Genomic DNA, 60,584 nt, shown 5'->3' with positions numbered 1-60,584 from the left:
TCTGCAGCCTACACAATATTCCAATACATCCCCTGTTTACATACACCTCTACCTCAACTTCACTTTCCCCCACCCTCCTGAGGCCTACACTGTATGCCTTCTGTAAAGATACCCTTGCTGTTGTCCCTGCCAAGTTGTGGAATGTACACAAAGCACTGACAAGGGATGAGAAACAGGAACAAGTATAAAAATGACAACAACAACAACTGTGGAAAGAAGAGAGAGGGGAAAAAAGTCAGCATGATGAGGTCACACTAAGGTCAGATGTTAAATGAGGTCAGAAGGCAGGGAACTGGGTTCCTCTCCTAACATTCTTCAATACACATCACACACAAATACACACACACACACACACACACAATATAAACATAGGCTCCTTACCTGGCTGCTAAGCAATGGAGCCCTATGATGATGAGTATTATTGGTATGGCCTGTGATATACAGACAGTACACTGTATGCCTAGACACGTTAAATTTAGGGTTGGAAGCTGAGACCAAATATGAAAATAGCACGAGCAAGGAAACCATTCCTGACATTTTTCTCATTGCCTGCACGTCAAATATCATGGTAAAGGACTGTTTCTAGTTCTACAAAAACAATGGGAAGAAAAAGTTTGCATCAGTTCTGTATAGGCCTATATGGCCTAGGCCCCATGTTGTTGTTGTGTTTTTGTTTTTGTTCTGTTCTGTTTTGATCAATATGATCTTGACGATAAGAAACGTTTGTATATATGTATCCAGCTGGGGGTAGGGAAGACGATACAGATTCAGAAATTACAGCGGATAGGCCGAGACGAGAAGTGGTTAAATACATAAGATAGACAGGGCTGGCTGAATTTGATGGAGGAAATTGAATCAATGTCTAACGAAAGTACGAATCCACAGGATGGAGAAAGGGGGGGGGGGTGCAGGGGGTGAGCAGAGGGTTAGATTTTTCTTTTCTTTTTTTTGCTGCACCTATAGCAGCTTTTGTAATAAGGCTCATCAATAGCGGAGGACAGAATCGGCATCCATCGTTTATTCCATCGTCGAGTTGTCTGGCTGCGATATGGCGCTTTGAGACATATCTTTTTGATGGGCGGAAGACATGGCAATTGAGCAGCCCTTGAACATTTTGGCTGCCTCGCTGCTGGTCGGAAAGTGCGGTTGAAATGAGGATAAATGGATGCCGTACTTTGTGCGTCTACCCGAAGGACAGAGTTCCCCCCGTTGCTGCATCTGCGAATTTTGCAGGGCGGGAGGCAGAGGGGGGCTGCGATCAAAAGAATAAGGCAACCAGATATTCATCATACTTCGATCCGGGGGTTGATTCAGCGCTTTCGAGGTGAACGAGGGAAAAACTCCTTTGCACAACACACTGTTGCATAACGTTCGATATGTGGTGTCTCAAACTTTTCGTGATACGAGGTATCTACAGTGTCCAACCGTTAAGATGAATCACCGTCGGCCACACAGCATGCAGAGCAGTAGAATTCATAGAGGAAGTTGACTATAGAATGAAATCAATACACAGTGGAAAATCAGCTTACGTCCAAGCTAAAGTGGGCAAGCACTAACAGGGAAGAAAAAGTCTGTTCACCACATAACAGGCTGCCAAACACAGTAGTCCATGATTTTTCTTGCAAACATTTGGATTCTAATCTGCATATTTCTACTCTGTCTTTTACATTCTATCGTGGGCTTGAGCCAATAGCTAGCTGATGGCGAATTTTTATTCACAAGCATGAATAAAGCATGGTATTTTTCATTGAAAGTTGCAAAGAATTTCTCTCATAAATACCCAGCTGCGCTCTTTGAATTGTTTTCCCTTCATTGAACACATAAGTATGAGACATATTGATTCAATACATGTAGTATGTCTCATAATATACCATGTGTAAAAACATAACAGCAATTCAAAAGATAGCCAGGGAGATACTTGCGAGACTGAAAAATTGTATTGCATATTACTGTATGTTGTGGAATATATCACAGCAGTTAACTACAATGTAAGTTTGTTTTCATGCAAAGAGCAATGCCAGTTTCTCTATATGGGATATATTGTCTGGTCATAAACCTCTCTGCTCTCCATCTATATATCCACAGGTTTACATTTCTCTCTTTCTTTCTATTTCTTCATCTGAACGTATTTTCCATACAAACCTATCTTTGTTATCTTTCTGTGTGTCTACCTCAATCTCTTTTGAACCTCAATCTACTGTATACGCCATTGTATATATTTAGTGAGTCTAAATTTTCACGAATCAGGACTTCCTGACGATTTATTCGCGTTTGTTGAGTACAGTATACAGAACGCAGAAATGTACAAAATATACGGGGGAACGGGCACGTCACATTCATATCGGGATCAGAGTCAGTATTTTTGTGTGTCTTTAGATTCGCAAATAGGACCCGACTCGCGAAATTCACAAAAATAAAAAACCTCACAAAATATTCAGTGTATCATACAGTAGCTGTCTGTTTCTTTCTATTCTCTCTTGTCCTCTCTCCTCTCTCTTGCCCCCCCCCCCCCCCCCCCCCCTTCTCCCTCTTTGAGGAAATGCAGTACTCTCCACATAATTGGGTACGGGCGAGCAGACTATTTCTTGCCTGATTTCACAGTGTTCCCCATTTCCTGGAGACGAAGTCGCTCTCAATAAATTGCAAGAGTCGTACGCAGTGGTTCCCCAGCCACTTAACCCAGCGCAGTACACCCCTATACACTTTATCTGACACTTGTAGCATTGGACAGATGCCCTGATAGAGTTGTATCAGATCTCTAGAGTAATCTCACATTTCACACAGATTGTGATGAAGGTACAGAGTATTTGAATCTCAAAAAACTCATAAATATTTCTGATTTCTTGTGCATTAAAAAAAAGAAGACTTTTTCCGTACTGTTCATGAGGACATTAATTCCTGTTATGTTTGCTTTCTCTAGCTGATGTGAAACATTGATATATGCTCAATATTCAATCTTCAATAAAGGTGTGATCCGAAAAAGTCTCTCAATAAGATACATTTCAACAATTTCTTCAGTGACATATCACAGATAAAACGAGAAGCGTTGATTGCAGTCATGCAACCATTAAAGATGATTCCTTCCAATTGCCCGTTGACATCCTCCAGGCCTCGAAATAGGATTTTGGAGGGGCAAGGCCATTTAGAAAAGGGCACTTTTTCCAAGAGGCCAGGGCACTTAGGTCAGTCAGAGGGGCACCAAGGCCACATTGGAAAGGGTATGTTGGGTGTTTATACGTGATGTGAATGCCCCATAGAGCTGTATGCTATCGACCGTGCTGCTACACTCCAGCAGCGCACGCACGCATAAGATCTTTCTGCAGCAGACGACGTTAGGCAGTAGGCCATACGCAATACGATGTAGCTTCTGTATTACAGTACGTTCTCAACGCGTACGCTGCGCTCGCTTTTTGGAGCACTTTCGGCGCCATTTTGCTTTGAGCATGCGGGCATGAATGCAGAGCGAGAGAGATGGCAATGCTCGCAGCCGTCCGACAGGCCTGGCATTTTTTAGCATATGGCTTGCGACCACTTGCTCCGGCCCGCCGCTGCCTAGCTAGCTAGTAACTCTATGGCCGCTGCCCTGTGGAGGCAGTCGGGACGGTAAAAGCCGGTCGGGCGTACATGTACGTAGACTTCTACACGTCGTCTCGTATCTCGGAAAGATACTTTGAGTTTGAATCAGATATATTGGGACGCGAGTGAACTGAAGGTATGATATTTGAGATCAGGAAAGGTGTTCAAGCTTATTAAAGTGTAGATTTTGAGAAAGGGCATATGTATTATACAATGTACATCGTAAATAATAACTTTCACTCTAAAAGGGCACCATAGCCACAAGAAAAAGGGCACATTTTTTTTTGGCCGTAACTTTGATCAAGGAAAAAAAGGCATTGCGGCCAACGAGAGGGGCACCGACGGCCATGGCCGTCGGTGGCCGTCGGTTAATTCGAGGCCTGATCCTCTTTCAAACACAGCTCAAATTTTAAATGCTCTGAAATTTATCATCCTTTTGCAAGCTGCAATCACAAAATAGGCCACACCCTCCGTATGCCTTGTCTTTTGACACGGATCAAATAAAATGATACAAAATGAAGTTCTTACAGTTCATGCATACTAAACAGGGCCAACATAAATGTGCAACCAATTAGCAGGGTTCGAAATTGGCGATGGTCCGCTGGCCATTGGCCACCCAAAATCATGTCGGACTAGCCAAAAATCATAAAATTCTGAAGTTACTAGTCCGTCTGGCTAGCCAAAATATTGCTTCAGTGTCAAAATTGATTCTAAGTTGTCTGCCTGGCTAGTTCAAAAAAAAGTTAAGTGCGACCCCTGATTAGTGGTAGGAAATATGCTTTTGGTCTAGAAGGAAAATCTGCTGTTTTCGGTGAATCAACATTACTTCTCTTCTATGAAATATGTTCATACGTCGAACCTTGTGGAAATATATCATACTGTGCAGGGTGCTACATAAGCACTTGCCCGATTGCCCGGGGCAAGTGAAAATCAAATTCGGGCAAGTGTTTTTAATCAATGAGAACAAATGCTTGCCCGAATTGGGCAAGCAAAAAGTTTTGAAGCCACTTCTTTTTCAATAATATTCCCCAAAACAAACCCACAAAGCCAACCATACAAATCCCCAAGACAATGGCTGTTTAGTGATTCAACACACTTTATATTTCATTTCAGCAACTTTCCAACAGTCATGTGAAGAAGCCCCAGTGCAATGCAATGCAACACTTGATTGGACCAAATTTGTTACTCCATTGTGAGCGTGTGAATCACTGTGTGCGGTTTATTCAAATGATTAGTCTTTATTAAGCCCTTGACTAACACATGATTTTCTATATTATTTCCTTACATTTTGGACTTTTTTTTCGGGCAAGTGAAATTAATGTTCGGGCAAGTGTTTTGCAGCAAATTTGAAAATCTGCTTGCCCAACCGGGCAAGTGGCAAAATAAAGTTATGTACATTGTAGCACCCTGTTGTGTATCACAATTATGATTGTATCCTTTTTTATGACTGTCCAAGTGAAGATGCGCCCAGAATGCTTTCTCACATTTTCTCATCCCAAATCTGGAGCTTGTAGCACAAACCTATTTTATTAGAATGCAAAAACTGAAATTTTGACTGGAGCTTCTACAGATTAAGAAGATCAGAAACAAAATAGACTTATTAAAGAAAAAAAAATGATTAAAGACAGCAGAGCCACAAGGACATAAAAAGCAATAGATTAATATGTGGCCAACAAAACAGCCCTTAAAGGTCCAGTTTACCTTTGGGAGCAGTGATTTTAAAAATGTTCAAGATATCACAAGTTTGATGCATGTATGTGTACATGTACATTATGTACAAGTAGGTCAGTTGTATCATAAAACATCCTACCAAATAAAAATTTTGCAATAGAACCTAAAATATAAGCAGATATCACTATTTTTCTCAATAAACCGTACCTGTGGACAGTTTAGTCTGGAAACATTTTTATTATAACTTGTTCCCATTTCGTGTATTCAACAATACTTAACACTGATTATACTTATTCACATTTTTGCATTGGTTGTTTCTATCCCTAACTCACATTTTAGACCTACATTCTGTATTTTGAAACTCTGATGCTGGGTTTTAATTTCATCTGCAAATGGTAAATAATGCCTTTAAAGGAGAAGTCCGGACGATTTTGAAAAAAATTAACCAAAATCTACATAAATAAAGGACCATAATGAGTAAGTTTCATTGAAAAAGACCCTCCCAACTCGCCACAATCGATTTTTTAGCATCACTAATTTTGAATCGTAACCGTTCGATTTCTGTACGCCGGCGAGAAAGATCACGTGACAGCGTGACGTTTCATCCTCACATTGCTTTTTGCTTGGAGCGTCAGCTGGCTCGGGGGAGCCCTGCTTGAGCAACGGTGATACGGGCCAAGCAAGCGGTAGTAGCGTACCGCTCAACAGTCTCTGACCACACAGCGGATGCACGCGGCATGATCTATTGCTTCATTAAAAAAATGCCGATGTGTCAAGTGTTAGGGTGTTGTCAATACTTCAACTTTACTAGTAAGTCTTCAAATTGAAGAAATATTTCGATTTTAAATTGATATCTATCCACGATACTACCTTTCCATGATCCTGAATGCTACAACACGCAGCCCGATTACGCTGTGTGTATTGGGCTGCTGGTCGTAGTTACCGGCGCGGCGCGGCGGCGGTACCAAGCTGGCGCTGGCGTTTCTTCCTCGGTTCAAGTTACATGTATACTGTCGTATTTTATCACCGTCAGACACACTTTTCAACAGTCTCGGACAACAAAAGAGGCAATAATTCTGACATTGACAGACTGATTTCAGATTGTCCACACTCAGAAGTCGAAAAAACGATCGCGGATTGTGACAGCACTTGGCAGCAGCAGACGTAAATGTATGCCTGCACAGCCCGACAACAGCTAATGCATTGTAAGTGATGGGGTGGACACTAATAAGTACGGCAGTATTATAATACATACATATTTCAATTTAAACGAAAATGTTATAGCATTGCAACTATTTTACATTAATCTTTGAAGATTTTATATAGATATATAACGAAGATTATTTGAATAAAGGAATACAGCGTTTGGCAACAGCACTCCTAAATCGGTGTGCGGTCTCCTGCAGTAGCGCCGACAAGGCACACCTATGCAGGCATGCAGATACCGCCCGCAGTCAGCAGTGCAATGGGAGATCGATGCGTAGCTGGGTTTCGCTCGCGGTGCTCTCAGCTGAGGAAACTGCGCCCGATACGTCACGCGCAATGCATCCTGGGACAGATAGTACGAAGGGCAGCTCGCGACGGATTCGAACATGAAGAATTACCTTATTTTTAAAAAAAATCATAGTAAATGTATCTGATGGTCTTTTCTCGTCGGGAAAAGGGTAATAGGTTCATGAACTATTGTTCTTTACACACGAAACGGCTGATAATCGTCCGGACTTCCCCTTTAAAGGAATTGTATAGTTTTGGTTGAGACCTAATTTCAGGTTTCTAACATTTCTGGTAAGATAATGAGAAACCACTTATGAAATATGAAAGAGCATGTGATTCCATGAGGAATTCAACATTTATTTGATGAAAATTGGTTTTGAAATGACTGAGATATCCAAAACAGAGTGATTTTAATAAAGTGTGGGACCCACACTTTGTTACGATTGCTTTGTTTACTTTGTTTTTTCATGTTTCAGTTATTTCATACCCAATTTTCATCAAATAAACTTTTAATTCCTCTTAAGATGGTATGCTCTGTACTATTTCATAAGTGTTTTCTTGTTATCTTGCAAAAACTTAAAAGCCCAATTCTCATCTCCACCAATACTGTACTATCCCTTTAACAGAATGGAGATACAGCATGTACATCCTTTAAAAAAAAAAATTAATTAATTAAAACTTTTTAGAACACAGTACAAAGTGTTCAACTGTACTGTAGAGCAATATACTGCACAAAAGATCTAAAGAGAACATCCATGGGGAGTTATTACATGCCGCATCTTGAGGTATGGCGAGCGCCCTTGCATCAATAAGCAAGATTATGCAATACAAAATGGCAGGACGGCCTGGACCAGCTCTCATCAGACATTGCGGGCGAGATAAGACCTGACATGGCCCCGTGACAGATGTCAGCGCACACATGTCGCTGGTCGGAATGCCGATGTGTGCTCGCGGAATGGTGTAAATGCATCTCACGGAATATTAGCGCACAGATCGCATGTCAATCCTAATTAGTTGAATTCACACACAGGCGCAGCTCCATAAACAATAACAAATCATGGGCCCGTTCACACTCGAACAGGAAAGTCCAACTGGTATCCATTCCTTTGCTTTATCTTGAACTGAATTATAGGGAACCCAAATTTTCACCTTTTTTTGGGGGGGGGGGGGGGGAGGAGGAAGGGGGAGTTGATTCAGTCAAATATATCTCAGGGGGAAATCCAAATCACCCTGGTATATAGAGTTTCTACTTTCGACACCTCTGAACCAGATGAAGTGATTTTTTATCATAAGAAAATTAAGATACACACAAACATCATTTTCCCTGTTCGATGTTTGGAAGCAATCACACTTAAAGTTGTACTACAATTGTAGATCTGAATATTAGCCATTTGGCTGACTGTTACATTACTAGTCCTACCTTTTAATAATGATGATAATCATCATTATCAACAGCAGTATTATGATGATATTAATAATGTAATAAGGATAATAATAACTGATAATGAAATAATTACAAACAAACAAATGAGGGACAGGTAAAGAAATTCACTGGGACCAGTCATCTTCTACAGGAAACTTCATCACTTAAAGGACAAGTTCACCTTCATAAACATAAGGATTGAGAGAATGCAGCAATATTAGTAGAACACATCAGTGAAAGTTTGAGGAAAATTGGACAATCGATGCAAAAGTTATGAATTTTTAAAATTTTTGTGTTGGAACCGCTGGATGAGGAGACTACTACAGCTTGTGAGTCATATGCGTACAACAGTATAAAGAAAATGTAAAGAAAATTCAACATATTTTCACTTTTTTCGCATAATAAAAGAGCACTTGACTTGACTCTTTCTAAAGGCAGGGGGAATAATATCACCCATAACATTTGTCGGTAACGAGTCGAGGGAATGTGTACTTTTTGCAAAAGATGAAATTTTGTGAAATTCTCTTTATATTTTCCTTATATTGTTGTACGCATGTGACATCTAAGTTATTCACACACTGCAGTAGTCTTCTCATCCAGCAGTGACTGCGCAGATACTTAAAATATTTGTAACGTTTGAACGGATTGTCCAATTTTCCTCAAACTTTCAATGATGTGTTCTACTAATATTGCTACATTCTCTCAATCCTTATGTTTATGAAGGTGAACTTGTCCTTTAATATCAGAACACACCCCTTCAACCCTCCCTATACCCCCACCCTCCCACCCCCTCAACCCTCCATGTATTCAAGCCTGTTTCTTTTTGCCATGACGAGATGGAAGCTGGAAGCTGTCTGAGAGTAAAGCATCCCACAGTCACCTGTGCCAGTTAATGGGCAAGATGATAAGGGGATCGGTGGGGAATGACCCTACCAGACCCACACAGACATGCGAGTTATTCTTCGCGGCTGATGTGCCCCATAAATCTTCAGCAGAGGCGCGCGCTAACGGACGGAAGGGTGCAAGGAAAAATTACGGGCGAGAGACTCGAGATGATGAAGGAGGGTATGTTTCACGCCACGGCAACGTCATTATTTCCTCCCGCTTGAGACCTCTTGCCACGAGCTCTGAATATGATAAGACATCTTCGCTACATGCGATTAGTCTGTTGATTCGGATTGAGGTCTACTTGAGCTGAATACACATCAACTCATAAAGGAGCTACACTAATACACGACTGCTATTTCAAATTGTATGCTGTGACGGGATCTCCGATGTTTGCTCGCATCCAAGTGAATTCAGAATTCTGGTTGTAACAGGCCACTGTCCATTACATTCCTCCTATTTCTTGACTTGCCCAACTTGTAGTACTTTGAAAGCAACTTGAGCTTGAGAGTGTGTAAAAGAAACATTTTAAAAGCCTGATTATATGCTACAGATTCACATTTCTTGCAACATTCATAGAAAAGACTCTCTTTAAAAGGAGAAGGCTTGTAGATTCAAAGGATTGCCCAACATAGCAACAACAATGCATTCAAACTGTATTATGTACAAACATCACATAATGAGCTGGAAAAAGTGAACACCTTGTTCCTAGACTCTACAACAGGAAAGATATTCATGAAACTGACAACAGGATTATACCACCCTATTTGTTTTTTTAATAAATTCTGTCAGTTTTGTGTCTGTCAGACCAACAACATTATGATTCTAAGATTCATCTGTATCTGTTCCATTATGGATGGAGTTTGTAATGGTTTCTTGGAATTGCTGCATACCTATTGTCGATTCAGAGTATTTTAATAGTACAAACTGTAAGTTTACACAACATCAATAGACCCTTTTAGTGTCCTGGAACACTAGTATCTTTGGCATCTGAATGCACGACATCTACCGCTAATCTCTGCTGGTATGACCTCATTTCTTTGCTATTGCTATGTAGACAACATATTTCTGATATTCACGCAACATTTCATGATTCAGACATTCTCAAATCAGTGAAAATCACATGCTATGAGAGCACTGGATCAAAGAGTTTACAGAGTTCACAGAAGTTATAGAGTTTGCTCAGATGGACATGGCACCTTTCTCAGGAAAGCAGAGGCATTGTCAGTATAATAATAATATTTTCTTTTGGCACAATATCAGGAAATCGCCATGGTTATCAGTTATTCAAAGGAAAGAGTGAATTTGTTTACTAGACAAGTAATTGGTGCAAAAATAGGAAATTGAACATGTCCAAATGCCAGTTCAAAGATATTTCAAGATGGGATTTCGATAAACACTCACTACCAAGCATTGATTTGTAGTGGCAAAACAAAGAAACAAGAGCTCTCAGGCTCTGCATAAATACTGACAAGTGTGTGACCTTTAACGATGTTGCCTCTGAAGATTGCCTTTAATGTGCACCTGAGAAAGATATGAATCATTGTGGCAAAGCACCATGATCAAGTTATAAGAATGTGAACAATAAGAATGGCTAACCACATGTGTCATATCCGCTATACAGTGCTGCAGACAGTATGTCAAAGGCTCATACACTAGACTAACCCTTTCTATCGTACCGGTCTTTCAAAATTCCATTGCTATTGCATCCTGGGAAAATCTTGCCTTTGAGAATGAAAGGGTGAATAGGGGAAGAAATATGTTTGACTATCATCATCAATTCAGACAATGTTTAGAGTGCCACACAAATTTACAGGCCTTGAGTTGTTTGTTTGTTTGTTTGTTTGTAAGTTGTTTGTTTGTTTGTTTGAGTCTTCTTTTTTCTTTTTCTTTTTTCCTCTGGTGGCCTTTCCAGGCCACTAAAATCTGTGAATTTGAAATTTTGGTGACCCGAAAAAGAAATATAGTGGCTTGCAACAGTACAGTGTGAAAATAAATATTGGGTTTCAGCTGTCCGATAGGGCCCATCAATTTTTTTGTAGCCCCAGGCCACCAGGCCACCGCTTACGTCCAGCCCTGGTCTACTGTGGCACTTTGGAAATTATGTCATGGCAAAGTACAACATTTACACAACCCTAAACCTACCATTTAACTTTCTGCAACCGACATCAAATAATTGATTGATGAAACACATAGTAAAGTAAATGTTTGCCCATAAACATTGTCAAGCACAGACACAAGGATTTGTATTAACAAGAACAGAGTTCATATGAGTTCAATCACCTAGCTGCTTGGAAGCCTGTGACTCCAGTCTGAAACTGATACATCTTTAATCCCCCTCCCCCCCCCCCCCCCACCATCATTTACTTCCGTCACAGGAAATTACAGTACAGCCCAATCAACTAGTATCAAATGCGGTTTCATAGTCTCTGAATGTATCATTCAGTGAATACAAGGATGTGTACTCAGTTTGCTGAATTGCAATGTACACCACATAAGTCATAGCTCTGCCCTTATATTTGTTTTGTCATGTCCATATTCTCAGGTTTCTTTAGAGATTGGCAGGAATAGACAAAACATACAAGTTTGGATATTAGTCCTTCCAAAAATTGAGACAATGTCATCAGCACTTGTCACAATTTGCAATTGCAAAACTTTAAATCAGTCCACCTTTTGATATTCTTTCAAACATTGAAATCACTCCTAAAGTTTGTCGGGTGTTTTTTGTTTTGTTTTTTTTTTCACCCTTCTTCTCTGTGCTGGTGCACATTCTAATTCCTTTGCTAGAAAAGCTCATTCAATTGACACTTAAATAAGAACTATACACAATAAAGGAATCATTCCCAAAATACCTGCCCACAATGGGAGGGACTGTTATTGACTCTGCAATGCCTAACCCAAGAGGGTTTGAGGTTTCATCGTCCGCTGGCTTTGACTTTTATGTCAAAAGGATTAACTGTATTATTCCTTGTTGAGCAGTCACCGTTCTGGAACAAATCAGCTCCCTCCCCTCCCCCCCCCCCCCCCCCAAAAAAAAGGAAAACTACATTTATGTATGGCAGAGGAAAATATTCCAAGAATTTGGTACCATCCCCTTCAGCTTTGTTTTGATGTTTGCCTCCATTTTCCACTGTAGGCTGTAACATCAATCCAGCCTGGTCTACACCCATTCATGTGACACCATTCAGTATGGGAGAGAGACATTAGCAGGGGTGAGTGTATTGTGTTCAACTGGAGGCCACCCTCCCTCATCTTCCCCCTTCTACATAAACAGCAACATGCCATTGCAATCGTATACAAAACATAAACATACCTCTCTGACTCTAGGCTGGCAAGCACATACTGTAGTGTGTGGTTTGTGTTAAAGCTACTCCAAATACTATGTGTTAAAGCAGTCACTGTTCTGTTGAACGCTACTGAACTACTCCCCATTCAGTATCAACTACATGCACCAGTAGGCCTACTGGATACTGACATTGAGGCATTGCCTAAAAGCAATCATTCAGTATTTCTTCCAGTAAAATTCTGAATAACAGATCAATACTCTTGAATCCTTACTTTAACCCCCGACAAAGCTTTTCAATACAGGATGTACACAGTTCAGCAAATCTGAAAACTACTGTAGCACTGCTTTGACCTGGCTGATTGGATATACCCTGAGAGCAAAGGAGGTTAAACAAAAGAAAAGTATATTGATGCATTTGGACAGGAACATTCTATAGCTAAGCACAACTTTGCCTAACTATAGAATACATGCAATCGTTAAAACAGTTATTACCTATACAATGACAGTGATATTGTACTTTCACAAATTTTTACTTCTTCAGAGCCGATCACAACTTACTGTTACAATGCTAAAATGCAGCACACAGATCTCATTGCAAATCTTTAATTAACTACAATCTTTTGAAGAGCTTGCAAAGACTGGGATGGAAATGATGTTGGTTTTTACTTTTCTGGACAATAATTTATGATATAACAATGCAGCTATAAGCTTTTTTCTTTAATATTCTCCATACAAATTTCTAAAACTGCAGTTTGAATACTGTTGCTGTTCACCTGGAGCTTTCTCGCGGTACCTTGGGTGACTTTAGACAGTGTAACTTGGACAGAATTATTTGAAATCCACAAGCTTTTCTAGATTTTATAAGGGAGAAAATAATGTATGGAAATCCAAGTAGTTACATATTCATAATGATAAAATGAATAGTAAAATACACTAGAACTGCAAATTATGTTCATCTTGGTACCTACAGCACACATCAATCAGAGGGTTTATGACTCCAGTCCAGTTTTACAATGGAAGTTCATCTCTACACCGTAGTGGATACATACCACTTCTTATTCATCCAATCACAAAGTTTCAGTTACATGTTTCATTGGCTTCTGAGCAGAAATTGAGTCACACACACATAAATTTTTTTTTTTCATCCAACACAAAACTTACATCCAACTATATGTAAATACAATATAAAATATCAAGATTTACAGTGAGGACAGGTATGACTGCATCCACCATACACATTGCAAGTCTGTTTTATCCCGAGGCTGTTTTTTTTTTTCCTGTTTGAGTATTGTTAATTTTGTTAGGAAGCTACACACACACACACACACACAAAGTAACAGTGATGCTATATTTCACCATAAATCTGTTTTTTTCTGTTTTCCCTGTTTGAATGTTGTTTTTGTTGCAAGGCACAATAAAAAATACCAGTGATGTTATCCAGTTCAAATAGTCCCATCTTTAACTGCATCAATGCCAATGGATATACAGCTTACAATTAAAACTGTGAGGAAAAAAAATGAAAATGTTTGTCTTTTTTGCACTTTAGTCTAAAAAATTTTACTACTTGATGGTGCATATATACTGTAGTTTTAGTAAAAGTAGTTGTGGCAGTATAACTATTACAACTATCAGATCACTAATGATGATGATGATGATTGTAATAATAATAATAATAATAACAATAATAATAATAATAATGACATGACATTGACCTCCAAGAAAAATCTTGTGATGATAGAGACAATAATAATAATGAGAGACTTCATAATTGGAATAAGTTACTGCTGTTCTCGCTTATCAAAATTACCAAAAGGTCAGGGTATTTAGACTAGATGTAGTACAGTTACTCCTCATATGGCCTCAGCATATCAAACAATCACGAAATAAAACACTGAGTAATTTTGAAAGCCTGACATAAACAACAAATTCAATGACAATTCAGTTCGGGAAACCCACTCACAAGGGGGGCCCCTCCTTATAAGTAACCCGTCCCCCTTATAAGTAACCCCGTCCCCCTTATAAGTAACCCCCGGGGCACCCCTTATAAGGAGTCTCCACGCTTTTTTGCAATGCAACGCGAAAATGAAAGGACTGCGGCAATTCGCTTGATTATGTCCATAAAGCTTCACAAGTTTCCTAGTTACTCACGAAATTTGAGCAAAATCGGTTTGAGGCATCATATCTAAAATCATGGATTTAAATGCGATGTCAAACGACCCATGCGAATGCTGAAATGCGAGCGATTACTGGCGCGAGTGTCGCCAGGCGCGGCGGCGCGGCAATGCTTGAGTGCAGACGTGGCGACTGACACAGTCGCCACGTCTGCACTCAAGCATTTGCCGCGCCGCCGCGCCTGGCGACACTCACGCCAGTAATCGCTCGCATTTCAGCATTCGCATGGGTCGTTTGACATCGCATTTAAATCCATGATTTTAGATATGATGCCTCAAACCGATTTTGCTCAAATTTCGTGAGTAACTAGGAAACTTGGGAAGCTTTATGGACATAATCAAGCGAATTGCCGCAGTCCTTTCATTTTCGCGTTGCATTGCAAAAAAGCGTGGAGACTCCTTATAAGGGGTGCCCCGGGGGTTACTTATAAGGGGGACGGGGTTACTTATAAGGGGGACGGGTTACTTATAAGGAGGGGCCCCCCTTGTGAGTGGGTTTCCCGAACTGAATTGACATGACAATAATGAATTTAATACTTTGGCGTCTACTATCGTACACATTTGTACGCAACAAGCACATTAATCAACTTCTGTTCTGCATTCGCATCAAACAAACCTTGTTTTCGAACTGGCATAATCACAGGAAAATCCACAATTGGCCGAGAACACAGAGAATGTGAGTATGAATCCAACTATATATCCAGGGTTCCGTTCAAATTTTGGTTGGAGCTGGAGCTACGATGACGGACGACTACGTGTTTTCTACAGGGTGTCTACGGTACTGTAAATACTCGACACCGCGCAGCACACTGGCGAATCAGCCCACTCAATAGTCCCAGTGTTTCAACGGAGCTCTGCGGATATTTCCTGCCGGGAGCACCGGGGACAATTCCTCTACTGGTTCCTGCAAAGTTCGCAAACCTTTCCAGCTCCTGCGAAGGGTGTTACTCTCCTCTATTATCCCAATGAGAAGTATCCAAAATCAAAGGCCCTCAAGATATCCGTAAAGGGCACTAGGATATTGTCTGAGAGGTGGCAAAGTGAGTAGAAGATGACCTTAATCCCACACAAAATCGATTATTCACTTGTTCCTGTGCACTGGACTTGCGGGGGATCGCCCGACAGTAACAATATGGCGACCTTGTAACGGTTAGTCACGTGATGAGTGACCTGCAACTTCCGTGCGAAGTGCTACACATCTCAAAATATACGACTATGTCTTAATTTCTGTGAACTGTGGCAGGAATAGGTATGATATGTGTATCCTTTCGTTACATTGAGGTTTTTTTCGAAGCTTCCTCAATTTTAATTTGAAAATCACGTCGTAATTGTGGGCTAAATGAATCACAAAGCAACGCAGCCGTGGGGAGTGTGTTTACAGTCCCACGTATTAGAATCTGTGTTACTTGCTTATTAGGCGCCCATCCATATGACCAGCCATGCGGGATGCGTCATGGCCATGCATGCGCATCGCATGCGATGCTGGCCAATCATGGCTAACATGCATGGCTATATAGAGGAGAACTCTCGACGTTGAGATTTATTTAAAAAAAGGGGATATTAAAAATAATTTGATAAGGTGCTTTTAAAAAGCCATTTCGCAGTTGAAAGAAATGACCGATTGGTAATCCTTACTCGGTCGGTCTGTATCCTTCTTGTCATCATCGGGGATATGTTCCGCGTGCCGCGGCGACTAGGGAGTAGTAGTATCATGCCTGGCTTCATGAAATTTCCTTATATTTGGAGGAGAGCCATAAAAGAAAAAAAAATGATTAAAAAAAACTCCCCTAGACAGACAGATTTTCCTGTCTACAAGTAACGCAATCCACCCATGATTTGACCGCAACACTGCTGTCCAAAATTTGACCGCCTGCTACCTGTATAAAAGATGTACCGGTAGACTTATATTATTATGTAGAAACCTAGTGTATGCTTTTGCTCACGGTCGAAACTTGGCACGGGAGGTCAAACCTGAAACTTCTAGGGAAGGGTACTTGGTAGATACCCTCTAAAAGACAAAGAGGTGCTTTACTAGACTGGAGGCGACTGCTGCTGTGCTGTGGCAGTTGCAGTCTAACGTATGGTAGACCTTACTGCAATCAGCCTGAATGCTTCACGTTCAGGCTCCCACAGTGTAGGCAGTGGAGTGCCCGGCCCCTGGAGTTAATGTAGACGGAAAGATTAGTCTGTACCATATTTCTTTTTGGGGATATGTTCTGCAGAGACTACGTCTGACTTTGCGGAGAACCGTCAAAGTAAAAAAAAAAAATGTTGATATAAAACTCCTCTGAAAAGACGGATTTGTCTGTGTAGGTCTGGCTTAAAACATCAGACTCTTGAGTCGGATGTTAGCTTTGTACAGTTCTACAGGCACAACAATCGATCTCTGGTTTCTAGCTGGCTGGTCAAGCCAGATCCTGACAGTTTATGGAGAGAATGACATCTTGAATGGATCAATGGTAGCTTATCTTTCTGGTTGCTGTGCTTGAGAACATGGTTGTTTGCCTGTGTACATGGCAGGTGTGATGATTGGAGAAAAGGAGATGTCGACCAGTTTTTGTTTTTATTTATTTTTCAGGTAGAAGGTGCATTGTGTGAGAAGTATAAACCCCATGCTTAACACCCATGAGGCTGTTGTTTGAGGCAAGGCATTTAGAGATGTGGCATTGCACAATATGCTCCGTCTCCCAGTAACAGATGCATATGAGGGAGATAGGCCTATAGTTGGAAGGATCAGACTTGGAACCAGACTTGTGGATCAGGGGAACCAAGGCCTGCTTTCACTGGTCAGAAACATTTCCCTCGTCATACACTGTAGCTCCTTTGGTACGGTATGTACAAGAAAGCTAGTGCTGGAGCTTTCTCATGAGATGACATCTTCAGTACGTGGTAATTGAGATTGTTGTTGTTGTTCTTCTTCTTCTTCTTCTTCAGTAATTGAGATTGTTGTTGTTGGTGGTGGTGGTGGTGGTTTTTGTTGTTGCTTTTTTTTTTTGGTTGTTTTTTCTTATTGATTGATTGATTGATTGTTTGATTATTTTCTTTCTCTATTCTTTTTAGATTTCAGCCATGGCCAAGTCATCTTTCAAAGAAGTTCTCATGGTGGACAAGGATAGTGCCCTGATGGAAAAGGGAAGAGCTATTCAAGCTCTTGAACCGCAGAAAGCGTAAGCCTAAAGCCTGACTGCTCAAGTAATTTTGGGGGAACTTTTTTAAAGACATCACTGATACAGGGGAAGTAAATCAAAAAGCAAAGGGATTGTATGTGTGATGTTATAACTATTTATGGCAAGTGTTGCAGATGTTGACAAAGGACTTCACACTGCAAAATGGTTCTCATATAGAGAGTTAAAGATGGGTTAATGAGATTTTTGCTGAGCTTGTGATTGTTGAAAGTCATTAATTGACTCTGTGTAGCCGGGGAGAATTAATAAGTTTTTCAGTATTTAACACAGGAGACTAATATAGCAAATATAGATGTTTGGTCTGTTCAGAAGCAAAGGCAGACCTCCCAACTATTCTCAACTTAGGAAAGAATCTGAATTTTGACCATTGCCAGGTCTTGCTTCAGTAGGAGTTTCCTATTTTTCTTGATAATTTTGCAATACACTCCTATGGGATCTGCTCTTTCTTTCCTACTTTTGAGCCAAATCATCCCTTTTTTTCAGTCATAAAGGTTGGGAGGTCTGCAAAGGCCATGATATTGGTGTAGATATTTCATACAGTGTTTTTCTAGTCGCCAGCCAACGATTGACATGTTTGAATATTCATTTTGTTTTTTCAGCTGGCCATTTAAGACTGGAAACATCATTGTGGCATTCAACTCAGGCCTGGTGGGGTTGGTCTCGAACTCTTTCTTCCGCCGGATGCTGATGGTCAGGCATGGACTCGTCCTGTCCAGTCTGCCCATGGCGGCCATCCCTGGCATCACGGTGACCCTCATGTACCCCACCTTCATCACCACGCCCATCCTGCTGGGGGACATCAACTGCCCCCTATGTGCCTCCCTACGGGCCGGGCTTATGGGACTCACTATCGGTAGGCTAGTGTTAACTCCTGTATTGCTATCAACCACTCAGTTCTAAACAACAATGTTTATAGCATATGTTTATAAACAATGTTTATAAACAATGTTTATAGCGTATTGATATGCTGATTGATATGCTGAGTTAATTCCCTTCACAACTGCGATGACTGTATGAAAGCTGCACTGATAGCTGTTTGTAGTGGCTCATCTTTTTCAAAGCTTTTAAATGCTGTACCACCAATGCTGCTCAGGAGAATGTTGCTGATAGTTACTGAGGACCTCATGATCTTAGACACAAAAGGAGGAGCCTTTAGAAGAGATATTGGAATGCTTTCAAGGCTCCCCAATGCCTCACTTACTTCTTTCATCAATTTTACTAGGTACTGTATACTGCTGGATGCATAAGGGTTGTTTGGGTGTTTCCTGGCTGTTTGTCCATTTGTTATCATTTAACTTACTGCTGCATTTCAGAGCATCTTGAGGTTAACTAGTGTACCGTAATTTGAAGTGTTCATGTCTTATTGTTTGAAACTTTATAATTATATGTGAGTTTTATAAACTGATGCAGGTTAAGACAAGTATTCTGGACACGTGACAATTTCTTTAAATATTTATTCAGCAAGTACTTTGTGAAATTCAGTCATATTTGACATATGAAGAAACAGCAGGCTTGATCACTTTATGACTGAAATTTAGATACAGTCATGACAGTTTCCTGAGAAACATCAAAAATCGTTTGGATCAAACTACTTTATGTGACGTCTGATTTGCTAATTCATGATTTTTCTTTTCTCTTTTTGCGCATTAGGTGCAGTATATCCCTTCCTTATGGCCGCCCCGCTGAATGCCTCCCTGGCCATGCGGGCCAAGACCATGGAGATCCCGCAGCTGACGAAGAACACCTCATTCCAGACAGTGATGGACTTCTGGACAAGAAAGATGCGGTACTTCAAAGGCCAGTTCATCACCATGGCGATCTTCCAGATGATCTCCTTTGCGTACGTGGCCGATCGACAGTTCCAGATCGCCCGAACTGAGCTGAACGTGCAACATCCAAGCGGGTCGACGTAGGGAGGCTGCCCGGTCACAATTGGTCCGATGGCAGTTGCAAGGAACCCTCCAGCACTGGCAAGGGATGATCCGTGGACCATGTGGACAGCCCCACGCACCCTTGAGATGCCATATGATGCTAATCGTTGACAATAGTGAGCATATGTGCCTCATGAGACGTTGCAGAGAGGATTTTATGGTCTCAGCAGTCTTGCCGAACATGGCCAGTGTTGGCTTGTTGAAGCTATTTTCTTTTTTATCAGGTCAGATCAAGGTTTTTCATGGCAGCATATGGAAAGTGTTTTTGCAACCAAAATTGGTCTCTAATCAGTCGTCAAAGCATGGACTCTTGTTGTTAGGCTGATTTCAGACTTTTTGCCAGTGGATACCAAACTAGATACTCTGATAGCATATTTCAGGATTTGGTCGAGAAATGTCACATAGAATGATTTACAACACAGCTTTCAGGCAGTAGAAAAGTAGTTACTGGACAAGTGTTTCTGTCAGTACTATTTTTTTTGTGTGTGTGTATGTGTGTGACCCACAAGTTGGGTGTATTGTATCAGCAGCAGAAACAGTGCACAAAAATATTCTTTAACAGAAGCTTACCTCGACCCATCTTTCCTCCAATTCAACTATTAGCCAAAACAAATATCATTGTTTGTGCAATGACCATGATTTTTCCAAAATTGAAGAGCATGTGAAAAGGTGATAAAACTCACAATGAGTGTTGCTATGGTGCTCTTCAAGAAAATGAGGGACTTTTGGAATAGACAGCAATGAATCTGAACAAAACCTTTCAGTACAGGCCTGGAAAAAAGAGTGCACATCTCTCAAACCACAAATGATCATGTGATCAGAGAAATTCATTCAATAAAGCTTTTCTTTTTATCTTTTTTTTTTGCATGGTAGAAGATGTTCTTGTTTCTCCGAGTACAATTGTATTTGTATCTTCATATATGTACCACATTCGTGTTTGGGCACCTCAAATATGTCTAGGAAGAGGGGTGGCAATTGTGATCGTGTCGATAAAAGCAAAAGTCCCAAGAAGTCATCCGTACTGAAAGTATTTGTTATCGTATTCGCTGTTTCCAATTGTCATCCGAGAGGATTCAGCGTGGTTGCAGATTCACCAAATTGAAGTGTATAAACTTAACTTCCTGTGGAAGTGGATCAAACATGTCAACTCACGTCTTTGTTATTTTGCTTTCATATGATGTGGTGATTGTGGACCACTTACTCTTTACCACAGTGTGTGCTGCTAAAGCCCTACACTGCCTCTGCAGCAGTGAGCTGTTTAAAGTGCGTGCACACTCAATCATGGTGACCATCCGCAAAATTCATTTCACCCGGCCAAACGCAAATAACAAAATTATTGGCGCAAAAATGTCCACCTTTACGGTATCAGTTTGGGAGTGTTGCCTGTGAGTGAGTGCACAATTAAAAAAAAAAAAAAAAAAACTTGCCTTGGGTGTGTGTGTGTATCGCGATTGTCATTTCATCAAACCTCGGCTGTTCCATACAGGTAAATTAGTGAAAACTGTGCCATTCTAATAAACCATTGTCAATAAGCAAATCACACAGCACAGAGATGGAATATTGTCAACAGTAGCAAAAACAAAAGTGAGCTACTCTGTGTAGAATTTTTTTGAGGTTTCTAACAACTATTTTAATTTCATGTCATCGTAGTACAATATTGCATTAATGCAGTACGTATGAAAACATATACAGTGTATGGCCTTACTAGGATAACAAAGTTTCATTGCTAAGCAGTGCTCTAATAGAATGTGAAATGTGTCACATACATTCACTGTGTAAAGGTAAGATCGCCTTATATCTCCTGGTTAAAGTAAGATGGATGATAAGTTGCTGCAATTTTTTTTGAAACCATCACTAAATGGTACTACACATGGGGATTCAGGAGGTACAGCTGCAAGTACTTGAAAAACATGAATTCTTCATAAATGCGACCATGCACCACAAAACGAACAAAAAGTCGCACCCCTTGATTTTACACGAGAACTCAAAAAGAGGTGAAATGGGTCAACCAAGTCAATCTGGAGTTTTTCATATTTTCTGAAAGAGCTATCCTTCTTCTACATTATTCTTAAGTTTGGGATCATAACATGAATGGGAAAGTGTGTTTTGAGCAGTTTTTCTATAACCCTTTTTTTTTTGGGGGGGGGGGGAGAGTAGAATGATTAGCCATGTCTTAGAGGCCCCCTTTCATCTCTTGAAATCCTTTGCATACTCATCACTTTCAAGTCTAATAACTTTTGAAAAGATAATGCTACTGCTTTGAAAGTTGGCATTAATCAAGGACAGAATGTGTTGATAGAGCATGCTTAATTTCAGTTTAATCTGATAATCCCTTCATTGTATTTGCTCCAGTTGTTTACATCCTGTGTTTTGTCCCTCTCATCACACAGCTAGCACGGCTTGGTAAAGATTAAGTGCTTGAATAGACCCTGTACTTCAGAGCCTCTATTCTCAGTTCACACTTTTCCAGAGTGTGTGCTTTCTGTCCAGTATTTAGATAGGTTAGGGAAGTCCATTTGAATTGAGTTATACATCATTTTAAAGCTTAGATTCTGCTCTTTCAGAATCTGCCCTGAACTAAAAATCCATGTCTGGCGACTTTTTGTTGGTTTTGTGATGCAGGGTCACAAATGCTCTAAAAAAAATCACACTGCTTGCACATTACATACACAGAAATATCTTTGTGCCACAATAACTCTAATCTTTCTTGCATATCAAGATGAATGTGACTACTGCATAAATACCAGTAACATTCCACCATTGTTTATACAGTGTACAGCATACTTTATGAACAAACCAAAGACAAGCCATAAAAGATCATTCCTAAAGGTATATTTATGTATTCATATATTTATTTATTCATTCATACATCTATTTATAGTCATTATGGGGAGAAGGACAATAAAGGTACAAGCCACTGACTCTACTCCGTAAATTCAAAGTAGGTAAACTCTTTCACTTGCTTTCAGGTTGTGGAGTCTTACTGTGACTTCACTTTAGTATCACCTAACTTGTCATTTCCATCTCTCGTTTATCTGCTGATTGTTCTACAGACCTCATTATTCACAAAGGATCAGTTTACTGTGAAAAGTTGTTTCTGCAAGGCAGATCACTTCAAAGCCTTACTCAAGACTCACATTTTTCACCAGGCATTCAATTGCTAACTCTCTTGCAGGAGAGTGCGCCTTTGAATGTTTCTACAACAGATATATGGCGCTATACAAATGCTGTAGATCATCATCATCATCAAAAGCACATTATACACATGTTGTGAAGGGAATGGAGCAGTCCTTCAAATTTGTACAGTGTCGCCTTCCTATCAAGAAAACCTGTGGAGCATTCCACATCCTAGCATGCAAAAATTTTGTGGCCACGGTCAAATATGGTTAGCCCAATCAAAATGCACATTTTCATGGACTGGAGCAGCATTTTCTGTACCAATTTATGTGTGTGGAGGTCACTGTCGTGGCATGAACACATGTATTGTAAGTGACACCTATAGGTTAAAGTGTGATTCATTGCACTGCATATTACTTTAACCATATATAGACCTGGAAGCAAACTTCTCATTCTGGGAAAGAAAATGAATACAGACTATGAAATTCGTACATTGTATTTCATTCCACCACTTTTTGCATTTGTACATAGAGATTAATACTGCACATGCAAAATACTTTTCCATTTTGAAATGTAAGCAATGGCAGAACAAATGAATGCATGAACAATAAGCTTTCAAATTGAGCACTCCATCTAGATGATGACTGGCGGGGGAGAGAACATACCGAATGTTCCACCCGAAGGGTTTGAAATGCTATGGAGGGAAGTTATAAGTCCCGAGACGAAGTCGAGGGACTTATAGTCTCCCGAAATAGCATTTCAAACCCTGAGGGTGGAACGTTTGGTACATGTTCCCGACAACAAAAGTCATCATCTGTTATATTACATGGGTTAGTCAAATACTGTAAAAGTGGAAATTTTCGCGCATTTCGCGCAACCAGAACCTAGCGCGAAAATAAAAACATGCAAATATTTTTGCTTGCCATATGTTCCTGTGCGTGATGTCTTGATTCCGCGGAATTAAAAACAAGCGAAACTCTTCTGACCCGGCAAACCGCGAAAAATTAGTCGCGCGAAAATAACCACTTTTACAGTACGTCAAATACGTCAACGTCAACCACCAGCACAACACACTCGTATCGCTCGTTCGCGTATTGCAGAGCCAAATTCACTGTGCGCGTGCGGTCCTAGGTCTTCTATCATTTGTTACGTGAAAATGTTTTCCCATGGGAGAACATTACAAGAATGTTCGCCCATTGCGAACATAACGAATGTAACTCCATCACGTGACTGTGTCTAGCCAATCACTAACCGGTATTTGACTAACCCATTGAATACTATTGTTTGTGAGACATAGACTTATATTTAAGACATATACTAATCATACTTGGCTTCACATAGTCACATCACAGATGACAATAAAACTCAGTATCATCATAATAAAATACTATTATACACATCTGTAGTATGGCTACCAAAGTGGCTGGCTGTTGTACATAGTATTCTGTTTTAACTGGGGCATGACCATCAAATTGTAAACTTTGCACACATTATTATTGAATAAACAATGAAATACAAACTGGTGACTGTAAAGAAATTTACCTCTGTCCCCATTAGAAAGAATTTTACAAATGAATCTTGAGATACATACACACACATATATTTCACTAATATAAGGATGAATTCTCATACAAACTAATAAAGTTTTATAGCATACCTTTGCTATCAAGTTTCATTTATGAGGAGGTATCACATTGCATGGTGTAAAAAAACAAGGGAGCAAATACAGAGAGTTGCTATCTTCACCAGAAATATCTTCTATTTGATGGTGCTGCAACCTTAATTTGAATTGATATCACAACCTTTGACAGCTCAGGTTTCGGGCATAATAAAGAATGACCAAATATGTGTGCGATAGTCTATGGATCTTAGTGTCTACTTGAGAGAAGTCAGTAATTCAGAGTATAGAAAATATCAGAACGGTCATAACTTTATATGGGACAGAAAAAAAAAAGAAAAATATTCAGCACATATCAATATATTATTGTGTGGGAGATTATTTTTGTGTTTAATCTTCTTTAACTTCTTCACCCCTGTAAGCGTTTAAGAGGTTTGATTTTGTCATTTTTACTGCAGATTAATATTGTACAGTGTTAACATGCTGTGCTTACTGTGTTCATATCATGCACTTACTCCCGAGTACTAGCATATCATATGGCAGCCTTAGCACTTAGCAAATAGTGTGCTCATACAATCAAAAATTTTACTCTGAGGCCACCAAAAAGTAAGTCCTGAATAGATATTTCCGTGCATGATATTTTTGATAAGCACAAGGGCATGAACTCCATAGATCTAGTTCAAAATTGAATAACACCATTCTGATCCTCAACAGAATTTAAACATTCTCACACACTAAGAAAAAAAAAAGATCTACAGTTCCTCATGTGTTTCTCTGTTCATTCTGAGGTAGGTCTGGTTGCCTGATGCGTGATTCCATGTCGGGATTCTTGGCAAACTCCTGAAGGAGAGTCATGACCTCAGTGTCAAACTCTTCAGGGGTTGGCTTGTGGCCTGGAGAGAGAGAGAAAACAAAACAATAATTAAACATGATGATGATGAGGAGGAGGAGGAGGAGGTGAGAAGAGGTGAAGTGGTGGTGACAGTTTTGGTGGTGATCAATAGTGATGATGGTGATCGTGATGGTGGTGATGACATTAACAGTGCAGTGATGATGCTTATGACAATGATAATGAATATGGCAATAAAGACTATCATCGTTATTATTGACTTTGTGATACTGATGATTGTGATTGTGAGGCTGGTGGTAATGATGACATGATTATGATGTCATTCCCATCATGACTATTATGACAATGATTATGATGATGATGATGTTGATGATGATGATGATGATGATGATGATGATGGTGATGGTGATGGTGATGGTGATGGTGATGGTGATGGTGATGGTGATGGTGATGGTGATGGTGATGGTGATGGTGATGGTGATGGTGATGGTGATGGTGATGGTGATGGTGATGATGAAGATGGTGGTAGTGATGATGATGGTGGCAATAATGAAAGAGGAGTGGTTATTGTGGTAACAGTAGTGATGACAGAGCTGATGAAAATTATTTTCGATGAAAATGTGGATGGTCATATGCACAAGGAGCAGTATTTATTGATTAAAATTGAAAACATCAACAGAATGTCTAGTGCCTCATATAAATTGAGACCATTTTGGCCTGTATCCTTTAGTTAAGAAAAAAAAAAACTACAGTGAGTGATTTATCCATGACTTGACCATACTGTACAGAAAGAAAATCTGATGAGTGCAAGAGATATTTAGCAGTGATGTTGATAAGATAGGGTTAATAGGGAATATACTCACCAATAACCCAATAAAAGAGCTCCCAGTCATTATCAGGTTTGTTGATCAGGTAATCATATTGGTTAAGTTGTGTCTCGTTAAATCCCTCCAAAAACCGGCCGGCAAAGGTACTAAAGAACACAAAGCAGGCATGACAAAATATGTAAATTAGCTCTAGTACATGAAAGGATTACAACTTATTTCTTTTTCTTTTTGCAACCCATCAAACTGTAGAGTTCTCCAACTGATGTGGAAATTCATAAACATGCTATGGACAATACCTTTTCAAAAAAATAGAAGTTTTATCAAAACAGAACCAAATCAAAAGGTATGGCATTTCAAAGATTCTCATGTTTTCATGAGACAGTGCTAGTGTAGAAACCACATAAAAATGTGAAGGATAGAAGGTGATGATGGCATCACCTCACAAGTTTCCCATTGACCTATGCACAAATATTCACTAAATTTCCACCTTTGATATGAAATCAACGAAAAAAAAAAATGCATACATCCTTCATATCGAGTTTTTGTTGTATTGCAACAACTTTACAATGACGAAATGTCCAGTTCTAGGTGGGGGAAAAGGTTTTAGATTTTAGATTATGGACCAAATGCATGGTTTGAAATGAGCACAAAATGATGGGAGAGTTGGGGGTTGATGATCTCCTCAACACTGCTACTTCACAAAAGCACTTTAAAGCAAAACAGGTTAAACCAAAGAGTTCTGTTCCTGTTGAATGTCATGTTCATATTGTGGAGTAAATATTTGAATATCATACAATGAAGACCTGAGGAAACCTGTGTGCTTTGAGTGCTGATTGAAACAGAAAACCCCATAGCATCTAAATGGACACACTGTCCAAAAATCCAAGGCCAGGGATACCAAGTTCAAAAAAAATTTATGAGTGAGATTTTCATGACTCGGCATCTCGGCATGCGAATATGCGTGCGAGTGAGAGTGTGGGAGGGTTTTTTTTTCCCCTGTGGCCTCCCACGGTAGGGAGCTTTTTCAATCTTTAGCTCTTACTGGTGCGATCAGGTGCATACTTAAGTGACTATTTTTTACTTATTTTGAAAGACAAAAGGGAAATATACCTTCAATTGCAACTATCACTTTAATCTTTTGAGCTATGCTCATTATTATAGGCCCAAGTTGCAGACTTCGCCCGATGCGTGAGAAAAATGGGTGTCATACGTGAGATCGTAAGATGGCTCCTAAATGCTTGAGTCTCACGCAGAATGCGTGAGACTTGGTAGCTCTGCAAGGCACATAAATGATTAATCTACATTGCCTACATTGCTCATGTTGTACACTTGTACACAACACACATGGTGACATCCCCAGCTCCAAATACATTCTACATGGTAGAGAGCCATGTACGTAGAAAGAATGGTGATATACTACAATTGTACAACACGTATTTCATGATAAGCCCAACAACTTCATGTAAATGTGCACATTTTTACAAAATGAGAACAAAGGAATGAGAGGCTGTTGTTTCTTGTGTGTCCCTGCCCAGCTCTCCACTCTTTTGAGTGCAACAACTGACCTCAGAATAATTCCATTCTCCAGCATGCCTCGTTTGCGGCTCTGATACAGGAGTCGAGCCCTCTTGAGGTCAAGGGACTCATTTTCTGGCTGCTTCCATTCAGGAATAGGTGGTTCACCCGTCGGTGGTTGGGTTGAGAGCAGACGAGGGCTACATCTCAAGACCTGACATGTAGACAAAGGGACACAATTCATGAGTATGAATATGGAATAATATTGCAAGATGATTTCAAACCATTGAACACTTTCTATTAAGATTAAAATCTATTGCACATATACATGTAATTATGGTTATTTATTGGGGGAAATTGACATGATTTATGATTTTGGGGGGTTAACCAGCTGGGAATGGTGAAGCATATCAACATCAATATAACATATTAATTATCACGTCACAGATTTGAAAACGTAGTACCGGTACACATTGTACATTGCAGGTGGGTGTAGACTACAGCTGTTCATGTATCTTGGGTTTGACAGTTTTGCATTTTGTGACTGACATTTTTTCTGTTGCAAAGTCAAACTACTGTAAAAGTGGAAATTTTCGCATGAGTAATTTTTTGCACTCGACCGAGTAAGATAAATTTAGCAGTTTTTAATTCCACAGAATCAAGACATTTACATAGTGGTACGTATAGGGAGCATAAATATGTGCATGCTTTTATTTTCGCGCTAGTTTCTGGGTGTGTGAAATGCGCAAAAGTTTTAACACCACAAAAATGTCCACTTCTAACATTACAGTATTGCTTATGGTTTATCTTAATTATCTACAGCTCATGAGTTGCTAGCTGTAAAATTCTGTTAAAAACAGACAATCTTTGTTCAGAGCTAGAGGACATAATATAGATTAATCCAATCAGAGAGCCAACAAACTACACTACCGTTAGAAATATGAAGAATCTATAGCTCTACACAACTCTCACACACAATTTGCTAACTGATTTTTGAATAATTATGAAACTTGAAGGAATCAAAAATTTGCACCGAGTACAGTACAATAGACCCTATCGCAAATAGCTTCACGCAAGGGACGATGGGAACGAATAGGGAGCAAGAGCGCCGTTATCGTCTGAATGCGAACATGCGAAACGCTAGCAGACGACCACTTACGTCGTTCGCGCGCATTCGGCGTTCTGCTTCCTACAACCGTACTGCATTTGCGACTTCCGGGACTAGAACACTCTTGAATCCAGCTTCTACTTTGAATTCTGAACCATGGGTGGTGGGGACAGATGTGCTGTGTATGGCTGCAACAATGACCAAAGAGTCACCTGAAAATTTTGTGTTTTTTAATAAGGTGATAATGACTTTTTGCTTGTGATTTCTTTCTCTCTTCTCACAGATACATAATAAAGGATCATGTTCAGTGTCTCAAGTTCCATAGGTGCACCAATCCCAAAAATTATGCCCAGTGGACCAAGGCTTCTTAAACGTGACAAGTTCCCTGTTACTTCTTGTACACGAGTATGCAGTAACCATTTTCAGTACGGACAGCCCTTTTCTGATGACCCAAACCCTTCTCTGTTAATGTACTTGAAAGGTTACAATGTGCAGCCCCAGACAGTCAGGCGGGCTCTTCCAAAGCCCCGTAGCTCTAAAAGCGAGGAAAATGTGCTACGGGAACAAAGACACGATGACAGAAAACCCAAATCCGTCGGAGTTCAAGTCAGCCCCAGTGATTTTGCCAACCTGCGACCAGTATAGATCACAACTACGCCAACAACAGCATTTCCTGTGAGCATTTCTTTTCCCAGGCATATATGTAGACAGCATTGAGATGCAGCTGCAGGATACCACATCAGAATGCGAGGTGTTACAAAAGACTGTCAATGATCTGGCTTCACAAGTGAGCTCGCTGGAAAAGACACTCGGTGCTACAAAGAAGTTTGGAATTGATGACATTTCCTCATCTGACGAGCTCGTCAAACTCTACGCTGGGATCCCAACATATCATCAATTTCGGTAGCTCATAGAGCATTTGCGTCCTTACGCAATGAATCTACATTACTACAAGGGACTCTCATCGCTTGACGAAAAATCATACCAGCTGAAAAACCATCACAAGCCTGGGAAGAAGAGATCACAGTCGCTTGAAGATGAACTCTTGATGACACTGATGAAGTTGCGACTCAAAATTCGGGAGGAGGACCTTGCATGCCGGTTTGGTGTGAACCAGAGCACAGTGTCGCAGGTCATTTCAACATGGATTCCTTTCCTCGAACTCGAGGCATTCATTCATTGGCCGTCAAAGGAGGACACTCTCAGATATTACCCACGCTGCTTCGACAAGTTCACAGGCACTGTTCAGCGCATCATTGACTGCACAGAGGTACAGATTCAGAGACCAACACTACCAAGTTCCCATTCACTAGTGTACAGTCAGTATAAAGCAAGACCTACCCTCAAGTGTCTTGTGGGGATCACGCCGGGTGGCACTATTTCATATGTGTCCAAACCAACAGGGGGCAACACGTCCGACAAGAAGCTGCTCAAGATGTCGAACATCGTAGAGAAATTCGAGGAAGGGGACATCGTCATGGCTGACAGAGGCTTCAACATTCAAGACCTCTTTCTGCGCAAACAGGTGAAAGTTGTCATCCCTCCATTCATGAGGACAACAAAGGCTACAAAGCAATTCACGGAATCAGAAGATGTGGAGACGAAGACAGTTGCTAATACTCGGATACACGTGGAACGAGCAATTGGGAGGATGAAGGAGTTTGCTGTTCTTCAAGGACCCATTCCGCTAACAATGATGGACTTAATGGAGTCTGCGCTTGTGGTGTGTGCTGCTATTGTGAACATGCAGCCAATGTTGGTTCCACTCAACTCATGATGGTTTGTATGTTATGTACGTCAGAAAACTAAACCCAAAGGCTCTTTTAAGAGGCAACTCATGTTGTACATGTACCATGTTATGTTATGTTATGTGTGTCAGAAAACTAAACCTATTAAAAGGCTCTTTTAAGAGCCAACATAAATGACACTGTGTGAGATATGTCCCCGTCGTAGTGTCGGAAATGCTTGATTTGGGGATTTCAGTTCTCAGAATCAGGTAGCCAAATCTCACAATTCTAACTGCATACTAGGTCTAGTGCTTGTTGAATAAAGATGCAAATTATACACTGAACAGTTTTGTATACATGTGTACAAAGTGTTGTTGTTTTGCAATTTAAGTGTGTAGGCCCTTCACATATTTCCTTGATTTCTTATCAGAGCTGTAAAGTGTTCTCCTACTGCATAATCTTTCAATTTTCGTCCACTTTCACTGCTCTACATACCTTCTCATGACACTCATCACTTCTTAATGTGCTCTCTTTTTTTTAGTCTTACTTCAAAGAACTATGAATCTTAATTCTCAACACATACACCTCATCCTCTTTCTCACTTGTCAAAAACCTCACTCAACAAATCACAAAGGATACAATGTATTATGAATTCATCTAAAAGATTTTTCCAAATCATCACTCAGAATCAACACTATCACTAATTGTAACTGCTTAAGGTGTAAATCTAAATGTCACGTGGCGGCCGTGGAATGTATCCCCTCATGTATAATTGGTATGCTTTTTAGAGATAAGCGAGCGAGTAATCTCCGTAGTGTTAAGTTACATCAAGAAAGTGTATCGTATCAAACATACCTAGATGAAATGACATTGACAATCACAATCACAAACACAATAGGAAAAATGTAAATTTACCGACTATTGTGCTGAGGCCTGTGTAGCAGCTACACGTCAACAAACGTATGGGACTAACACAACGGGCACACACATATTGCAATAGATATTTCACATCAACATAGTTTTATTTGGCTATTTCTTTTGGAATCAAATGATGACTTGATTGCGGAAGAGTAAAACTAAATAGTAATTAATAAAATATTCACCGTATGATGTAACCAAAGTCGCCTGAAGTTTCCAGAGAAAGGCAGTAGCAGCCTATTTACGTAAGAAGCCATTTTGAAGTGCATGATGGGTAATATCGAGAAACCATAAATGTATATTATAAAATGTAATAATTTGATTTTAATCCATAAGAAAACATAAAATGTTTTAAAATATATATTTTTTAAGTATAATCTAATTTTTTTCTGTTTAAAACTTTCCTTAAATTATTTTTTTGGAAATAAATAAAGAAATGCAATATACATCTTCAATCAACATAGCAACTGCTGAAAACAATTTCGGAGTCCCAGCAAAAGGTTCCTTGAACACCGCTTTGCGGTAAGAAAACAGACAATTCTGTTATTATTTCATTGGAATATCTCACTATCTCAGCATTTTTGTTTCATGTTTCTGTTTTCAATGGTCATGTTGCTTGTTTCAAGGCCAAATTAGAGGATAACAACTGTAGAAAAATACACCGAAGCGAAAATTTTGTATTAGTCCCATGTGTGTATATCTATGTAAGTTTGAAAACAACCCTGACTGACTGCTTTATGCCCATGCCGCCATGGCAAGTTATTCTATGCTGCGCTTGTCGGTCGGCTGCCCTCGCCTCGTGCGTAATAAGTAACGCTACGTAGGCCTTTTTATTTATTTTTTTTATTTATTTTTTTTTTTTTGCTGTGTTAGTCCACGGCCCACGGCACTTTGCCACTAGCTGGCACTGCACTGCATTTCAGTTCGGGAAACCCACTCACAAGGGGGGCCCCTCCTTATAAGTAACCCGTCCCCCTTATAAGTAACCCCGTCCCCCTTATAAGTAACCCCCGGGGCACCCCTTATAAGGAGTCTCCACGTTTTTTTGCAATGCAACGCGAAAATGAAAGGACTGCGGTAATTCGCTTGATTATGTCCATAAAGCTTCACAAGTTTCCTAGTTACTCACGAAATTTGAGCAAAATCGGTTCGAGGCATCATATCTAAAATCATGGATTTAAATGCGATGTCAAACGACCCATGCGAATGCTGAAATGCGAGCGATTACTGGCGTGAGTGTCGCCAGGCGCGGCGGCGCGGCAATGCTTGAGTGCAGACGTGGCGACTGAGTACGTGTACTCATCGATACAATGGCACTCTAACGTCGATTACCATTATTAAGTCGCCACTAGCACTACCTAAAGTCGCCAGACATTCACATTGCATGTAATGCGCGCTGGAGATCAGCTGGGCCAACGGATTTTCATCGCTCTCAAAAGACATCCCTAATTCACCTTTATCCTCCATATAAACACAAATAATTGTAATCCAAATGTATTTTACCATATGTAACAGGTGACAAAACCATTTTTAATGCAAGACTGTTTTTTATTTTGAATGGATTTCAGGTGGCAGATTAACAAAGTTTTTCAAACGCGATGATGCACAATGCATCCTAGGATTCCTACATTGAAGTGTGTGTAGAACACACGTGCTAATAATACGTGGTGCGCTATGGGTGGTGAACTAAATCAGTGCTTATCGTTAGTTCGCCAACCCGAGAGTGCATAGGAAATACATGCAAGTGGCGACTATACAGTAATTGACGTTAAGTCTAACAGTTAATAACGTAACCACCAACATGACCAACGGCAACGACGACAAACATACGAAACCCATTTTACGTATTAACTTAAATTAACCAGTATGGTAGCTAGGTTTCCAACAGTGGCAACACATCGACACTGTACACTGAAACTTTTATAACATTGCGCGTACAGAACGAATATGCACGCATGAGTCTACGCACAATGCTCACTGGGGATTTGTAGATATAATATATCCACATGGCCACATTCACATATTGCTGAAAAAAAAATGATAATAAACAAACAATAGCAACAGCAAAACAATGATGCCATATATGATGAATATAAGTAAAAGCATTCCATGCACTTCACACGTATTGGCAATAGAGCCCTATGGAGGATAGGGGTGTCGGTTTCAAAGTAGAGCGCCACTGAGTGCGAGAAAATATCACCCAACGTGTTTGAAGCAATTAACTTCAAGTGCGTATGTCAAATCACATTTACAATGCACGCTTGTGAATTCAGAGTATTTTCTCCACATGTGAGTAGAATTTTGGGCAAATTGTGTGGTATCTTAACTTTCTGTTGATAGGAAAACTTTAGGGTGTTGATGTATTGGACACTCAACCATACAGTAGAGCCTCGGCTTGTAGGTAAATTTAAATCTACTCCGCATAGTCATACTAGAGAGAACTGTAGACAACCTATCTATTAATCTAGTAGACATGGCTGCACCCCACTGTTTACCACTGCACTATGTTCTATTCACATCATGATGTGCTACCGCGGTACTGCAAGTCTACTTCGATTTTTAAGAAATAAAAAATCAGAAAATAAGTGGACTAGAAAATAAAAACAAGATACAGATGTACAATATGAATGCCTTTAGAAGTCAAATCTGATAATTCACATCATTGTTTAATGTTACTCCTAGTCTGTATTATAAAAGGAAATATGATTTCATAATTTTCACAGACACACTCTCCCCAAGATAAAGGACACCTTCTTAAGATAAAGGACACCTTCTCCCCAAGATAAAGGACACCTTCTCCCTGAGGTAAAGGACACCTTCAGCATGGGGAAGAAAACTAAGAAGGAGACTGAGGCACCTCCAAAGGATGTGGTAAGAAATCAACAATATTTTATCATCTTTGCCATCATTTATGTTTTCTCTTGGTTTGGGTATGGCCAATTTCTTTTAAATTGGATTTAAACTTAACTCACTACCGTACAACAGTCTCGATATCATTGTAGTCCTGAAAGACAACTAAGTTGGGATATAAGAATTGTTTTTGGTTTTTGCCTTTGTTTTTTTGTTTTTCTTTTCTTTTTTTCTTCTTTTGGTTAACTTCTTTCCAGTTTGGTATGGTGTTTAGTTCAGTTTGTATTATAGGTCTTTATGTTGTTCCCCCATGCTCATTTTGACCTCTATTTCTGTTATCACCTTCATCCCTTTCCTATTCAGATGTGTTCATTCATTGCATCTCTACATCTGACTCTTTTGCTCAACATTCAGTGTTAGGCATTCACCTTAGCTGGTTGCCATCTTCATCCTACTTGCTTTCACCTGTAGAATTGATGCATCAATTTGGGTTCTTATATTGTAGTTAGCTTCTACATGTCCTTTTGTTTCTACTGGTTCTCTGAGTTAATTCAAATATGCAAAGATGTAAATGTGCAGTTGAACTTCATGTAAATTATGTTCATTGCAATTGGAACCCATACCATCAAAATTACCTCATCTGCACCTATTATGATGTTGTATTGTTGCAAATGCCATTTTGGCGCTCTTTTAAAGATTTTCCCAATCTTCTCTCCCCCCCCCCCCCCCCCCCCCCCCCACTTTAGTTTGATCCTTTGCCGGTGGAGAGTAAGAAGGCCGCCACCGTTGTGCTGATGCTGGAGAGTCCAGAGGAGGAGATTCTCATCAAGGGCTGCGAGGCGCTCTACAAATTTGCCGAAAAATGTGAGCAGCTGCTTCTTCTTCTTCCTCATGTTGTGGACTGAAAGTCCTGGTCCTTGATCACACAATGTTATCATCATTCATATACAATGTAATACCCAAACCAGCTTTACTGACAAATAACAAGGGTGTGTGAGTTCAGATTTTAATCTGATTTCAGTTTGTTTTTGTTTTTGTTTTCATTTTTTCATAATGCCCAAAGCCCATTTCAGACTTTTTAGCTATTCAAATGCAATGAAATCTTCACAGTTTAACCTGTTGAGGACGAGTCCGGAGTATACTCAGGCAAGCGTCTATGGGAAATGCATGTTGTAGCAAAATCAAACCGTCCTCAATGGGTTAATGCACTTCAGACCTTTTTTTTTCATAAGTTTCAGATTTTTTTTCAGATTTTTATTTGCAAGTCCTTTCACAGATTTCAAGATTTGTCAGTCCTATCATGATTACATTCTACATCGTTAAGCGCTTTCAGTGCTAGGGATTTTGGATAGTGTCAACAATGCTATGAGGTTTCCTGTACCAAACAGCACTCAAAGCACACAAAGGGTTAAATCTTGCAAAGCAACGGAAACAAAGCAAAGACAAAAAAAAAAAAAAACATGTGTACAGAAATTGAACTTGTTTGATTTTTAGTTTGATGAAAAATACATGCCTTGTAGGGGAAAAGAGAATAGAGGAGGAACAGAGAAAAAAAAATTGGGACAACAGATGTCGTATTATAAATGATTGAAAAGGTATGAGAATAGGTAGTGACAAAGTTATGTTTTCTTTTAAGTACAACTCTTTTAATGCAGTTGCTTGAATTATGGTAGCATTGCAATCCTCTATGTTGATTGGTGATCACATGACTCTGTCTTGACTGTCAGGTGATGAGAACAGAGGGATGCTGATGGAGCTTGGAGCCGTGGACCACCTGCTGAAGCTGATCACGTCCGAGGAGAAGACAGTCCGAAGGAATGCCACGATGACCCTTGGGGTCATGTCTGCTCACAGTGAGTAGCTTGCGGTCTTTCTTGGCCACAGCTCCCACAATGCCATCATGTTTTATAAAAAGATCAGCAATTACCATAATTCGCAGTAATCACACTAAGCCTTACTGTCATGTAGATGCTCAGAGCCAATTGGATGTTGTCTGGCTACTGCAGTCGGTGCAGCTGTTGTACAATGCTTTTGAAAACGGGACCCAGTTCTGGGAGGAACAAATATGTTTTGTAAGATGCTTTTAGCAAGAGAAACATTGTGTCTGCAAATCAATCAGCAAATCATTCAGCCACCAGAGTGCTTTGGTTTTACACCATAATTCTAGAGTTATTGACATTCAAATCCCTTAAGCCAATCAGTAATATTGCTACCTTTATGAGAATTGTCATGTACTTGTCATAGCAAACTAGGTAGATGGAGGAATAGATGAATGAGTGGAGAGATGGTTGAATGGATGGATAGATGGATAGATGGATGTAACTCCCTTCACTCATTCTTGTCTTTTCCAATTCCAGATGAAGTCAGACGAATGCTTAGAAAAAGTGACTGCATCCCCAACCTTATCAAGTTACTTGCTCCAGAAGGTAAGTCAAAAATAAACTATACACTGATTTGATCCTGGTATCTTTGACTGTACATCCTGTTGGTGTTAATTTTTTTTTTTTTAATAGCAATATGTTCACTTCATCTTTATGCTGCATAAAGGAAGGGCGTGTTGCCTTTGAAGCTGTTTTCAACATTACTTCCAATTTCATTTGTGCTTTCTAATCAAGATTTTCTTTGTTTCTAGATGGTTTAGGTAGCTTGCTTCTTCTCTTGTAGAAAGGACTGTACCACATAAATAGATAGATTATGAGTCTCCATGAATGAATGGGATGAAATACAATTGAATACAATCAGATGTCAAAAGGAAATTGACAAGCTGAAATAATAAGGTCAGTAGAAAGGTTATAAGACACAACTATGTATAGTATTGGCTGAATTATTACAAAGAAAACAATTTGATTGAGAGTAGTCTGAAATTGATGTTGCCATCATAGGTATCAAATATTGATAATATCACTGTGATTGATATGATAGACCGAAAAAAGAAGTTGTGTTCTAATTAGTGTTTTGGTCCTCTCTTGTGCTCAGAGGAAACACTGGTCCATGAGTTTGCCAGCCTGAGTCTGGCCAGCATGGCCAATGAGTATTCCAGCAAGATGCAGATCATGGAGATGGGAGGGCTGGACCCCCTCATTGCTCTCCTCTCTGACCCCGACCCGGACGTCCAGAAGAACGCAGCGGAGGCTATCGCACTTCTCTTGCAGGACTACCAGAGCCGGGCAGCCATCAAGTGAGTATTCGGGAACGATACCATCATTCCATCATCTTCATTTCTTGTGTACTTCTTATCCTCATTTTTTTTCTTCCGAACCCTCCTCCTCATCTTCTGTCTCTTCTTCTTTCCACTTCCTTCTCCACCTCCAATTCCACTTCTACTTCCTCATCCTTATCCTCATCATCATCCTCATCAACATCCTCTTCCTTTTCCTTCTTATGTTGCTAACTTTCCATCTCATCCTCCACTCCCTCCACCTCATTCTCGCTTTCCCCCTCCTCCTCCTCCATCTCCTCCTCCTCCTCTTCCTCTATCTCCTCCTATTCCTCTTCCTCTATCTCCTCCTCCTTCATCTCCTCCTCCTTCATCTCCTCCTCCATCTCCTCCTCCTCCTTCATCTCCTCCTCCATCTCCTCCTCCATCTCCTCCTCCTCCTCCTCCATCTCCTCCTCCATCTCCTCCTCCATCTCCTCCATCTCCTCCTCCATCTCCTCCTCCTCCATCTCCTCCTCCTCCTCCATCTCCTCCTCCTCCATCTCCTCCTCCTCTAATTCCTCCTCCTCCTCCTCCTCCTCCATCTCCTCCTCCCTCTCCTCCTCCTCCATCTCATCCTCCATCCCCTCCTCCTCCATCTCCTCCTCCATCTCCTCCTCCTCCATCTCCTCCTCCATCTCCTCCTCCTCCATCTCCTCCTCCTCCTCCTCCATCTCCTCCTCCTCCTCTTCCATCTCCTCCTCCTCCATCTCCTCCTCCTCTAATTCCTCCTCCTCCTCCTCCTCCATCTCCTCCTCCCTCTCCTCCTCCTCCATCTCCTCCTCCATCCCCTCCTCCTCCATCTCCTCCTCCTCTAATTCCTCCTCCTCCTCCTCCTCCATCTCCTCCTCCCTCTCCTCCTCCTCCATCTCCTCCTCCATCCCCTCCTCCTCCATCTCCTCCTCCTCCATCCCCTCCTCCTCCATCTCCTCCTCCCTCTCCTCCTCCTCCATCTCCTCCTCCCTCTCCTCCTCCTCCATCTCCTCTTCCTCCATCTCCTCCTCCTCCATCTCCTCCTCCTCTATCTCCTCCTCCTCTATCTCCTCCTCCTCCTCCTCCTCCATCCCCATCCCCTCCCCTCCTCCATCTCCTCCTCCATCTCCTCCATCTCCTCCATCTCCTCCTCCTCCATCTCCTCCATCTCCTCCTCCTACACCTCCTCCTCCTCTATATCCTCCTCCTCCTCCTCCTCCATCTCCTCCACCTCCTCCTTCTTCATCCCCATCCCCTCCCCTCCTCCATCTCCTCCTCCATCTCCTCCATCTCCTCCATCTCCTCCTCCTCCATCTCCTCCATCTCCTCCTCCTACACCTCCTCCTCCTCTATATCCTCCTCCTCCTCCTCCTCCATCTCCTCCACCTCCTCCTTCTTCATCTCCTCCTCATCCTTCTCATCCTCTTCCTCTATCCACCTCCTCAACCTCGCCTCATCATCTTCCTCTTTCTAATCCTCTTCCTCCTCCTCCTCCACCTTCTCTTCTTTATCCTCCTTTATGATCTATACCCACCAAAAGTTTTTTGCTCTTCCTCCTCTTCTTCCGCCACCTTATCCTTCTCTTCCTGTTCTGCCTTGCCCTCTTCTTTTCCTCTTCCTCTTTTAGTGTTACCAGTCTCAGGGTGCCATAATAAATTAACTTTGTCATCTACAATTATACATATTTGAAAATCTTTATAAGCTTGATTAATTCTATTCATTTTGTTCAGATATTTTATCTCAAGTGGGTTACAGAAAAAAAGCTACTGCTATTTTACATTGTGCCCAGGAATACCATGTCAACAGTATTTCTATCTGAACAAAATATTTTAGTTACACGTCAATTGGATCGTGAGATACGAACCTATGTATGCGTGTTTTCCTTTAATCCCGTAAAGTTGATCATAATGGTACATTGCCTCACATATTTATACCCCCGCCAAACGAAGTTTGAAGGGGGTATATAGGAATCAGCGGACGGTCGGGCGGTCGGTCGGGCGGTCGGGCGGTCGGGCGGTCGGGCGGTCGGTCGGGCGGTCGGGCGGTCGGGCGGTCGGTCCGTTGCAAATCTTGCGTCGCGAACTACTTCCTCAGTTTTCAACCGATTCCCATAAAACTTGGCACAGATGTGTGCCTTGGGTTGTAGATGTGCAAGACGTATTTTTTGACAGTACCCAAAAGTATGTTGCCATGGTAACGGCATATTATGGGCAAAAATGGGTACAAATCTTGCGTCGCGAACTCCTCCCACAGTTTTTGATCAATTTTTATGAAATTAGGTACAGATGTTCATCTGAATATGTTAATGTGCAAGACACATATTTCCGCAGTGGCAAAAAGTGCGTTGCCATGGTAACGGCATGTTATTGGTAAAATATAGGGCAAAATGCTTCATGGCAAAACTGCTTCATCAGTGTTCTTCCAATTCTCATGGAATCCATATTGAATGTTTGTCTTAGGATATAGGTCAGCATGCCACATTTCTTGACAGTGACAAATAGTATGTTGCCATGGTAACAGCTCACATATTATGAGCCAAAATGATGGAAAATTTTGTGTTGCAAACTACTTCCTCAGTTTTTGCCCAATTTCCATGAAACTTGGTACAGATGTGTGCCTTTGGTTGTAGATGTGCAAGACGCATTTTTCGACAGTACCCGAAAGTACGTTGCCATGGTAACGGCATATTAATGGCAGAAGATCAAGGAAAGATCTTGCGGATTTAACTACTTCCTCAGTTTTTTGACCAAAGCTTATGAAATGTGGCACACACCTTGATCTTGGTGGGAAGATTGGAAGACATATTTTTCGGACGTGTCGGAAGCTGCGTTGCCGTGGTAACGGCATATAAATGGCAGAAGATCAAGGAAAGATCTTGCGGATTGAACTACTTCCTCTGTATTCGACTGAAGCTCATGAAATGTGGCACACACATTGGTCTTGGTGGGAAGATGTGCAAGACACATTTTTTGGACATGTCGGAAGCTGCGTTGCCATGGTAACGGCATATTAATGGTGGAAGATCAAGGAAAGATCTTGTGGATTGAACTACTTCCTCAGTTTTTGACAAAAGCTTATGAAATGTGGCACACACAATAGTCTCGGTGGGAAGATGTGCAAGACATATTTTTCGGACGTGTCGGAAGCTGCGTTGCCATGGTAACGGCATCTAAATGGCAGAAGATCAAGGAAAGATCATTCCTAGGGTAAGACTATCGTCACGGGGCGGGGGTATTAATCACCTTAAGTGATATTTCTAGTTTTATCTGTCCTATGTCTTGTTGATGTCCTTCCAGGGACGCCCATGGCCTCGACCCGCTGCTGGAGCTGCTGAAGTCAGACTACCCTGTGATCCAGGAGCTTGCCCTACGCAGCCTGACACTCTCTACCCAGGACGCTGAAAACCGCGAGGCTCTCCGGGAATTGGAGGGGCTGGAGAGACTGGTTGATTTCGTTGGAACGAAGGTAAGGGGATCCTTGATTTTCTTTCTCTTTCCTTTCACCTTGATTTTTGCCTTTTATTTATTCCTTCTTCTTTTCTTTTCTTTTTGTTGAATAGTATTTGTTGCTTTGTGACCAGGGCCCCGTTGCAAGAAAGTTGCAATCAATTGCAAATAATTGCAAATTTTGAAACAACCATTCTGATTGGCTCAGGGTGTGCCCTATCAAGAAGACATGCATGCAACAATGATTTTGATTGGCCAGTGACAATCATTTGCAAGTTGCGTTTAAACGCAAAGTTTCTAGCAACGGGGCCCAGGTCATCAATATTCACTTTATTTAAGTGTCTGTCCTTACGGGCTGGAAATCTTGGCTGATTTGTTTATATTCAAATTTGAAAGTCCAACAGGTCATTCATTTACGTGGCATTACCATCGTTAAAGATATCGTTTGAATCAGTTTATGGATTGGAGTTGTGTTAGATTACAAGTTTTACATTGTAACTTTTAACCTAGTGGCATGTTGTTGTTTTTTACACACATGTTGCTCTTAGTGTATATGGAAAACTGCATAGATTTCTGGGTCTCCCTATACCGAAAAAACAAAACAAAGCAAAACAAATGAAAAAAAATGTGGTTGATCCACTAGAGATTCAGTATTATTCACAATTGTTTTAATCATGCATTCAGAATTGTGTCCTCACCAGGAGAATAAGGACTGCTGACTCCAAGCGTCTATGGTATGATGTTCTATAGATAATAAACTGCGATCTTTTAAGGATAAATGTTGCTTTCATCATATCAAAAATCACACCCCCTATTTTTAGGGTCTCTCTGGAGGCAAAAGCACCAAAAAGAATGTGCTTGATGTACCGGTCAATACGGTAATTTGCCCAAAACTATTTTTAATCGTCCTGCTCTGTGTCATCACTAGGAGTATGAGGAGCTCCATGTGCATGCCCTGAATGTCCTATCCAATTGCCTTGAGGACGTGGAGAGTATGGAACTAATCCAGACTACAGGCGGTCTCCAGAAGCTCCTGGCCTTTGCAGCCGAGTCCGAGCGGTCGGAGGTCCAGGAGAACGCCTCCAAGGCCATCGCCAGGGCCGCACGAAATCGTGAGTGACTCATCACACGGGGGGCTACATCCTCCCAGATGTGCAAATTTGAACATGTAATATCATTTATGAGTTTAAAAGGAACCTTGTGTGACATACGGGTTTGAATGGCTTGTATGGGTGCTTCTCTGTAATACCATTAAGTCAATTTTTAGTTGTTTTTCCAAACTAATCAAAAGGTGCTGCGTGAAAATGGATTTAGAATGGGTACAAGTGATTTTAACCACTTTCACTTAGAACCAGAAGGGTGCAAAGGCATGCAGCTTGCAATCAGTGGATGAAGTTTACTCAAAGTGTGCCATGAACGCACAAAAAGTCAAAGTATTTAGCACAAAAAAGGAAGCTAAGCGGCCATATTCTTAAGGGAACTTTGCAGAAATAACATAATTATATCCAACCCCTTCTAGTCCTGGATCAATTTCATGTGTATATATGATAAAACTTTCATTCATTTGGAGAAGTGGTTGCTGCACATCCTGAAAGCAGTGAGCAAGGCAGGAAGAGATACCACCATAAGACGATTGAGCATTAGTCTGATTTGCTATAGAGATACTCTATGAAGGAGCCCCTTTAATATGGAAGGAAGTGTCCCAGTTTTTGTTTTTGTTTGTTTGTTTGTTTGTTTGTTTTTTGTTTGTTTGTTTGTTTGTTTTTTAACTTTATCAATGGTGAACGTTTGAGAGCTTGATTTCTTCCTTCGTTTAGAGTTTCCGTCAAATTAAAGCAAAACTGGAGAGAAGCTAAAAAGGATAATTTCTATGAAAAAAAATCATGGCCAGATAATTTCAGAATTGCATACTGACGCACGTTATCTCTAAACATACCGGAGCCTAAATTTTCCTGCCTGTACGTGAATTCTTTTTCACTCATATATTTCTTCCAGCCGAGAATTGCAAAATATTCCATGAGCAGGAGGGAGAGAAGACCCTGGTATGTCTCCTGGAGGTGGACAGCGCCCCCGTGCAGGCCGCCACAGCACAGGCACTGGCCATCATGGCTGAGAGCGCCCTCTGTAGGCAAACCATTGCAGAATACGGTGAGTCATTGAATCAGTTGCAAATGATGTTTCACAGACTTTGAAAAGTGCTTTGAAAGCAAAAGACTTTGCAAAGAATACGCATTAACTCCCAATTTGTTTCTCTTTTGTGAAATCTTATTCATTGGTAAAATACAGTGAATTTCACCAGAAGTAATATTACAAGATTGCATTGCACAAAATATTGGGCAAAATTTAGCCGCCATGCAAACACTGATGATGGACAGTACATACTCAATCTCAGATGTATCTGCTGAGTAGTCGCAGTAGCAGCATTAGAAGAAGTAGTAGTAGTGGCAGTGGTAGTGGTAGTGGTAGTGGTAGTAGCAGTACTAGCAGTAGTAGCAGTAGTAGCAGTAGTAGCAGTAGTAGCAGTAGTAGTAGTAGTAGTAGTAGTAGTAGTAGTAGTAGTAGTACACAGATATTCCCTGCAATATCTAATTAATCATAGCTTTTAAGTTGTTTGTCCATGAGACAAGTTATATTTCACTCCCACCATGAGCCATCTTTGACTTTTTGACCGCTACATTTTTTTTTAAATTATTATTTGGTGTGTCCATACAGATGGCATCGCCCCACTGGTCAAGCTTCTCGGCAGCGACAACGGAGACGTGGCAGAGAACAGCTCCCTGGCCCTGGCCAATCTCACCTCTGCCACCGTCCAGAACTGCGTGGAGCTGGCGGAGCGCAACGGCATCGAGCCCCTCATCGGTCTCCTCAGCTCGTCACGAGAGGGCGCCCAGGCCAACGCCTGCCAGGTCCTCACCAACATGGCCACGGACGAGATCCTGCGCGCCGACATCCAGAGCCGGGGAGTTGTTGGTGCCCTCCTCACGCCCCTCCACTCCAGGTGAGCAACATACCAGGGGAAACATGTTTTCGTCATGAGGAAAATTACCGGATAGCAAAGACATGGTTTTGTATACAGGTGACTCTGTTATAACGGAGTCCTTGGGACCAGAAGATTTCTGTAGTCTTTTTGAAATTTTTTAAAAGCAAACAAAGAAAGCATACAAAGCCATATAGATGGTAAATTGGGGACCTGAATTATCACTTCATTGTAAAGAAATTTTGTTATAACTTTGATATAAATTTGTATATAAGTTGAAGTAAAAGTTTGACTTGAAACAGACAGTTCATCTTACAATGTGTGATTCAAAGTCATATTGCAGATGAGTTTGCTTTGATGCATGTATCAAGATTCCTTCCATTGTAAGCCTGCCCAAGTATAGATAGTGATGTAAATGTGCTAGGTAACAGACTCATTCATTTGTACAGTGTAGCCCTATGGTCTGCAACAGTTGCTAGATAACTAATGATGCTGTGCATGAATCTAGTCTTCCGCTGCAAACATGAATATTGCATCTTATCGGTCATATACATCTTTTGTTTTGTCTACCCAATTTTCTTCCATTTTGCAGCAATGCGATCGTCCAAACCAAGGCTGCTATGGCCCTGGCTGCATTTGTGTGCGACACAGAGTCCAGGAATCAGGTATGGAGCTATGATTTCTGTCCTTAAAAAAAAACTAGAGCAGTGAAAAAAGCAGTAACTCTAGGAGTAGATTTTCTCTAGCCATGAGAGGAAACAGAGATAGAGAAATACAATAATTCTCTATTTGCATTCTTCTGAGCTAGCAAAGATCAACTTTAATCAATTGACTTCAATTGCTCAGTGAAAGTTGCTATTCTTCAAGGAATTCCGAGTGCCTTCTTCTACTTAAAACAACATTGCTACTATTCTGAACAAGCAAGCTATTTACAATCAGTTGTAACATTCTGCAGTCTTCCCCTACATGGTCAGAAACAAATCTTACATTGAGCTTGACTTAATAAGAAATCTTGAAATATTAAGTATTGCATAACTGTTGTTCTAATGGAAGCATTACAGCTCAAAGTAAGCTTGACACTATATTTACATAAAGTCTCTGGGACATTGTTTGCATAGGGAGCAAGTAGCATTTTTGTATAATATGTTAGGAGAGTGTCATCTGTTTATGTTTGAGAACACAATGTCTGTTTGTTTGCTCAATATGTTTTGTTCTTTTAGCTAATTTATGAATATTTTGTGCTGATATGAAATGTTGTATATTTACTCCCTTTGTTTATTGAAAAAAGAAAAACACAAGCATAATATCAGACCCTCTTTCGGACAGTACACAAGTGATGCACTTCCCAAAGTTGTATCAAAATAATAACGTGCCAAAAGAAGAAATGCACCAATCATGTGATACAGCAGTGCAAACCAAGGGAATTGATTTACAGTATGTCATATCTTTCGCTGCTATCATTATGACTTCTGCATCAGGCATCACCTGAACTGAAAATGGCTCCAAAATTTGAACTGCTGTGTGCAAGGGGTGCATTGGCTCACTTTGCCAAAATAAAAGTCATGTTTTTCTGTCTCACCTCTCCACCCCAACCCCCTCTAGCTAAGAGGTCTTGGTGGTCTGGGCCCTCTTCTCAAGCTCCTTCAGTCCAGTAACGACGACGTCCGGCGGGCCGCGTCCTGGGCCCTGGTGGTCTGTGCCAGTGACCCCGTGGTAGCCACAGAACTCTGCAAACTGGGGTAGGTACTCCTTGTAGGTAGGGGGTAATCACTGGCTCTCCCCTCCCCCTAAACAGCTCCCAAGAGAGGGCAAGTATGCTTTTTGCTTAGTGATAAACCAAGAGATGCTATGCACACCAACCATCTCTCTCATTTTCATTCACTTGCATGGCCTATGCCTCGTTTTTATAAGTGGGGGGCCCAGTGTATATTTCTTGAGCTACTTCCAGGTTCATCAGCTAACAAGCAACAACAAAAAAAGGCATTCAGCGCAACTTTTTGATTCCACTTCCAGGTTTCTTCAGCTGAGAAGCAAAAAAAAAAAAAGCTTTACCACATTCTATTTGGGTTTTTTTTTCTGGTGCCACTTCCAGGGTTAAAAAAGTGGGGGACTCCAAAGTAGTTACACCCTATATATTCCTATATTTTGTGCAAAAAAAAAATATATATATGGAAAAAAAGAAAGAAAATATGATAGTGAGTCAGTTCTTGTGGTAGGCAGTGGTCAGTTCTATTGATTGATTCTATTAACGGTCAATTCCTCACACTTACACATGCCTTCACAGTGGTCTGGACGCTCTGAAGGAGATCCAGCAGTCAGGCACCAGGAAGAACGGATTCAGTGATGTCGCCCTCGAGAGGTTGTTGGACAGCATGCTTCCTGCCAAGTACAGCCTGATGGGACAGCTCGGCCCCAATGACGTCATCGCTGACGGCTTCTACGACGCCGGAAAGGTGTGCAACAGCTGCTTTTGAGTCGTTATCATTCTTTCTGAATTTTCCGCCAATATCAATGCGTGACTCACTCGTACTTTTTGAAGTAACTTTTTTGGTTTCAGCATGTTTTGTACATGTTTACTAGACTTATTTTGTTCAGAGCTGACTTATCATAAGATAAGTTGTTTCACTGAACACTGCTCATATACATGCACATGTGCAGGGCTCATCAGTAGCGATGGCCCCGGGCCACTGGGCCACTAAAAATTGATGTTGGGCCAAAATTTCCAGAAAGGCTCTCTTTTTGGTGGCCCAATCGGGCATTTAACATTTGAAATGGATTTTTGTGATTGTTATTGTTGTTGTTGTTTAGTGGTTGTTGTTGTTGTTTTTTGCGGGGGGGGGGGGGGGGGGAGTATTTTTGGTCATTACATTTCCTCTTCAGGCCACCCAAATTACAGATTTAAAGATTTTAGTTTCCCAAACCGTCCACCAGAGGGAAAAAACGTTGGTGTCTGGCCACTGACATAGATGTGTATGACATAAATGTCACTAATTTTGAATATTTGCCCCAGGTTTTTTAGTATGTCTAATGCATCACTTTCAAACATTTTCAATCCATTCTTAAATGTGTGTGTTTATATTTCCATGCAAGGATAAACTTTGAACTTGTCATCAAGAACTGTAAAACTATGAATAGTTTGAGGCAGGATCACAACTTATGGATTAAAATACTTGAAGAGAAGATATTTGGCCAGAGTGAATTGTCTTTTACTCATTTCGCCATATTTTCTACTCTTCATTTGCTAGGAAAGAGAGATTTTTAATCAAGTTTTCCATGGTCTTTAATAATATTGGTGATATTCTTTTTCCATCCCCCCCCCCCCCCCAGATCCGACCGGAGGCCAAGTTTGCTACCTTGGAAGAGCTTAGCAAGTTAGAGATCAACCAGAAGAGACCCATCCTCCTGGTCAACTGTGGGGCTCCAAAGAGGTGAGTTAGTGGTCACTGGACACTGGACAGTCCAAGACCGGACACTGGTCATTTTAAGACTGGATAGTGGACAGTTAATTGTGAGTCATTACAAAACAATGGACACTTTAAGAGAGGACACTGAACAGTTAGATGCTGGACGCAGGTCAGGTAAATTTTAGACACTAGATATGTACAAGACAGACTGGACGCTCAACAGTCATGTGCTGGACTCTCGTGGACAATTAGACCCTGGACACTGGTCACTTAATCGTGGGTCACTTCATATATTAGACTGGACACAAGACTTATGCTGGACCTTGCACATTGAAAGACCAAACAGTTCAATACTGGACACTAGACAAATAAGGTCAGACACTGGACATTAAGGGTAGGCTCAAAACATTTAAAGATTTGTATGTGCATTGTATGGATACATAATTAGGATTACTGATGCAAAAAAAAATAATAATAATAAAATAATAAAAATATTATGTTGCACTTGAAAAATGTAGCACTCCAATTAAGAGCAGGTTATATTGCAACATGCACTAGAGAAAGTGTGAGTTCACATTTTATTACGTTTTCAATTTGTCCACAGTAACTTTAGTACAATTCATGCTGGTGTAAAAAAATGAATAAATAAATAAGAAATACTTTGTACTTTACGTTATGTGTTTGCTCAATTTTATGCATTTCTTGTCAGTGTCTTTAATAACGTGTCATATGTCACATTCTGAATGCAAAAGGTTGTCTAGTAATTAAACCAAATGAGTAGAAAACTTTTTCGTCTAACTTTCTCCATTTCTGCCAGCATTTTTGACATCTTAATTCAAAAGTGTTGTCAGTAAGACTTAAGTAAGAAATGGCAGCTTTGCTTAAAATTTTTGCCCAAATGAAAAGTTTTGTCATAACGTTGTGGTTTGAAAGAGAAATTTTGGACACAGCATTCACACATCTATGTTGCACGAAGGCAAGCACTGCCAATGAAAAAGATGTATTATGTGTATGTATTGTTTCATGAGTCACTATCACAAGGCAAGCATTGTAAAATTTGTTTGGCTTTCACTTACTTATTCTCATATATATATACATATATATTTCAGTATCAATTTTTTTGTCATTCAGTGTTGTCATTTTATTTCTTTATTTTTTCTTTAAATCATCAGATAGAGCAAAATAAAACTTTTCCAGTGATACCTCACTTGTGACATAACAAGGAATATCCTTGAGGTTGTGATCCAAATTATACCATATTTTCTTTGTTTTTTTTATCGGCTTTAATGGCAAATATCTCAACTTGACAAAAATGGAGTTAAAGGACAAATTCACCTTCATAGACATGTGGGTTTCGTGAATGCAGTAATATTAGTAGGACACATCAGTGAGAGTTTGAGCAAAATCGGACAATCCGTTAAAAAGTTATGAATTTTTGAAGTTTCTGCTCAGTCACGGCTGGATGAAAAGACTACTATAGCTTGTGATGTCACATGAGTACAACGATGTAAAGAAAGAATAAAGAAAATTCAACATATTTCCCTTTTTCTCCCATAACAAAAGAACACTCGACTTCTCTCTTTCAGAAGGCAGGGGAAATAATATCACCCTTAACATACGTTAGTAGCAAGTCGAAGAACTGTGCACTTGATTCAAAAAGTAAAGTTTTGTGAAATTCTCTCTTTATTTTCCTTATATAATTGTACGCATGTGACATCTTACACTGTAGTAGTCTTCTCTTCCAGCAGTGACTGCGCAGATACTTAAGATATTCGTAACTTTTGAACGGATTGTCCAATTTTTCTCAAACTTTCACTGATGTGTTCTACTAATATTGCTGCATTCTCTCAATCCTTATGTATATGAAGGTGGACTTGTCCTTTAAGTCCTTCTACGATAAAACTCTTCATATGTGACCCTGCACCTCAAAACAAACAAAAAGTCGCCAGAGAGGAATTTTTAGTTAAGACCATATTCTGAAAGAGAAGATTTTAAGCTTTAAAATGATGTATAACTCAAATCAAATTGACTCTCCTAACCTATCTAAATATTGGAAAGAAAGCACAAACTCAGGAAAAGTGTGAACTGAGAAAAGAGGCTCTGAAGTACAGTGTCTATTCAAGCGCTTAATCTTTACCAAACCGTGCTGGCTGTGGGATGAATGGGACAAAAAACAGGAAGTAAACCACCAGAGTAACAACAATGAAGAGATTATCAGATTAAACTGAAATTGAGCATGCCTTATGAACATATTCTGTCCATAATTAATGACAAATTTCAAAGCAGTAGCACTATTTTTTCAAAAGTTATTAGAGTTTAAAGTGAAGAGTGTGGACAAGGTTTTTTAGAAATGAAAAAGGGATTCTAAAGACACACCTAATCACACTATTCTACCAAAAATGTTTGAGATAAACTGCTAAAAAAACACACTTTCCTGCCCGTTTTACGATACCAAATTTTAGCATAATTTAAAGGAAGACCCGCTCTTTCAGAAAATATGAAAAAGTCAAATTCGGCTAGGTTAACCCATTTCACTTATTTTCAGTACTCACGCAAAATCAGTGTGTGCGACTTTATGTTCGTTTTGAGGTGCACGGTCACATATAGTGATGGGAATCTGGCATTTCATCCACAAGCCTGACACGCCACACAAATTATATGCATGTTGACACCTGTCTCACCTGCTTACATCCCGCTCCCCTCCCCTCCCCCTCCACCCCTCCCCACCTCCACCTCCACCACCCATCCCGGCCCTTTTGTAGCCCGCCAGTCACCCCTGCACCCACCGTCCCGTCAGAGCTCGATGTCAAACAGGAGTCCAAGTCCAACATCCGGTCGTCTAAGTCGTCCGTCAAAGGGTAGGTTGTCATCGCCAGCACTCCACCTGTGAATGTTAGGAGAGATACATTAGTGTTATGTGTCCTAGGTATAAACATATACACAGACATACACATACACATACACATACACTCAAACACATACAAAAAACACAGTCATGTAGACAAATACAGACAATATACACAGACGCACATACACATACACACAAACACATACACAAATATGGTCGTGTAGACAAATACAGACACTAATATGTGTACATATGTGACCCGCTACAACAAAAAGGTCCTAAAGTCGGGCACGGTCGAAGCCGTGAAAATCGAGTTTGAAGTCAGAGCATTAAAATTGGTCAAAACTTACGATTTTCTGATTTTGATATATCATTGAAGTCTAACATGTCTTCTATCATCTGTCGAAATTTTGAAGCAAAATGATCAAAGGAAAGACCAAAAAATAGTGTTTTTCTGAGCCATGTTTTTTTGGCGTTTCAACGAAGCAGAAACTGGTTCGAAAATTTGGATTGAGCGCCACAGATGGGTTCCGCCCCTAACAACGACCAGAGTGATCTCATTGGTCAGTTTGCTGCTTGCTGTTAACCGAAGCGTGAAGCTCGCACACTGCCCAGTCGACTGGTGCGTGCGGGCGGGGTGCGCTATGCTCAGCCGCTTCTCACATCCTGGTCACTGATTGGTTGGTGAGGAGACCGCCGACGCTGATGTGCTTGAATTAACTCTTCGGGGGTTGCTAGGGCTTACCTTCTATTGTCCAGAGGTGAAAACTGACTTGCGTGTCCCTTGATCGCGATTGTGTCAAAAGGAAGACTTTTAGGGCGCTTTTCTCGAAACAGTGATTTTCCAGACGTCTCGACATGCTCTCTTTTAAACATTGATATCTCCGCAGCCGATTATTTTTATAGAATGTGTTATATATCAATTTAAAGCAGAAAGATTAGGGGATTATATCATGCAATTTTCAAATAATCGACCTCGCCTGACTTTAGGATCATTTTGTTGTAGTGAGTCACATATATATAATAAATAGACATATACATACACTCCAGCTCAGACAGTGGTACATTCATACACACTCATACACAAATACCATATAATATACACACATATATATACACACCAATGCACATATAAATAAATATGCATATTTATATATGTAGGCCTATGTGTGAGTAAGTGTCTGTGTTTGTGTAAGATGTTTATAAATCAATTGCTTTGCCATCATGGAAAGAGCAACTGTTGCCTATTTAAGGCCACTGCTTGAATTGTCATCTAGCTTTATCATATTTACATTTAACAATATTGTACGTATTGAAGCTCATTATAAAGAGCACTTCACACTTTGCTTTTCAGTTGTTGTTTTTTTCCTGAGCTGAGTTGTAAATCAGAGCAGATGGTATTTAGGCTGGTAAAAGATCTCTCTCTCTCTCTCTCTTTGTACCACCAAATCAATATTAAATATGCCATATATTTCTTGGTGGTCTTATTCTACACACATTTTGCAAGTTGGCCGATACTTTTTAAATAATCAACAGCACGCCAAAATGTTACTTCCGGAATCACAAAAGCAATGTATATTATGTATCATCTTCATTGTGTGAAATTGCGAACTTGGCTCCGTGTAAAGGAATAAGACTTATTGCTTTATCCATTGCCGTGGCTCTCAATCGCAAAATTCAATCACTTGTAGAAAATGTCTTACGCTACCTGATTCACAAAATATGCTTGCAAAATGTATGTCGTGCACTCAAATGTGGAAATAGTAATCACTGTTTTTAAAGAAGACCTGCACTTTAGCCCTGTTTGATATCGTCCCATTCAAATGAGGAGAAAAGAAAAGGTTACGCATTTTCAAATACGGTTGCACGCTGCAATGAGACAGTAAAGTTTTAAATCATGGTCAGTCAGTTTTTGTGCACACAATCACATATTTAGAACATCCTGCCAATTGCAGCATCATCACTTAGGCAAAGCCAAAGAGCCAAGCCATGCACCAAGCAAACAAAGGTGTGCTTCTGCAAAAAATGCGGACTCTCTGCTGAAATCATTCTGGCAAATCACAGAGTAGCATATACATGTATGCAATTGTAAAATTATGAAAGCAAGGTGCATGTTGTGTTTATGCTGTACATGTACATTGTTATAAATAAATCTATAAGCTTCATGAAGGAAATTATGTGGCTCAGTGGTTTAAGACCATAGACTCCTAGTCTTGAGGTCCTTGGTTCAAGTCCATCAATAGCTATGGCAAGTATCAGTAGAAAAGGTACCTCATCCTCATTGCTTAGTCCTTGGGAGGGGATGCACAGCCATAAATCCCTTTGTAGTCACTTGTTTGGGAGCATTTAAAGACTTTGGATATTAATGCGTTCCCTTATTGGCTGCATGAAATCAATTCAAATTCAACTCAACAAAGTGCGAGTGCTCATTACTCTGTGGACGAATGCTGATGTGTTTTTTTAAAAACCCTATCTTCCATCCATGCATCCCGCGGAGCAGAGGTAAGCGGGAAAGCAAGAAGGAGCGCGAGGAGCGCGAGCTTCGGGAGCGGCTGGAGGCGGAGCGACTGGCGGAGCAGCAGGCGCTCCTGGCCCAGCAGCCACCCCAGTACGAGCCCCCGGCCGACCCGACCTTTGAGGGCTACATCAGCGACATGCTGAACGACGTCTGTTCGCTGCCCACCACGAGGGAACAGGTTATCACCATTGCCCAGTGAGTCATTTTTCTTCCCCGGTTCCTCGCATCACATTCCAAGGCAACTTGAATGTGTTCATCCTCTGTCTCAGTGGCAGACGTTGCACTAGAAGATGTAAACATTAGTGTTCAATCCTTCATTTATGATGTCAAAAAGCAAATCTCTTTTAAGTAAGTTCTTCATCAAAAATCCCTGTGGAAATACATTAAAGGTGTAATTTACCATTTGCAGATTAAACAAAAACCCAGCATTAGTTCTTTGAAATAGTTCTAACATATGACTTTGGGATAGAAAGAACCACTATAAAAATTTGAATCTGTATAATCGATGGTAAGTGTTGTAAAATACACAAAATGTGAAAATAATTATAATAGAAATGTTTCCAGACTAAACCGTATGCAGTTACGGTTTATTGCAAAAAACCCTGATATCTCCTTATATTTTAGGTTTTATTGCAAAAATTTCATATGGTAGGATGTTTTATGATACAACAGATCCTACACATATGTATCAAATGTGATATCTGGAACATTTTTGAAATCACTGCTCCCAAAGGTAAACTGGACCTTTAAAGAAAAAGTCAAGGATGAATTATTAGACACATCAAATAATGTCATAAGTGGAATTGATATAGAGTCTTGTGATGCTGCATTGAAGCTATGAAACCTTGTGAAGAATCCTTCACACACTGAAGAATCATGATTCTGCAGAATACTGCACTGAATACTACAAGTATTATTTGACAGTTGTTTCTTTTAATGTGTAATGATCAGATGCTCACTTGTTAATTTTTGTTCTATGTCCCAAGTTGACATGAATTTAAAATGCTTTTCAAAAGTTATCTTTGGAAGAAGTTTGAATCTCAGTGTGAACAGTGCCATTGTATTGGACCAAGAAAGCAGTAGTTATGATACATATGTTGCGCATAAAGTACACAAAAATTGAACCAGCTCTTGATTGGTCGATCTGTCCCCCCACAGGTACGTCAGCAACAAGATGGGTGGTCCCATTGAGAGGGGCGAGGTGGCCAACTTTAGCTACGAGCTCAGCCTCAGCCAGCTCAAGTTTGAGCTCAAGAGTAACATCCTTCCCATCGGCCGCATCGAGCGGGGGATCCACTGTCATCGAGCCCTTCTCTTTAAGGTGGGCTTCAGAAGGGAACTGTAAATCAGATCACCCCATATAATAGGGAGCTTTAGACCTGCGACGCAGATGTTGATGAAAAAAAAAAAAAAGATTCTGCACATGCCAAAGTTTGCTTATCAAAATCGATCTTGCATTGTCTGAGTTTCACAACGGTTCTTGGCCATTTTAGCTGTCTTAACATCCGCGTTGCAAATCTAAAACTCCCTAGTAACAATAGTACCATAAATGTAGCACTGATTTCGCAAATCGCTTCGGGTTATGACTTGACTTTGATGACACGCCAAAATATCACCTCGGCAATCCCTCGTATTTATCCCCAAGTTGAATTATCCTTCAGATTTATGTCAGGTTTAACCCTAAAAAGACTGGGCTATTTTGGTAGCTCGAAAGACTGGGGGGGGGGCCTAAAGGGCCCCCCCTTAAGATCTCGGCCGTGGATCGCGCGATCGCCGCAGAAATTTGCACAATGGTAGTGTGCGATGTAATCTACAAGATCGTATATTTAAATTTTCCAAAATAGTCTTCATTTATTTTATTTTGATTAATTATGCTAATTTATGCGAGAAATCAGACCTTTTTGATCTAAATCAGTAAATAAAGCTCCAAAAGTGCTCATTTTTGGTCTGGATATTCTTTGTGGCATTCTTAGCAAATGTACTTGAAAAAAAATTTGGTATCAAAATCAATTTCTTATTTATTTTATTGTTTTATGAATTTCTTATGTATTTCTTTGTTTTTTCGACCTTTTGTTTTTGTTGTTTTTTTCAGCAAAATTTGTGGCAGACCCTTTTTGAAGCATAATACTACTAAAACAAATTGATTTTAGCCATTGAGAGTAAAAATAAGCATATTTATATGAACCATGTGATAAAACTCAATTTGTATTGACTTTGTACACAAAATCACATTTTTTAGCCATTTTCGGTCTCACGTGCATGTACAAAAAGTTATGTAACTTCAGAACCGTACCCCCGGGCGTCACAAATTTGGTGTCAAAATGTGCGGGAAACTCGAAAGAAAAAAGTCATAGAGCATCGCGGCGAGAGCATTGCGTGTTGCTGAGTAATCGCGCGAAATGTCGAGGGGGGGGCCTTTTAGGCCCCCCCCCCAGTCTTTTTAGGGTTAAGTGTGTGTCACTCATATACACACTGCTATTAGCTTCTGACCATTCGAGCTTTTAGAATTAAGGGTTTCTGGGACAGACACTGTACTACGGCTTTCTACAGCTCAGTCGGTAGAGCACCAGTCTAATATCTGGAGGTCTGGGGTTCAAATCCCAATGGAATCCCCTTTTCTTTGCTCATTTTTCCACCTATAGATTAAACATGTAAATATTTAATAGATTAAACATAGTAAACATGAAATGAATTTTTAATCTAACTCGCAATTTTTGGTGCATACGTCCAGGCACTGGCTGACCGCATTGGAGTGGCCTGCTCACTGGTCAGGGGCAACTACAACAGGGCGTGGAACGAGGTGCTGCTGACCGATGAGGATGACTCAGTAAGTAACGGTCATTTGTCCCCTGTGTTTGGTCATTTTTGTCTTGGAATACTTTTGGCATCATCCAAAAAGAAAAAGGAAGAAAGTAACATCAGAAATTTTCAATTTATATTGAGAGGCAATAGGATCCCTGCAGGTACAGTGCCCATATTACTAATTCTTGTATATTGATGTAAAAGAAGGACTTATATTAACTTTATAATGACAAAGATTAATTTCTTTCAATATGAAAACTTACACATAACAAATCTTTGCTCTGAGCCAATTTCTGTGTATTCCACTTGTTTGTGATGTTGCAGACGACAGCATTTTGACAGCATGTGGAGTGAGTTGTTAGGTAATTTTCCTTTATTGAGTAGAGTAGTAGCTAATTTTTCTATATTGATTCATTGATGTTGTTTTTTTGCTCTTTTTGCCCACTTTTCCTATTCAATATGCAGCAAGAGAACCCCAAGTTCCCGCCCAAGGCCTACATCGTGGATCTGGTCCATGAGCCTGGACGGCTGATGAGGTCAGACAGCAATGATGCGGTCAACTATCAGAAAATATGAAGTCCTCCTCCTCCTCCTCTTGACTGGAAGGCACAATCTCCATCTGAAACATAAACCACTCCTGTACGATGCAACCAGAAGATGTGAACGCCCCCCCCAATTGGACCCATGACACATCCCACAACCCGCCCCTCCCCTTTCACATTTGGGTTTCTTCTCTCGTACCAGACAGTATGAAAGGGGCATGAAGATTGCATAATGTGTGGTTCCCCTGTATAGTGGAAATTCTCTTTTGGAAATTTAATCTTTGGACAGAAAGCCTGATTCCCACTCATGATGGTTCTCCTTCTCCATCCTATAAGAGGAGACGAATTCAACCAGTGTGATGTGTGATTCGCTGTACCGTCCATTTTATTGTGCCATTAACTATGAAGACTTCCGATGGAAAACAGAATGCCATTACCAAGTGGTTTAACCAGAGGGATGTGAACAGTGCCATTAGAATGGATAACTCTCCACCCACAAGTAGATGACATTGCTGCCTGTTTAGAAAATACAAAGTATCTAATACTTCTTATCTTCCTGATGCAAGACTTATAGGTTCAAGCACTTGTGAGTCATGAATTTGTACAATTATTATTATTATGTATTGTACCGCTGTGGTATACAAGGGTGGGACTGTGCCTTTGCTTACTCTAGAGAAGTTCAGTGTATCAGTACTGTATACACTAAGGCATGAAATAACAGCGACCGTCGGAGATCGGGGCCATATTTCGCATACACCCCGCCCCCTTCTTGCAGATTGTTACCCATGCAGGTTGGGATGTAGAATGCTGTATCTCACAGTATATTGATTTGAGGGGGGTTTTTTTTTTCGTCATCAATCCATGTTTTCTTTAACTGGATAACAAGGCACTCCACAAAGTATGAGGTTATTTCCATGGGAGCGTGTTTTTGTTGTTGTTTTTGTCAGATGTGAATGTGCTTCTATGTGAAATACATGTATGATATACTGAGTTTGATTTATCTGACTGTTGCACTAGTATTGTGGCATATCTGTGGTTATTTCACTCCTACTGAACTCCGTCCTCCATTTTGTCACGATCATTCCGAAATTGAATTTCTTTCAATGTGTTGTACAAGAACTTTATGCTTCATGGAATTTCAAGAACAGCGTATGCTATGAATATGAATTTTAATGTAAATATGCATCTGAAGAGACATCACCATATTTCTATTATCATCTGATTAAAAGCCTTTTATATTTAGGTAAATTTGATGGGGAATTTCAAAAGTATTGTAGCATCTGATTGGCTGAACATGTTATCATGTGACATTTGTATTTTGCGTGCTATTGCATGTGCAACTGGGTCATTCTCAATGCCCTGAACCCCAAATGAGGTCTTACCGAAGGACATTTGGCATATACAAAAGCCGCAACACACACATAAAAATGTGAACGAACAGGCTGCAAAAATGCATGTATAATTAAATGTATTTGAGAAAAGACTGGTATCTTTATGTAGTGATGGCAGACTTCTGCATGTGAACCTCCCAAGAGGATGATATTTTACCCAGTGACTAAGTTATACGTTATCTCTCAAATTCTCAGTTGGTCTCTACTTTTGCATGTGAACTGCACCTCGAGGATACATTTCAAACCTTGAATAATTCTGGTGTACATTGTAGCAAGTACATTATTACTGTCACTACATTTTCAAAAAAAATGTAAGCTAGATGCGCGGATTAGTCTGTATAATATCTTGTACAGTGTATACAGTGAGCATATGTGTAAGAAAAAAAGAAAGTTAGTTATATTTGGATATATTGTAAAAATAAAATTGTTGGAGAATCCACACACCTCTGCACAAGTTTGCAGTTTCTCCCACTACTTATGGCTCGTTCCCACTATTGTGTGATCCAGTATGCACGCCACAATTGGGCTATTAGCAGCTGATCATGTACTTGTATCACAATTTGCAGCACACAATTGAAATCATGGTCTCAATCGTGGAGTGATCGTGGTGATCGTATCAGATCTTGAGGTCAGACTTGGCAATTGCGCTGATCGTAGAAAAGTTTTTGATGGTTCAAGAATTGAAATTGCATTTTGATATGCTTTACAAATACAGTGAAACCCCGTTATAACGAGGTCCGTGGGACCGGCGATATTACCTCGTTATAACCGGTACCTCGTTATAAGCGTACGCATCAAAAACAAAGAAAAACATAAGGACGACGTTATAATATACCAATTAACGAAAGTTAAGAACATCCTTTGCGTTTTATTACACAATATTATGGCTCATTATTATCGAGAGAATAAAGGGAAATTATTCTATATCTATATCATTTTTATTTCTATATTATATCAAAATCAGATTGTATAAAATGCGTTTGTTAAATTTTTCTAAACGCCAGCGCAAATAAAGTAACATAAATGCGTTGTTTACCGTAATTTGCGAGATATTTTTACGCTGTTGGTGTCAAGGAGGAATGCGATAATTTCATGAATCATTTCGGCAGTAATCTTATACAATGCATGATCGTTGCGCCCGAAAGGATTAAAATGCGTTGTTGTTTTTCTTCAGAAAATCTCTTCGCATTTTGTACATCCGTTCTTGAAAAATATGCGACAGGATTGAAGTTAGAAGGTTGTGATCCTTTTTACGCAGATCTGTTCCTCATAGATCATTCTGAAAGAAAGAAAATCTTCATTGTGAAATGCGTTATTAAAATTGTGATAATAAACAAACCCAGATTTATTCAAATTGTTAAATACGTTTGTTTCTTTTTTTGAACACCGATTAATGCGCTATTTAACTATTTTTACGCTACTGTCAACCGGCGTGATCGCGATGATTTCAGAGTAACATACATGTGTCGTTTACCGGAACTTGCGAGGTTATTTTACGCTGTTGGTGCCCAGCGGGAATGCGATGATTTCATGAATCATTTTGACTGTAATCTCATACAATGTATTATCGTTGCGCTCGAAGGGATTAAAGATGCATTCTTTATCTTCTTCCAAAAATCCCTTCGCGTTTTATTTTTACGCTACTGTCACCCGGCGAGATCGTGAAGTCATTAATTATTTCGGCTATAATCATACACTCATATTTGCTAACCAGCACCAGCGAAAGAACTGGAAGTCGGGACTACAAATGGAAAGGATAATAAATGTTGAGTTGCACACGCATTCCAATTTCCATATTTGCCACGAGTGTCGTTACATGAAAAGTTTTTGAGTGCGTTATCTTTTTTCCCTTGTTGCGCTGTGGTCTGACCTACAACATTACGCACACGTGTGATCTCGCGAAAAAGAAAATCGAATGATTATGTTTAATAATTTAGTAAGAACATCTGATGGTATTTATGTGTCTTATTGCGTGGTTTAGAAGAAAACATGGAAGGAACCGTCCTCTGCAAAACGGGAAAAAGACATGGATAGCGTGAATTCGATTTTCAATGTTTCGTTTGTCGCGTGTTTGAAAAGCGGCAAGTCAAAAAATGGTACCTCGTTATATCCGACCAAATTTCTTATGTTTTTCTTTATCATGATGCGCCAAAAATGTCCTCGTTATAACCGGAATCTCGTTATAACCGAACTCGTTATAACCGATTCGTTCTGCCATAGGTTTACACGCAAAGGAAAACGGGACCGACACGATCACCTCGTTATAAGCGGTTCCTCGTTATAACCGAACTCGTTATAACGGGGTTTCACTGTATAGTGACTTTTCTCACATTGGGTACAACCTCCTGTCTAACTGCATGAGACAAACACAAAAATAACAATCTGTAAGGAGTAACCATAAACACTTGAATATACATAGTTTATACATTTCCTGGTTTTTATTACAAAAACAATTTGGACAGGATATACATATATTCATTTCCAACATACCTGAACAGAAATGATTTGTCATGCTAATACTTTTTGTCAAAGAGAAAAGAAAAAAAAAAGCACACTATATATCTGGAATATTTTTGTAAATTCTCCTAAAATTAGTGTGCATCCAACAACACTAAATCATTGTGCTCCAAAAGGAGAGATGCGTATCCCTTAAATAAGTACACAAAATTTGTTCTCTATTGCCATGAATTTCAATTTCATAAATATCTTTCTAAATTCGACTTTTTTTTCTCACAAATTCTTCTTCTTTTTTTTTTTTACAAAAGAGGGATAAACTGAAAATAAAAGCCAGTACTGCTCACACTACTTTTCACAAAAGGCTGTGACATGCATTGAAAAAATAAATAAATAAATAAAATAAAATATAAAATGTTGTTACTTTGTATCACATTTCCTTCAATGAAATACAATGAATATGTAACCCCCAATAATACACAAACACATTTCAAAAAAAAAAAAAAAGTAAAATGCATATATGGGGGTGTGTGAATGAATGCCACACAAGCCAGCATTTGGAAATTGGGATCAGGTTGAAATCTTTGAATTGCCGTAACAGGCATCGGAATGGCAACCAAGCATAGAGTGCATCAGCAGTAACAGGGTACACTTTGTAGATGCACTGCGAGCATCAAATTAGAAGGGTTTTCGAACCCCATCAGTAGATGGGCCCTGCAACGTCTAGTAGAATATGTTTTCAGTACATGACAATAACAATGCAAAATAGAGCAAGATTCTTGTTTCATCACAAGCCGATATACCTGCTCATAGTTGGTACGTCTGAAACAAAACTCTTATTAAAGAGGGCACTATACACTTGCATCCTCTAACTCACAAGT

General features: G+C 40.2%; 3 protein-coding genes and 1 pseudogene across 3 annotated transcripts; 3 read left to right on the top strand and 1 right to left on the bottom strand.

The window, feature by feature from the left end:
• The first annotated feature begins 17,569 nt into the window (after positions 1 to 17,569).
• On the top strand, positions 17,570 to 19,924 carry LOC139709253 (transmembrane protein 126A-like). The gene is made up of 3 exons (XM_071621204.1): positions 17,570 to 17,673; positions 18,291 to 18,544; positions 19,342 to 19,924. The coding sequence occupies exons 1-3, from the start codon at positions 17,576 to 17,578 to the stop codon at positions 19,602 to 19,604; spliced, it is 615 nt and encodes a 204-aa protein (XP_071477305.1). The 5' UTR covers positions 17,570 to 17,575; the 3' UTR covers positions 19,605 to 19,924.
• A 5,038-nt stretch (positions 19,925 to 24,962) lies between these two features.
• On the bottom strand, positions 24,963 to 31,559 carry LOC139709249 (succinate dehydrogenase assembly factor 2, mitochondrial-like). The gene is made up of 4 exons (XM_071621201.1): positions 31,488 to 31,559; positions 27,600 to 27,763; positions 26,071 to 26,180; positions 24,963 to 25,250 (listed from the first exon to the last, which is right to left on the bottom strand). The coding sequence occupies exons 1-4, from the start codon at positions 31,557 to 31,559 to the stop codon at positions 25,120 to 25,122; spliced, it is 477 nt and encodes a 158-aa protein (XP_071477302.1). The 3' UTR covers positions 24,963 to 25,119.
• On the top strand, positions 28,814 to 30,434 carry LOC139709252 (uncharacterized; annotated as a pseudogene).
• Positions 31,560 to 34,125: 2,566 nt separating the features above from the next.
• Positions 34,126 to 55,892, top strand: LOC139709251 (armadillo repeat-containing protein 3-like). Its single transcript, XM_071621203.1, has 18 exons — positions 34,126 to 34,173; positions 34,899 to 35,016; positions 35,880 to 36,005; positions 36,510 to 36,578; positions 37,129 to 37,330; positions 40,618 to 40,786; positions 41,696 to 41,879; positions 42,763 to 42,915; positions 43,480 to 43,765; positions 44,337 to 44,409; positions 45,347 to 45,483; positions 46,029 to 46,197; positions 47,072 to 47,172; positions 49,911 to 50,006; positions 52,497 to 52,709; positions 53,673 to 53,835; positions 55,246 to 55,341; positions 55,782 to 55,892. The coding sequence occupies exons 1-18, from the start codon at positions 34,126 to 34,128 to the stop codon at positions 55,890 to 55,892; spliced, it is 2,514 nt and encodes an 837-aa protein (XP_071477304.1).
• Positions 55,893 to 60,584: the final 4,692 nt, after the last annotated feature.

The sequence above is a fragment of the Diadema antillarum genome, unplaced genomic scaffold (genome assembly GCF_040938485.1).
Source record: "Diadema antillarum isolate AM-2024a unplaced genomic scaffold, OU_Dant_1.0 seq00001420_RagTag, whole genome shotgun sequence".
In the NCBI taxonomy this organism is placed as follows: Eukaryota; Metazoa; Echinodermata; class Echinoidea; order Diadematoida; family Diadematidae; genus Diadema; species Diadema antillarum.
Note: the sequence above shows the minus strand (reverse complement) of the source record. Positions and strands in the feature narration are given on the sequence as shown.

What these genes read in the sequence shown, in the direction of transcription:
- LOC139709251 (XM_071621203.1), top strand. Translation starts at nt 34,126, where the DNA reads ATGGGGAAGAAAACTAAGAAGGAGACTGAGGCACCTCCAAAGGATGTG. An exon ending in TGGGGTCATGTCTGCTCACA is followed by an intron (nt 36,006 to 36,509) that starts GTGAGTAGCTTG and finishes TTCCAATTCCAG; the next exon opens with ATGAAGTCAGACGAATGCTT. An exon ending in GCTTCTACGACGCCGGAAAG is followed by an intron (nt 46,198 to 47,071) that starts GTGTGCAACAGC and finishes CCCCCCCCCCAG; the next exon opens with ATCCGACCGGAGGCCAAGTT.
- LOC139709249 (XM_071621201.1), bottom strand. Translation starts at nt 31,559, where the DNA reads ATGGCTTCTTACGTAAATAGGCTGCTACTGCCTTTCTCTGGAAACTTC. An exon ending in GACTTTGGTTACATCATACG is followed by an intron (nt 27,764 to 31,487) that starts GTGAATATTTTA and finishes TCTACATGTCAG; the next exon opens with GTCTTGAGATGTAGCCCTCG. An exon ending in GAGAATGGAATTATTCTGAG is followed by an intron (nt 26,181 to 27,599) that starts GTCAGTTGTTGC and finishes TGTGTTCTTTAG; the next exon opens with TACCTTTGCCGGCCGGTTTT.
- LOC139709253 (XM_071621204.1), top strand. Translation starts at nt 17,576, where the DNA reads ATGGCCAAGTCATCTTTCAAAGAAGTTCTCATGGTGGACAAGGATAGT. An exon ending in GCTCTTGAACCGCAGAAAGC is followed by an intron (nt 17,674 to 18,290) that starts GTAAGCCTAAAG and finishes TTGTTTTTTCAG; the next exon opens with CTGGCCATTTAAGACTGGAA. An exon ending in GCTTATGGGACTCACTATCG is followed by an intron (nt 18,545 to 19,341) that starts GTAGGCTAGTGT and finishes TTTGCGCATTAG; the next exon opens with GTGCAGTATATCCCTTCCTT.